We start from the raw sequence: 72089 nt of genomic DNA on the forward strand, positions 1-72089 counted from the left end.
ATTTATTTTTTTGTAGGGACCGACGGTCCATATTGACCCGGGTTTGGATCCAGACCGTGGTCCGCCTGTTGAGTATTGCTGCGATAATGGTTCATGAGTAGGGCCTTGAGTTTTCCTGACCAATTGACTTGACCAAAACAACTTCAGTTCCTAGCTGTAGTCTACAACTCGGGCCTGAGTTTTTCCTGGTCAAGTCTTGTGGTCAGCAAAAACTCTGTGTCCTATTCATGTTTTGTCTGGCCAGACTGTGATGTCACACTGTGGGCAGACAGAGTGTGACTTCCTCATCACCAAGGTCCATTAATTAGCAGGTCAGTTGCACGGCAACTAAAACAGCCACAGGAAGTCTCTCCTGGAGAGATAGAGAGACTAGGAAAATAGAGGGGAAGCTAAATTAAAGGGACAGCAGAGGGGGTGCATATGATATGGGTTGGTGTTGGACTGCAAGAAATGTAGGCTCCATAGAGAAGGAAGAGTATGTTTTCATCTGTTCATCATCAAATTGGAAAGATGTGAAGAGAGAGATGAGAGATGGACGAGGAACGAGGGGCTGGGAGTGGAGGAGGCATTGAGCGGAGTGGTCTTTGTTAAGACTTGTGAATAAAGTGAGTCATTTAGCAGAGAGGAAAGAAACTGTCTCCAGTTACACAGAGGAAGAGAGAGAGAGGTAGAAGAAGAGAGAGAGAGGGGGAGTTGTGGGGAGGAATATGCTGAGGTTGTTTTTCATTCTGCAGAATTAGCTGGGAGAAGAGAATGTGCACGCATACACACATACACAAATGCATGCACACACACGTCTGACAAGTTAGCAAAGCATGAAGGACAAAACACATACTGTGTTTTATATCCTCCATGGCTTGCTACCTTGTCAGACGTGTGTGCATGCATTTGTGTGTGTGTGTTTATGTGTGTATATGCATGCACATTCTCTTTTCTCAGCTCATTCTGCAGTTAGTTTAGCAAGACACAGTCATAAACTGAACACACACAATGGAAATCCCCCCTCCAATCCCCCATCCTGTTGTCCTGCTGAGTGTCTGGCAGTTCAGATGCAGTCGGAATTCCAGATGTCGTAACTTAACCCTCCCTCCCCCTCCCAACCGAGTGAGCCTCGTGACTCTCTCCCCAGGCCAAAACTCAACTTCACAACATACTGTAGCAGATGGAAAGGCTGGTCAACCTAAATCGTTTTAACACAATAGGAAAATACAGTACCTCATCAATGTAATTGCGCCATTCTTTAATCATAAGAATATCTTATGTCAACTAGTCATTTCCTCTGTCTTTCTGCCCTCTCCCATGCACCTCAGCTGTTTGTCAAAGGCCCATTAGCTGAGAGGAAACGCCTTAGCCTGTTGCTTTGAGATTTGATTACCTGCTTTATTGGCTCATATAACACACGTATAGCGCACGCGCATGCGCACACACACACACACACACACACACACACACACACACACACACACACACACACACACACACACAATAACCAACATGTTTTTCTGCTGTGAATGCCAAACCGTTTACACAATCCTCTTCATTCCTGGTTTCACTTAATCCTTGGACGTCGCCTTTATTTTCCAACCCAGTCTCAGGCCTGCCAGTTTCCAAGCACCAATGGAGCTTTTGGGGAGCAAGAACCCTGGAGGTAAAGGAAGAGTGAGTATGGGACCAGTTGCGGTATGATAATAAGGCGGATAAGGAAGTGCTATGTGGACAGTTTGTTAAGAGGTAATTGGTGAATGCAATACCAAGGTGATAATGAGCTTCAGTTAAGATTTTGCTTGTGTATGTTTTTACAAAGTCATTTGTTAAAGTGCCTCTGAGTGTGTGTGTGAGTGTGCGTGCATGTGCATGCCTGTGACTGACCACTTAGCGCTGAAAACCAAAATAAATAACAGATATAGCTAGAACTTTTCAAAACATTTTATTTGAAAGAAAAGTATAAAAGTGAAAAAGACAGGCACAATCTTATTCAAATAGTTTCGATAGTTATCATTATTATCATAAAAATTAATATAATTATTATTGTTTTAACTACTAGTAAACCCTCTCATCCCTGAAAAAAAAAACAGCACCATGAATTGAGAACTGTAAACAAGTGCATTGACAAAAAGGAGTCATTTCCATATCTTCAATTTATTGCATTGAGACGGAAAAACAAGCAAGTTTCAAAAATAATATCCCCATCCCATTCACTTTCCCCTAAAATGAATATAAAATTAAGGCCACTTTCAAAATGCAGTTCCCTGTCCAGCAGGACATTTAATGACAATGTACACAGACACATTCTATACATGGAGAACAACAATAACAACAGTAATAGACATAATAATAATGACAACATCCTCGATAATAATAATCATAATAATAATAATCATTAAAACACTGCAAGACATAAAGGAATATTAATGACACGGACAAATTGCTCAGCTTTCAAATTAGTGTTATATATGCTTCCAATGGACACTGTTAGTTTATCATTTCCCTTTTGTATGTTCAATACTGGCTCTCTGAAATCGAGATATCAAATTGTGGTAAGGATGGACTGGGGGCACACATTGACTGCAGCACTTTTTGTGTTTCATTAAATGTTTAGTGAATAGACTTATCTGATATATACCCCCTCTCTTTAGACAGTTCATAGTTCATGTGATATAACTGAGATATAGCAGACAACGCTTAATGTGTAGAAGGCTTTGACAGAATCTAGCGTCATGTACTATCATGGAGCAGAACATTACATGACATGAAATGATGCTGATTGCCTTCTTTAACACAATAGACACTAAAATGGGCAGATGGAGGCACTGAACGTAATTATGTTCAAAGCTGAAATTCGCAAGGACACAAACACTGACGACATCCACTAAAAAAAGGACATTTAAAAAGGCTAAACAAACAGCGATGAGCTGGAGTCAACAACCACAGAGAGAACGAGAGAGAAAGGTGGGAAGAGCAGAGGGGGCAGAAATGGAAGAAAAGAGTGGGAGTGGAAGAGCAAAAGGAATCTCTTCCATGTTTAAGTTGGTAGTGGTAGGAATATTTTAGCTATAGCTAACAAGTATATCTTGCTCTGGCTAACCCTCATTCACGGTCCACAGACTTTAATTCTCTCTCTTTTTATCTCCACTAGCATTACTCTCTATTTGCTCTCTTCTCTCCCCTACAGTCCCTCTCAACTCATCAACCTCCTCTCTCTCCTCCCTTTCTCTCCTCTCCCTCTCCTCCCCTTCTACACCTTGTCCAGTAGGGAGCGTTGGCAGTACAGGAGACGGCGTGGGGTGCCATACCTGCGGAAGAACAGCAGTGCCCCCAGAGTGAGAATCACACACACCAACAGCATGAGGGGAACCACCACTGCCGCCGCACCTGCCCCTCCGCCAGATCCTCCTTCCTCCTCCACCTCGATGATGATTACTTCTGTCTCATCTCTATCCTCCTCTCTGTCTTCCCGGTCATGTCCTCCACCCCCCCTTCCTCCGTCGGTCTTGGGGTCCTCCTCTGGACAGCCCATCCAGTCTTTAAGAGCAGACTTGGGGAATCCAGGCTCAACACGAAGCTTCTGGTTGTTGAACTTCCAATACTTATTGGCTTTGTAGAAGTAGGTGTGTCCTGAGAGCCAAAAACAGTGGCGAGATAAAGATGTCAAATAAGAAATACAAACTTGGGATAACTTTATCCATTGAAAAAAAACACACAAAAAAACACCATTGGTTTTCTTTAGATTAGGACATAAAAAAAGACACACTGCACGCTTGCATGCACCCATGCACAGACACAAAAACACACGGGATGGTTACCTTGGTCTCTGCTCATGAAGCCAGCTTTAATATTGTCTGGGACGCCCTGCCACACATTGATTGGTTTGGGGTATTCAGGGTCCACAGAGCGTGAGTCCTCATTGTAACGATAGTACCTAACATGGGGAGAGACAGACATGTTTCAGTTTAACATGAGTGCATCTGCATATCTCCAAACCTCTGGTCTGTGTTGACACACACCTACAGGTCTATTGTTCATCCAAAGATGGGGCTGCTCAGCTGGTATGGTCTGAGTTATGAGATGTAAGCTAGGTGGGCCAATGAAAGACAAAGCCTCCCGGACACAGAATTATGTTATGTTTCTTTTAGCTAAGCCTCTTAATTAACTGAGTTCAGCAGGATAACCATGTGCAATGGATAGTATAATTGTAGCATTTCTGTGTTTCTCAACTCAATGTCAGAGACCTCTTACAAGCAAAGGTGGCAGTACTTATTTGGGGAATTAGCAAGCATCTTTTGGCCAAATAGCAATTCATGACAGAGAAATGTGATGTTCCCTTTCAGTCAGTCAACTTCAGTACAACATACTATGGGGAATCGCATGCTCGCGACTTCGGTTGAAGGATCCACAATCACACCTGACAATGAAATGCATGCCTCGCTGGAAGCCCCGCCTTGGTCAGGTGATAAGCGTGAGGCTCGGATTCATTTCGCTCTTCCCCTCAGTGTGAACAGGAACGATTCACGCAACTAAAACAAACAATGGGAAAACGAGACTAGCTGACGTTGCACCAACTAAACTGTCCCATAGCGGTAGAGCGTGCTCACCCCGTGGACGTTGGGTGGAGAAGTTCGTACTTGTTCTCACAAGTTTCCTAATCAAAAACAAATAGTTCTTCTTCAATTTGCTATCGCAATGAGTAAGATGGATAAGAAAGCAACCGAGACGACGATGGCTAAGCCGGGTTCGGAGTTGAGCTCATGCCCCCAGGCATACGGTTATAGTATTTCTCTAAAAGATACTAGGATTACCAATGGCGACTTTCCTTTCCCAAATGCTGGTACCTCGGCTGGGACCAAGGTGCAGGAAGCAGAGAGAGACTTGGGGCTGTGGTCAGAACGGGTGGAACTAGCATCCCAAAGGGAGATAGTGACATGGCTGCTTACATATATGGCCCATGTTCAGATGATGACTTGGTGTCTCTGGACGGCTCCAGGGATTTCGCGGGTGACAAAGAGGACTTAGTTCTGGGACAGCCAACTCCTCACGCTACGGGAGTAGCGGTGGAAAACTTAGTATCCAGCGCATCGTTCATAGAACTGTGCCGCAGGGCGCCTATACGTTTGGAGGTGAAGTGGGCGTGTTCACCCCCGCAGCAGAAGTCATGAAGGTTCGGTGGGAAGCACCACCTACCCCTTTTATGGATTTCATCGAAGAATTGACAACAACCTAGTCCAACCCGCATTCAGCTAAGCTGATGCTGCATGGGTGTGCCCCCTTCATGGATCTGGAAGGGCTGGAGGGGACAGGGCTGGTGCACACGCCTCAGGTGGATGGCAAGCTAGCTGGCTAACCTATCCCCATTGACTAACTAGGTCGTGGCTATTGCAAATCCTACGCTCCCTAACAAGCACTGTAGCTTTTCGGCTGCTCAGCTGGAGAAGGTGTATAGGAGAGAGGGGGTGGCTGCCCGTTCACTGTTGTCTATTACTATGCTGCAGGTCTACCAGCCCGAGATGCTGGAGGAGCGAGGCATGGCTTTGGCCCCAGGTGAGTCCCACGCAGAGCTCCTGGATGATATCCGTGTTACGGTCTACTTCATTCTGCACGTGTCCCGGAGCACCGTTCTAGCGCCCGGGAAGAGAATGGGAGCTACTGTGGTGGCACATTGTCATCTTTGGCTGACGTTCTCGCAGGTGCCGGAGAGGGACAGACAGATGTACCTCAATGAGCTGATTTCTCCTACAGGGTTGTTCGGTTCGGCCCTAGAGGATATGCAGGCCCGGTTCGAGGCCAAAAATAAGCAGGAAGAGTGCCAGTCTGCCTGACACAAGCGCCGCCCCACTTCCAGAGGCGAGGTAAGAGATGGTCCTGCTGGAAGGTGATAGCCCCCATGCACCTAGCTTGGGGATGGCACGAGATCGGGTCCTCACTTACCAGCCTCCCCAAAAACCTGTGGTCACAAGAGTACCACTAAGTGGCACTGCCAATTTGGGTACGTCACGGATGGACGAAGCCCTCGAACCCAGAGTCGACCGGGCTTCAGGCAAATGTTTGCAGCTAAACACATTTTTTCAACCCCATTGTTTTTGGGTTTGATGTGTGTTGTGTTTTCCACATGTGAGTTCAATAAAACATGTCCCTCCACATTCAGACACAAGGTTGTCAAGAGTGGTGGAGATAAAAGAAAATATTTAAAAAATAACCTATTTCTCCAAGTCCATGAAGCCTCAGATGACGCTTTATGGGAGACTCGCTGCCTCCTCCGACTAATGGCGCTCATGCGCAGTGTCGCCCTGGGTAATGTGAACAATGATGTCGGGGTACAGGCTATAACTCATTGTACGCCCCCCACATGATTGTAGATTCTTCAACCAAATTTGCGAGAGTGCAAATGCTATATCTCGTTTCCCTTCTTCAGGGAACAGTAGTTAATGTCATAATGTTACGTTTTCAACGTTCTTTGGTTTAGTGTATACATTCCCACTCCACTCAGTCATGTCATGTTGATGTATTCAAACACACAGAGACATTCAGATGTAAAGAGACTTACTTGTTTCCTCTGAAGAAGTATGTCTTGCCGGTGGGGGTGTAGAAGAGGGCGGCATCTATTTTGTCTTTGGGTAGACCACTGCCCATCTCCTTTAGAGACTTGGGATAACCATCCTCCAGAATAGACTCCTTGAAAACCCAGTGCCTGTCTCCTACACAGAGAGAGAAAGAATCTGAATGAGTGGTTTTCCTCAGTCAGAATTACAATGTCTTCTATATATCCATATATCTTCTTCATGGACACTCTTACTGACAGTTGTGGCTGCTTCACGTGATGTATTGTTGTCTCTACCTTCTTGCCTTTGCTGTTGTCTGTGCACAATAATGTTTGTACCATGTTTTATGCTTCTACCATGTTGTGCTGCTGCCGTGTTGTGTTGCGACCATGTTGTTGTCATGTGGTGTTGCTATCATGCTGTGTTGTCATGTGTTGCTGCCATGCTATTTTGATGCCCATCGTGATGTGGGTTTTGTCCTATATATGTTTTTTTAAATCCCAGCCCCTGTCCCAGCAGGAGGCCTTTTGCCTTTTGGTAGGCTGTCATTGTAAATAAGAATTTGTTCTTAACTGACATGCCTAGTTAAATAAATGTTAAATAAAATAAAGGTCTATAGAATAGTATTATGCAGGGGTGGTAATAGAGTAAAGAGTAAGGAGAGATTTACCCTTGAAAAATACAAAGTTCCCATCATCCCTTTCATAAGCAGCATTGATGTTTGATGGCAGGCCTCTCCAGAAATGGCCTATTGGCATTGGGTATCCGTCCAGAACTGCGTTGTTACGGACTCTCCAGAACCACTTATCCTAGAGGAGAGAGAGACATGGATAATACCTGTACAAACTAAATATACAGTACCAGTCAAAAGTTTGGAAAGGGTTTTTCTTAATTTTTACAATTTTCTACATTGTAGAATAATAGTGAAGACATCCAAACTATGAAATAACACATAGAATCATGTAGTAACCAAAAAAAGTGTTAAACAAATCAAAATATATTTTATATTCTTCAAAGATGCCACCATTTGCCTTGATGACAGCTTTGCACACTCTTGGCATTCTCTCAACCAGCTTCACCTGGAATGCTTTTCCAACAGTCTTGAAGGAGTTCCCACATATGCTGAGCACTTGTTGACTGCTTTTCTTTCACTCTTGGTTCCCACTCATCCCAAACCATCTCAATTGGGTTGAGGTCGGGTGATTGTGGAGGCCATGTCATCTCATGCAGCCCTCCATCACTCTCCTTATTGGTCAAATAGCCCTTACACCGCCTGGAGGTGTGTTGGGTCATTGTCCTGTTGAAAAACAAATGATAGTCCCACTAAACGCAAACTAGATGGGATGGCGTATCGCTGCAGAATGCTGTGGTAGCCATGCTGGTTAAGTGTGCCTTGAATTCTAAATAAATCACAGACAGTGTCACCAGCAAAGCACCCCCACACCATCACACCTCCTCCTCCAAGCTTAATGGTGGGAACCCCACATGCAGAGATCATCCGTTCACCTACTCTGCGTCTCACAAAGATACAGTGGTTGGAACCAAAAATCTCAAATTTGGACTCATCAGACCAAAGGACAGATTTCCATTGGTCTAATGTCCATTGCTCGTGTTTCTTGGCCCAAGCAAGTCTCTTCTTCTAATTGGAGTCTTTTAGTAGTGGTTTCTTTGCAGCAATTCGACCATGAAGGCCTGATTCACGCAGTCCCGTCTAAACAGTTGATGTTGAGATATGTCTGTTACTTGAACTATGTGAAGCATTTATTTGGGCTGCAATTTCTGAGGCTGGTAACTCTAATGAACTTATCCTCTGCGGCAGAGGTAACTCTGGGTCTTCCTTTCTTGTGGCGGTCCTCATAAGAGCCAGTTTCATCACAGCTCTTGATGGTTTTTGCGACTGGACTTGAAGAAACTTTGAAAGTTCTTGAAATGTTCCGCATTGACTGACCTTCTTGTCTTAAAGTAATGATGGACTGTCGTTTCTCTTTGATTATTTGAGCTGCTCTTGTCATAATATGATCTTGGTCTTTTACCAAATAGGGCTATCTTCTGTATACCACCCCTACCTTGTCACAACAAAATAACTTTTAACAAGGCACACCTGTTAATTTAAATGCATTCCAGGTGACTACCTCATGACGCTGGTTGAGAGAATGTCAAGAGTGTGCAAAGCTGTCAAGGCAAAGGGTGGCTATTTGAAGAATCTCAAATATAAAATATATGATGATTTGTTACACACTTTTTTGGTTACTACATGATGTTATTTCATAGTTTTGATGTCTTCACTATTATTATACAATGTATAAAATATTAAAAATAAAGAAAAACCCTGGAATGAGTAGGTGTGTCCAAACTTTTGACTGGTACTGTATATTTAGGCAATAAGGCCAGAGGGGGTGTGGTATATGAACAATATACCACGGCTAAGGGTTGTTCTTATGTACGACGCAACACGGAGTGCCTGGACATAGCCCTTAGCCGTGGTATATTGGCAATGTACCACAAACCTCCGAGGTGCCTTATTGTAATTATAAACTGCTTACCAATGTAATTAGAACAGTAAAAATAAATGTTTTGTCATACCCGTGGCATACAGTCTGATATACCCCGGCTGTCAGTCAATCATCATTCAGCGCTCGAACAACCCAGTATATAAATATACATACAATGACAAAGCTCATTTCAGCTATACATATCTGTAATGAAGTACCTTGAAGACAAACATTTCTCCTCGGAGGATGGCGATGGTGTCAAAGTGTCCCTCACAGATGTCAGGGCCAAAGCGAGGGTTGTATGGGGTGTGAGTGGGTTTGGGTGGGTGGTGAGGTGAGCGTGGGGTAGGTGGGGGAGGGCGGGGGCCACCACCTGATCTACCCCCTGCACGGTAGAGGGAGAGAGAAATACATGTAATCCTCTACTACTATCAATACCTAGGCCCTTCATTTTTTTTGGTGATCTGACTCAAATGAACTTTGCGCCCTAGTTATAGCCTAGATACAGTATAACAACTACCAGTAATTATAATTCATTTCCCTTTAGCCTGTGCTCACCATAAATTTGCTGTATTCCCCTGAGGTCATCTTCAGGCAGCTGGAAGTTCTCTGTCTCCATCCACTGGTAAAATGGAGCCATGATGGCGGAGGGGTCGTTGGAGTGCTCCAGTCCCAGGGCATGACCCAACTCATGTACCGACACCAGGAACACGTCATTACCTAAGACCAACAGAACTATGTCATCACCATCACATTAAATTGTCCCATTAAATTCAAGCTTGTTACAACAATGGTATGTGTGCATGTATAGCAAAAGCACTATTCAAATTGAACTGGCTGGAAACTTCTAAAGTATTGACAAGATATCCCTGTGGTAAATAGCAGGCCTCTATCTCACCATCAAAACGAAAAGAAGAAAAAACTGTATATTATGCATTTTCCCCACACAAACACGCCCTGGGGATAAGTTCAAAACACACACACGTCGGGGCCTGCTCATGATGTGTTTTTGTGGCCTGCCGCTCACAACTGCCCGGGGAGCATGGCAACTCCCAACAGATTGAACCTGACATCCCGCCAGTGAATTTCCCATCACAACATTCCTCTCCCTCTTCCAAACACTCGAGGTCACTCACCTGACAGATCACTGTTGCCGACCGTCCAAGGCTCTGCAGAGTCAAAGTGTGTGTCTCCCCCTATGCCGTTACCGGGGAAGTAGGCGTGTGCCAAGAAACCCCCCTCGCCGTCGAAGGGACTGGAGTCGCCATGGAAACCCTCACCAAAGAAGAGCATGATGTCTGCAAAGTCCTCTACCTTGTCCCGTATGTGACTGTAGGGGATCTCCCGGAAGCGTAGAGGGGTCACACTTTCCCACACCTGGAAGGCTTTCCTGATAGCCTCATGGGTCTCATACTCCCCCACCTTAGGGGTGTAGTTCTGTATACTAAGAGGGAGAGAGGGAGCCCCGTTAGAGAGAGAAGAGCACAGTTTGTGACAGAAAAATATAGAAATGGAGGGAGTAAGGAGAAGACGGGGAAAACAGTGATTATCTTTACGGCGTAATAAATCACTGGGAAATTTCAGAAAATCTGGCTAAGATTAGTATGACTTTACATGACTTCACCATATGGGTTGTGGCAGTTCTTTTCATTCTTACCCTACAGTTGGAGGGATAACTTACCAGAAGGTGAGATCAGTCTTATCCCATTTCAGGCCCTGGATAGCGTAGCGCTTCTTTCTCAGGTTACTCTTCAGCTCAGTCCCGAACTTGTCTGGAACTCCACAGCGTGGCCGCTTCATTGCCCTGACAAACACAAGTCAGGGACTAGTCACACAAACCGGCCTTTTTACAATAACCCTGAATCAGTGATTTCACACAAGTAAGGCCATTTGTTTTTAATGGCCAAGTTATAAGCTCCCGGTCCTACAAACAGGGTAATATGGTCCTGAACTTGCAACAGTTGTTTAGCGTGAGAGGCACTCACTCTACAGTTTTGGGGTCAATGGAGCCGGTGATGGTCAGGCCGTAGAACCTCTGCATGGCTGCGATGGCCGTGGTGATGGAGTGAGGGGAACGGGCAGCGTGTGTCCGCAGGTCACCTGGGGGTAGGTAGCCATACTGCTGCAGCCACACCTAAAACATGGAACAGGAAGAGGCTGTAATGTTAAAATGTCCTGAATGGTTGAAGAATGAATACACCACAGATAAGTCAGAAATACTGTATCCAGTAAAGTACATGGATTCTGCTTCTATCTTTGCATCTGTAGGATATGAATGTTGGCAAATAAGGCAGAGTAGACTTGATATACATTCCACAATGACTTAAAGAACAAATTACAGTTGAAGTCGGAAGTTTACATACACCTTAGCTAACTACATTTAAACTCAGTTTTTCACAATTCCTGACACTTAATCCTAGTAAAAATTCCCTCTCTTAGATCAGTTTGGATCACCACTTTATTTTAAGAATATGAAATGTCAGAATAATAGTAGAGAGAAGGATTTATTGCAGCTTTTATTTCTTTCATCACAATACCAGGGTCATAAGTTTACATACACTCAATTAGTACTTGGTAGCAATGCCTTTAAATTGTTTAACTTGGGTCAAACGTTTTGGGTAGCCTTCCACAAGCTTCCCACAATAAGTTGGGTGAATTATGGCCCATTCCTCCTGACAGAGCTGGTGTAACTGAGTCAGGTTTGTAGGCCTCCTTGCTTGCACACGCTTTTTCAGTTCTGCCCACAAATTTTCTATAGGATTGAGGTCAGGGCTTTGTGATGGCCACTCCAATACCTTGACTTTGTTGTCCTTAAGCCATTTTGCCACAACTTTGGAAGTATGCTTGGGGTCATTGTCCATTTGGAAGACCCATTTGCGACCAAGCTTTAACTTCCTGACTTCCTGATGTCTTGAGATGTTGCTTCAATATATCCACATACTTTTCCTCCCTCATGATGCCATCGATTTTGTGAAGGGCACCAGTCCCTCCTACAGCAAAGCACCCCCACAACATGATGCTGCCACCCCTGTGCTTCACGGTTGGGATGGTGATCTTCAGCTTGCAAGCCTCCCCCTTTTTCCTCCAAACATAACGATGGTCATTATGGCCAAACATTTCTATTTTTTTCCCCATCAGACTAGAGGACATTTCTCCAAAAAGTACGATCTTTGTCCCCATGTGCAGTTGAAAACCGTAGTCTGGCTTTTTTATGGCGGTTTTGGAGCAGTGGCTTCTTCCTTGCTGAGCGGCCTTTCAGGTTATGTCGATATAGGACTCGTTTTACTGTGGATATAGATGCTTTTGTACCTGTTTCCTCCAGCATCTTCACAAGGTCTTTTGCTGTTGTTCTGGGATTGATTTGCACTTTTCGCACCAAAGTACGTTCATCTCTAGGAGACAGAACGCGTCTCCTTCCTGAGCGGTATGATGGCTGCGTGGTCCCATGGTGTTTATACTTGCGTACTATTGTTTGTACAGATGAACGTGGTACCTTCAGGCATTTGGAAATTGCTCCCAAGGATGAACCAGACTTGTGGAGGTCTACCATTTTTTTCTGAGTGCTTGGCTGATTTCTTTTGATTTTCCCATGATGTCAAGCAAAGAGGCACTGAGTTTGAAGTTAGACCTTGAAATACATCCACAGGTACACCTCCAATACTCCAATAATGTCAGTCCTTGACAATCTTTTTGGCCTACCTGTGACATTGGGTGGTGTAGGTGTTCTGGAGGGCAGGTAGTTTGCCCCCGGTGATGCGTTGTGCAGACCTCACTACCCTCTGGAGAACTTTCCACCTTCTCCACTACTGTCCCGTTGATGTGGATAGGGGGGTGCTCCCTCTGCTGTTTACTGAAGTCCACGATCATCTCCTTTGTTTTGTTGTGTCATGCACAAAGTAGATGTCCTAACCGACTTGCCAAAACTTCAGTTTGTTAACAAGAAATGTGTGGAGTGGTTGTTAAACGAGTTTTAATGACTCAAACCTAAGTGTATGTAAACTTCCCGACTTCAACTGTATCTTCCAATTTATGTTTTGGCTTGCGTGAGAAGCACAAGGTCCACAGACAGGCAATGGCAATTCCAATGAGTAACTATAAAAGTATTCAAACATAAACAGTACTCTTCAGTGGCTGTGTCCAGACGGATGAAACTAAGGCCAATTTGACCGAAACTGACACACTGAAACCAAACCAGGACAAAATGGCACCATACAAAGACAGCTCAGATTTCACTCAAGCCCTTGTAGGGAAAAACCCAAATCTTGGTAGACAAAACTTAACAGTGAAACTAAAAACCTTCTGTAGGTAAAAGATTAACCTACATCACTATAGATCTAGACTGGCCTCGCTTTCCAGGCTTCTCCTTGTGAGATTACAGTGTCTGGGGCTACACTAGAGAAGGGGCCGGATGATTACAGTATATATTTGACATTGCATTTCCCTGGAAGCTCATCAAACTCTGGTGCCTCCCTCTCTTTATCTGTGGCAGAACCATTGACTGGGTTCCAAACCTCTCCCATACATTTTCAGCTCTGCCCTTTCTATCCCCCACCCCCAAAACAGGAGTTGGAAACAACATTGTGGCTAATGTGAGGTAGGTAAACCTGAGACCCAGCTATCTGATATCCTCTACTGAACACACCCTGACTTGAACATTGTCAATACGCTAGCAATAAGTTAGCACACACCCAGGAAGTGTTTTTCACAACTTTAAAATATGGATTGTTTGGCTGCATGTTTGACCTTCAACTATTCAGCTCTTTTGTTGCATTAACAATGTCAGTGTATTGTGAAACAGCACAGTCAGTCATTTTACTGAGAATTTCTCTGTGATCCCATACAAACCAAAGTCAAACCCCCTCCCCCACATTCCCGTCTCCCTGTCGTCTTCTCTCCACACTCCTCCTCCCACTCTCCCTCTCTTTTATCTTACGGAAAACCCAGAGGCCTGAGGGTAAATAATTGTGAACAACCACACCCAGTGCACAGTCAGTACATCGTTAGTGTACAGTAACTGCCTGGTAGGTTATTGTACATGTTCCAGGAGCACAATGAATATATGAACAAAAACAACACTTTTAATTAACTAGTAATTATGTAATTTCAGCATTTTCTTTGTATCAAACTGTACTCCAGTTATATGTCAGCAGTTTCATTATACTTTGTGTGTGGGTGGGGGGAACTCACTGTATTACAGTATTGTAAATCCGTATGAAGGAGTGAGGTGGAGAGAGGTAGATGAGCATCATGAAAGAGACGGGGATGGCGAAGTGTGTAATTAATGGGTTATGATGGTTTAAATATAATGGAGGTGGGAGGACATGTCTAGAGGAAGAGTTTGTTTCAGGACAAGTTTCAATTCTATGCATGGTATAAGGCCACAGCAGCTCTTTCTCAGGCCACTATACCTTTTGTTCGTCTTTTATCTGGGTCTTTCATAGTGTATGTTGTTAGACTGTATTTAAAATGGATGTACGTGCAAAAGAGCCATTCAGTAACACTGAACATTTCTTTCAACCATAAGCCTAGTGAGTCCCACTCCTCCCATATATGGTCCCATTGGTGGGTCCATAAAAAACGTCTTTAAGTGTTATTCACTGTACGTGTACGCAACTTCTGACTGTAACAGTTTTGATCACCGAAGCCTAAAAGAGTGGGCAGTTATAGTGGTCCCTTTATTTACTTTAGTTGAGTGAGTCAGACCTAGTATTTAGACTTTTACATGAACAAAGTAACAAACTAATAGGCCTACACATTTTAGAGGTAAGGATGTTCCCTGGCCTTAAAAATGAGAGTTCGAAGGATATGTGTGTGTGTGTGTGTGTGTGTGTGTGTGTGTGTGTGTGTGTGTGTGTGTGTGTGTGTGTGTGTGTGTGTGTGTGTGTGTGTGTGTGTGTGTGTGTGTGTGCGTGTGTGTGTGTGTGTGTGCGTGTGCACTCACGCCCCTGCATAGAAATAGAGAAAGATGACTGAATTACATTTCAAAGAAGAAGAAAAAACGAAGCCAGTTGTTCCGTTTGCTCTGGGCCAATGGAAATAAAACTCTGGTCGACAGTGAAGGCGCCTTACAGGGAATATGTCTCAGTGCTCCAGATCACTGATCAACTTAGTGTGCCCCAATGACTACACACAAACATAACAACTGATCATGAGAAAGAAGGCTCATAGCTCATAGCTATATACACAATATACTGGCACAATGTTCTGGCCCATACAAGACACTTGGTTTAGGAGCTACAGAACACACTACTACAAATCAGAACACACACACACACACAAACACACACACACACACAAACACACATCATCAGAGTCATTAATCATAAATGTGTGTTTCTGGGTGGTGTTGCAACATTATGTGGATGTTATTGATAAACCTCCCTGACCTCTGACTCTTCTCTACCTAAGTGTGTATGGAATTGCCAGCGGCTGTCTAAGCAAACAGTCCTCTAGCTAGCCAACGTCAACAAGATTGAGCAACAGATGAAGTAAAATCTGAAAAACATCCCACTGTTGCCAAAGTCCTTTCAGCATTAGCCAATCTATTTGCATATCTGTACTTCGTCATAACAGAGAATGCTCTGCTCAAATGCAAAAACAAGAAAATGGAGGAGATGGTCAAAGTTTAATCTCCTTCAATATCGTATCATTAATAACAATTGGGGCCAGAGTTTTTTTTATGAATAGATGACTTGACCTATCATAAGATTATAACTAAGATCCTGAGTATTTCCTGTTCAGGTCATATGGTCAGGAAACTTTCCTGGTCACTGGGATGTAGGCTGGTGGCCATGTTTGTACCCAGCAGTCCTGCTTGCGGAAGTGTACTATTCATTTGTGACCTATGATTAACATCCTGTCCCACTGGGTATGGCCTAATTGCACCATTCATAAACCTAAACTGTTGTGTTCCCAAATTGCATTATCACAATTACTTATTTTCTCTTCCTTCTTGTGGGTATGACCTCCTTCCCTCTAATTCTCTCTCTCCTTCCTGTTGTATTCCGTCATTTCCCACTCATTCACATTTCCATCAGACTGGTTCCCTCTTCGTACTGGCTGACCCTCCGCCTTCCTCCCCCTTCCTGTGTCATTCGCTTTGTGTATTGTCATTGTCAGGCTGCAGGCGTATTGCCGCAGTGAGACCAATACAAGGTGTTTTCAAGCAAAGAGGAAATCCTCTGCCCACTTTCTCGCTTTCCCTGAGGCCACAATATATGACACACCTACCTTCCATGCTCTGACTGGTACTATGGTCTTCAAACAGCTGCATTGAGCCCAGTCTAATTGGCTATTACACAGACCTGCAGATCTTGATTTACTGTTCATTTAGGGTTTATCTCTCTCTCAATACTAGTGAGCGTTCTGGTGCAAAGATTATGGCCAAACGTCGCTCAAATTACCGGTAATATTATATTTGGTTTGTTGGAGAGTTACCCCAAATGTAGAACAGAAACAGTGAAAAGATGTCAATTGGAACTGAGTTATAGCATTCCAAAGGTCTGATGGCACTGGCGCCCAAATAACATATGGCCCATATCCGTGGACATTTTAGGTCATACCGGTAGGCTATATACCAGACTAGCTTAATTGCCAATTTCTCAGCCTCTGTGTATCACAGAAACACTTAAAATGAATAGCACACACATGTTTATAATAAAGTGGCTATGGGCGATATTTATAAAAAATATCTGTCCAAACATAAAAAAACGTATATTTTGAAACATCAATTTTGACTATAAATGTACGGCCAGCTCTAGTATGAGTCTTGGTGGTTACAAACTTCTAACATTTAAGAATGATGGAGGCCACTGTGTTCTTGGGGACCTTCAATGCTGCAGAAATGTTTTGGTACCCTTTATCACATCTGGGCCTCGACACAATCCGGTCTCGGAGCTCTATGGACAATTTCTTCAACCTCATGGCTTGGTTATGGCTCTGAGATGCACTGTCAACTGTGGGACCTTATAGACAGGTGTGTGCCTTTCAAAATCATGTCCAATCAATTGAATTTACCACAGACGAACTCTAATGAAGTTGTAGAAACATCTCAAAGATGATCAATGGAAACAGGATGCACCTGAGCTCAATTTCGAGTCTCATAGCAAAGAGTCTGAATACTTAGGTAAATAAGGTATTTCTGGGTTTTTTAAATCTAAAATATCAACAAAAAAAATAAATAATAACTTTGTCATTATGGGGATTGTGTGTAGATTGATGAGGATTTTTATTTTATTTAATACATTTTAGAATAAGGTTGTAACGTAACAAAATGTGGAAAAAGGGAAGGGGCCTGAATACTTTCCGAATGCACTGTAGGCAGTCAACGTTCAAATTCATCCCAAAGGTGTTCGATGGCGTTGAGGTCAGGGCTCTGTACAGGCCAGTCAAGTTCTTCCACACCAATCTCGACAAACCATTTCTGTATGGACCTCACTTTTTGCACGGGGGCATTGTCATACTGAAAAAGGACAGGGCATTCCCCAAACTGTTGCCACAAAGTTGGAAGCACAGAATCATCTAGAATGTCATTGTATGCTGTAGCGGTAAGATTTCCCTTCACTGGAAATAAGGGGCTTGGCCCTGTTGGAATCGGCTAATAGCCCGAACCATGAAAACAGCCCCAGACCAATATTCCTCCTCCACCAAACTTTACAGTTGGCACTATGCATTCGGGCAGGTAGTGTTTTCCTGGCATCCACCAAACCCATATTCATCCGTTGTACTGCCAGACGGTGAAGCGTGATTCATCACTCCAGAGAACCCGTTTCCACTGCTCCAGAGTCCAATGGCGACAAGCTTTACACCACTCCAGCTGACGCTTGGCATTGCGCATGGTGATTTCATGAAGCTCCCGACGAACAGTTCTTGTGCTGACGTTGCTTCCAGAAGCAGTTTGGAAAGGTGGCATCCTATGACGGTGCCACATTGAAAGTCACTGAGCTCTTCAGTAAGGCCATTCAGTTTTGTGACAAGGTAGGCGTGGTATACAGAAGATAGCCCTATTTGGTAAAAGACCAAGTCCATATTGTGGCAAGAACAGCTCAAATAAGCAAAGAGAAACAACAGTCCATCGTTACTTTAAGACATGAAGGTCAGTCAATGCGGAACATTTCAAGAACTTTTAAAGTTTCTTCAAGTGCAGTTGCAAAAACCATCAAGCGCTATGATGAAACTGGCTCTCATGAGGACCGCCAAAGGAAAGGAAGACCCAGAGTTACCTCTGCTGCAGAGGATAAGTTCATTAGAGTTACCAGCCTCAGAAATTGCAGCCCAAATAAATGCTTCACAGAGTTCAAGTAACAGACACATCTCAATATTAATTGTTCAGGCCTTCATGGTCGAATTGCTGCAAAGAAACCACTACTAAAGGACACCAATAATAAGAAGAGACTTGCTTGGGCCAAGAAACATGAGCAATGGACATTAGACCAGTGGAAATCTGTCCTTTGGTCTGAAGAGTTCAAATTTGCGATTTTTGGTTCCAACCGCGGTGTCTTTGTGAGACGCAGAGTAGGTGAACGGATGATCTCTGCATGCGTGGTTCCCACCATGAAGCATGGAGGAGGAAGTGTGATAGTGTGGGGGTGCTTTGCTGGTGACACTGTCTGTGATTTATTTAGAATTCAAGGCACACTTAACCAGCATGGCTACCATAGCATTCTGCAGTGACACGCCATCCCATCTGGTATGTGCTTAGTGGGACTATCATTTGTTTTTCAACAGGACAATGACCCACATCACACCTCCAGGCTGTGTAAGGGCTCTTTGACCAAGAAGGAGAGTGATGGAGTTCTGCATGAGATGACATGGCCTCCACAATCACCCGACCTCAACCCAATTGAGATGGTTTGGGATGAGTTGGACCGCAGAGTGAAGGAAAATCAGCCAACATGTGCTCAGCATATGTGGGAACTCCTTCAAGACTGTTGGAAAAGCATTCATCATGAAGCTGGTTGAGAGAAGGCCAAGAGTTTGCAAAGCTGTCATCAAGGCAAATGGTGGCTACTTTGAAGAGTCTAAAATTACTACTACATGATTTCATGTGTTATTATATAGTTTTGATGTCTTCACTATTATTCTACAATGTAGAAAATAGTAAAACAAAGAAAAATCCTCGAATGAGTAGGTGTGTCCAAACTTTTGACTGGTACTGTATAGTGTATATGCTTATTTTGCGGAATGTAAACCATTTGACTGTTACAAAAATAAGTGTTAATGGTCGACAGACATTGTCTCGGCAATCATTACCAATTTGGCACTTTAAAGCTAAAAATATTGTATGTTATTTGCACTTTTAAGGTTAACAGTAGGGCCTATTGCTTTATATCATGTAAGAGCATCGCAATGCATAGTTTCAGAGGATATTGCCCCTCTAACTATTCAAACATGGATTGCTGTGTTCAAATGGGCAGCAGGTGGCTTATCGATTAGAGCGTTGTGCTAGTAATCTGAAAGGTTGTAAGTTCAATTCCGGGAGGTGAAAAATATGTCGATGTGCCCTTGAGCAAGGCACATAACCCCAATCGCTCCAGGGTAGCCATTAACTCTGATGAATCTGGCAATAAGCCAACAATCCCTGTTATTTCTCTTCGAGTGACCTCCCAAGAGTTGTGTGCGGCGCCTTGCATGCTCAGGTTCCATGCCAGCATGAGCAACAGCAGTCAGCCATTCCCTCTATCCAGTGCCATTCCTCGACCACGACACCCGCAAAGTAAAGAAACGCCTGGGTAGTAAAGGCCCGGTTTAAAAAATATATATCATTGTTTAAAGAGCCATTTTCATTGATGAAAGCTGCGCATTCTTTACTTGCTTCTAAAGTAAAAAACTGATTTATCTGTCTAAATGGCAAACTTGTTGACTGACATGATTGTTCCGCGGAGTGGAACAGGGAAACCCAAGACCAGACACAGACGAGAAGACAGGAATGCTATTTATTGAAACACAGGGGGAAGATGGAGTGCAGGCCAGGGGAAGCTCGGGCGGGTTGCAGGAAACCAGGTGCGGAGGCTGAGACTGGAGCGAGAGGGGTTGGGACAGGGTAAGCAGGTCCGGAGGGGAATCCAAGGGAGCAGTAGAGTGGGGAATCCAGGGCAGAGTAGCAGGATGAGGAGACGTGGAACTGGAGATAGGGACCAGAGTCAGAGCGGGCAGAACTGTAGCGGAGATGAAAACCGTGTCAGGCAAGGAAAACAGGATCTAAATAGTAACAAACGGCTAGAAACGTAGACTGACTGAGCAGAGATTACGATCTGGCAGTGTGGAAGTGGCAGGACTGAGTATTTGTAGAGGTCTTAATTATGGAACAGGTTGCAGCTGGTGGGGATGTGCTCTGACTCCAGCACACCTGTCTCCGCCCACACAATCACACACACAGAGAGAGAGAGGGAGAGGGAGAGAGCACTGGGGGAGTGGCGGCGGGTCAAGGAGACACAGGATGAGCAGTAGAAGGTGTGGCAGGAGCAGATGTAACAATTATCAGTGCTTCAGTTCCCTCTGAGAGACCTAACAGCCTACTTTCTGCTAAATTGACAGTCTAATCTAGGTCAGGGAGGGGCAACTTTGATGGAGGTGGGGGCCACAAAAAAATCTGAACTCATCATGAGGGGCCGCAGTGACTTACGGGTCTGCATACCCACATCCATACCCACACATGCAGTCTGAGTTGGCCCTAGCCTTTTTTGGGGCCCTAAGCAAACATACCTGGTTCAGGTATGTTAATCCCCGTTTCGTTTCTTTTGCATCCGTTTAAGAAACGTTTTAACAGAATTGGCGCAATGAATACACCCCTGATCACATACAGTTCACTTTCATAGCAGCCACATTCAAACAGCTTGTTGTATATACAATTCCTTCTAGCATCAATCTACGCGCTCTCCTCCTCTCACTTTTTCCCTTTGCTTGTGGACTTCATTGCACAACACATCAGCTGTTTGTGACAACTCAAAAAAGCATTTCCCAGCGCTAGCTGTGCCACCAGAGTCTCTGGGTTCGCGCCCAGGCTCTGTCGCAGCCGGCGCACAATTGGCCTAGCGTCGTCCGGGTTAGGGAGGGTTTGGCCGGTAGGGATATCCTTGTCTCATCGCGCTCCAGCGACTCCTGTGGCGGGCCGGGCGCAGTGCGCGCTAACCAAGGGGGGCGGGTGCACGGTGTTTCCTCCGACACATTGGTGCGGCTGGCTTCCGGGTTGGAGGCGCGCTGTGTTAAGAAGCAGTGCGGCTTGGTTGGGTTGTGCTTCGGAGGACGCATGACTTTCGACCTTCGTCTCTCCCGAGCCCGTACGGGAGTTGTAGCGATGAGACAAGATAGTAATTACTAGCGATTAGATACCACGAAAATTGGGGAGAAAAGGGGGTAAAAATAAATAAGTAAATAAATAAATAAATTTCCAAGCCAAACCTTCCTATCATGACCGCTAACCGCTACATCGTTGTCATGTCATAGTCAACATAGTTACTAGAACTAACATGTTAGTAAACCCACTACAATCATGCAGCACAGTGTACAGTCAGCAACAAGCAGTTTAGCAGTTACACCGATGGGCCCCGGTGGCAATACATTTATAAAACCAAAAGCTTACCTTGCCTTGGAAGAGTTCCAGTGTTGAATAGCCATAGTCAGCTAGCTAACATAGCATCCCTCTCTATTTGAGCCAAGTGTTTGAGTAGACCAAACTAGCTAGCTCCATTCGATGCTAGCTAAGTAACTGAACGTGAGAAAAATATACACTACGAAATATAGATAGCTCTCTCTCTCTCTCTTTCCTGATTCTCCTTAATTTTGGAATGAATTAATTTGTTCAGAACTGTTCAACTATTGTCTTTCTCTCTCTTTGAGTCAGCTACTCACCACATTTTATACACTTCAGTGCAAGCTAGCTGTAGCTTATGCTTTCAGTACTAGATTAATTCTCTGACCCTTCGATTTGGTGGACAACATATCAGTTCATGCTGCAAAAGCTCTGATAGGTTGGAGGAATTACTGTGTAAGTCTATGGAAGGGGGTGAGAACCATGAGCCTCCTAGGATTTGTATTGAAGTCAACGTACCCAGAGGAGGACAGTCTTCTGACTACACCATGGTGCTACCCTACAGAGTGCTGCTGAGGCTACTAGACCTTCATTGCAAAACAGTGTGTTTTAATCAATTATTTGGTGACGTGAATATATTTAGTATAGTTTTATTTAAAAAATACTTTTTTAATGTTTCACTATATGTATTTTTCTGAAATTCACTGAGGAGGATGGTCCTCCCCTTTCTCCTCTGAGGAGCCTGCACTGGTCTCTTAGTACATTTAACAAGCTAACTAGCCAGCTAACTAGCGATTAGCATTAGCGGCTAACAAAATGTATTTTAGTCACAACTTGCTAAGAAAAGACAAACTAGCAGAGAGTAATATAGGTCGAATAGAGTAATTGTAGAACACTTGTGGGAATCAGAATTGTTTTCACCAACATCTTGTTGCATCTACCTGACCATGCAGACTGCAGTGAACAGCAAGAAAGTGTTTGTAACTCAGAGCAACTGCTCTCACCTTGAGTGACAGGGAGCAGGGATTGGTGTGGGAAGCGACATGCAGAAGGAGGGAGAAAGACGACACAACTAGCAAACGGAGTAAACTATAAAAACTGACATTACACCCTCCTGAGTTGCGTATCACATTTAACAAACCAGAAATGTCAATACGGTTAACGTAAAGTAAAAACCCAAACTGGTCCATGTATCAATACCGATATATAGTAAAATACGATAAACACCCAGCCCAAGGCGAGAGAAAAAATAAATTTAACAGCTAATTTCACGCAATTCTACAAATTATGCCAGGTGGAGAGGGGTGGAGAAAAATGTTTGCGGTTTTTAATATGATATCTGAGTGACAATGACTAACAAAATCAATGGGGCCCCCCCTGTCGCTAATTCGACCATGATTACTACAAGTTTAGATAGCTGGCCGCTAGACTAATTTACCATTCTGAAACATTTCAGCTGACATGGGCTAATTGAGTGACTGTCAGTGACTAATATAACAAGAGAAAAACAGCTGATGCACAATCACATTTCAAAATTACACCTTGTGTATTCTACTATTGTCACGACTTCCGCAGAAGTTGTTCCCTCTCCTTGTTCGGGTGGTGTTCGGCGGTCGACGTCACCAACATTCTAGCCATCGCTGATCCTTTTTTCGTTTTCCATTGGTTTTGTCTTGTCTTCCATCACACCTGGTTCCAATCCTATCAATTACATGTTGTGTATTTAACCCTCTGTTTCCCCTCATGTCTTTGTCGCTGATTGTTTATTGTAAGTGTATGTGTACATCTGTACTGGTGTGCGTCGGGTTATGTTACCCATTGATTTTTATTGTTATGTTTTCCTGTGTTTTTTTGTGTGAATAAACTGCGCCGTTGGAAACACAGTTATTTCTCTCCTGCGTATGACTTCTCTGCCGCCAGTTAAACACCTTTACAGAATCTCCGACCTAACTATGGAGTCAGCAGGAAACGGTACCCCGGTCATAGGAGTGGAGGAGCGCGTCCAGGAGCATGCAGCAATACTACACCATCTTGGCACCACCATGGACCACGTTGTCCAGACAATGGACCGCTGGAAGAGACAGGGAGTTCTTCCAGCGCCTCCACCAACACAACCGGGGTCTCCCCTGAGCGCCCCTTTCCCGCCTGAACCCAGTGGGATTCGTCTCTCCTTGTCCCAAGAGTACGACGGGAGGGATGCGAACTGCCAGGGGTTCCTGTTATAATTAGACCTCTACCTGGCCACCGTCCACCCGGCTCCATCGTGTCGTGAGAGGGTGTCTGCCCTCGTCTCGTGCCTCACCGGGAAAACCCTGGAGTGGGCCAACGCTGTGTGGAGAGAGGGAGATGGGGCGTTGGACCAGTTTGAGGAGTTCACCCGCCGTTTCCGGGCAGTCTTTGACCACCCGCCCGAGGGTAGAGGGGTGGGTGAACGCCTCTACCATCCGAGGCAAGAGACGAGGCACGTCCAGGAGTTCGCCCTGGAGTTTAGGACCCTGGCTGCCGGCGCGGGATGGAACAACAGGGCCCTGATTGACAATTACTGCTGCAGTCTGCGCGAGGACGTCCATCGGGAGCTGGCCTGCAGAGACCCCACCCTCACGTTCGACCAGCTGGTGGACCTGTCCATCCGGCTGGACAACCTGCTGGCTACTCGCAGACGTTTAGATCGGGGTCTGGTGGTTCCATCCTCCCGCACCCCCTCTCCGATAACCATGGAGCTGGGAGGGACGGTGCGCAGGGAGACCGGAGGGGGTTCCCGCTCGTGCACCATCTGTAGCCGCAGAGGTCACACTGCCGGTTGGTACCGGGTTGGTTCCTCTGGGAATCGAGGCAGGGCGCTCTGGCGTCACCCCAGGTGAGCCGGCACCATTCTCACCCAGAGCCCTCTGTTGCACATATGTTTGTGTCTGTCACTTTTCCTGAGTATTCCCTTCATTCCCAGCATAAGGCGCTCGTAGATTCAGGCGCGGCTGGGAATTTCATTGATAGAGCGTTAGCTCATAGTTTAGGGACCCCCATTGTTCCCGTGGATGTGCCCTCCCCCGTTCACGCCTTATATAGTCGACCATTAGGGTCAGGGTTAATTAGGGAGGTCACTGCTCCTTTGGGCATGGTGACGCAGGGGGGTCACACGGAGAGAATAAGTATTTTCCTTATTGACTCTCCTGCGTTTCCCGTGGTGCTGTGCCTACCCCGATTAGCTTGTCTTAACCCTACTGTTTCTTGGCCACAGAGGGCTCTCACGGGGTGGTCTCGAGAGTGCTCAGGTAGGTGTTTAGGGGTTTCCATTGGTGCTACTACGGTGGAGAGTTCAGACCAGGTCTCCACCGTGCGCATTCCCCCTGAATATGCCGATTTGGCATATTCAGACCAGGACTCAATTACCACCTCATCGACGGGGCGATTGTGTGATAGATCTCTTGGTAGACGCTGCACTTCCCAGGAGTCACGTGTATCCCCTCTCACAGGTGGAGACGGAGGCTATGGAAACATATGTCTCTGAATCCCTGCGTCAGGGGTACATTCAGTCCTCCACTTCACCAGCCTCCTCGAGTTTATTTTTTGTGAAGAAAAAGGAGGGAGGTCTGCGCCCGTGTATTGACTATCGGGGTCTGAATCAGATCACTGTTAGGTATAGTTACCCGCTACCGCTCATAGGCACAGCAATAGAGTCAATGCACGGGGCGCGCTTCTTCACTAAACTAGATCTCAGGAGCGCTTACAACCTGGTGCGTATCTGAGAGGGAGACGAGTGGAAGACGGCTTTTAGTACCACCTCGGGTCACTATGAGTACCTTGTCATGCCGTACGGGTTGATGAATGCGCCATCAGTCTTCCAAGCCTTTGTAGATGAGATTTTCAGGGACCTACACGGGCAGGGTGTGGTGGTGTATATTGATGACATTTTGATATACTCCGCTACACGCGCCGAGTATGTGTCCCTGGTGCGCAAAGTGCTTGGTTGCCTGTTGGAGCATGACCTGTATGTCAAAGCTGAGAAATGCCTGTTCTCCTTCCTAGGGTATCGCATTTCCACCTCAGGGGTGGAGATGGAGAGTGACCGCATTGCAGCCTTGCGTAATTGGCCGACTCCCACCACGGTAAAGGAGGTGCAGCGGTTCTTAGGGTTTGCCAACTACTACCGGAGGTTTATCCGGGGTTTTGGTCAGGTAGCGGCTCCCATTACCTCACTGCTGAAGGGGTGCCCGGTGCGCTTGCAGTGGACAGCTGAGGTGGACAGGGCTTTTAGTCACCTGAGGGCTCTGTTTACCTCGGCTCCCGTGCTGGCCCATCCGGATCCCTCTTTGGCGTTCATAGTGGAGGTGGACGCGTCCCAGGCTGGGATAGGAGCTGTGCTCTCACAGCGCTCGGGTACGCCACCGAAGCTCCGCCCCTCCGCCCGGCGGAGCGAAACTATGACGTGGGGGACCAGGAGCTGTTGGCTGTCGTAAATGCCTTGAAGGCGTGGAAACACTGGCTTGAGGGGGCTAGACACCCTTTTCTCATCTGGTCTGACCACCGTAATCTGGAGTACATCCGGGCAGCGAGGAGACTGAACCCTCGCCAGGCAAGGTGGGCCATGTTTTTCACCCGTTTTGTGTTTACTCTGTTCTACAGACCAGGCTCCCAGAATGTGAAGGCAGACGCATTGTCCCGGCTGTATGACACAGAGGAGCGGCCCATGGATCCCACTCCCATACTCCCCGCCTCCTGCCTGGTGGCGCCGGTAGTGTGGGAGCTGGACACGGACATTGAGCAAGCGTTACGTGCAGAGCCCGCTCCCGTCAAGTGTACCGCTGGGCGTCTGTACGTGCCGTCTGCTGTTCGTGACCGGTTGATCGATTGGGCCCACACGTCACCCTCCTCTGGTCATCCTGGGATCGGTCGGACAGTGTGCTGTTTGAGCGGGAGGTACTGGTGGCCTACCTTGGCTAAGGACGTGAAGGTTTATGTTTCCTCCTGCTCGGTGTGCGCCCAGTGTAAGGCTCCTAGGCACCTGCCCAGAGGTAAGTTACACCCCTTACCCGTTCCACAGCGGCCTTGGTCGCACCTGTCGGTGGATTTTCTAACTGATCTTCCACTTTCACAGGGTAACACCGCGATCCTGGTCGTTGTGGATCGTTTCTCTAAGTCCTGTCGTCTTCTTCCTCTGCCCGGTCTCCCTACGGCCCTACAGACTGCGGAAGCCCTGTTTACACATGTCTTCCAGCACTACGGGGTGCCTGAGGATATAGTGTCTGATCGGGGTCCCCAGTTCACGTCTAGGGTCTGGAAGGCGTTCATGGAGCATCTGGGGATCAGCCTTACTTCAGGTTTTCATCCCGAGAGTAATGGGCAGGTGGAGAGAGTGAACCAGGATGTGGGTAGGTTTCTGCGGTCCTATTGCCAGGACCAGCCGGGGGAGTGGGCGGCGTACGTGCCATGGGCCGAGATGGCACAGAACTCACTCCGTCACTCCTACACTAACCTCTCTCCCTTCCAGTGCGTACTGGGGTACCAGCCGGTTCTGGCACCTTGGCATCAGGGTCAGACCGAGGTTCCTGTGGTGGACGACTGGTTCAGGCTCGTGGAGGAGACATGGGAAGCCGTCCGTGTCTCCCTTCAGCAGGCCGTGACGCGCCAAAAGAAGAACGCAGATCGCCATCGCAGTGAGACCCCGGTGTTCGCACCGGGGGACCGGGTCTGGCTCTTGACCCGAAACGTGCCCCTCCGCCTGCCCTGCCGGAAGCTGGGCCCGCAGTTTGTGGGGCCATTTAAAGTGAGGAGAGTGAACGAGGTTTTCTATAAGTTACAGCTTCCCCCCGATTACCGTATTAACCCCTCATTCCATGTGTCTCTCCTCAGGCCGGTGGTGTCTGGCCCGCTCCAGGAGTCTGAGGTGCGGGAGGTTCCTCCACACCCCTCTGGACATCGGGGGGCCCCGGCGTACTCCGTTCGCTCCATACTGGATTCGAGGCGTCGGGCGAGGGCCTTCAGTATCTCGTGGAGTCGGAGGGGTACGGTCCGGAGGAGAGGTGCTGGGTTCCGGTCGAGGACGTGTTGGACCCTTCTATGCTGCAGGAGTTCCACCGTCTTCGTGCGGATCACCCTGCGCCTCGCCCTTCGGGTCGTCCCAGAGGCCAGTGTCGACGCGCTGCTGGAGCCGCATGTCAAGGGGGGGGTACTGTCACGACTTCCGCCGAAGTCGGTCCCTCTCCTTGTTCGGGCGGCGTTCGGCGGTCGACGTTACCGACCTTCTAGCCATCGCCGATCCACTTTTCATTTTCCATTGGTTTTGTCTTTTCTTCCATCACACCTGGTTCCAATTCCATCAATTACATGTTGTGTATTTAACCCTCTGTTCCCCCCCATGTCCTTGTCCGCAATTGTTTGTTGTCAGTGCTTGTGCACGTTATGTTCTGGTGTGCGTTGGGTTTTGTACCCATTTATTGTATTGTTCTGTATCCGGTGGGTTTTTATTATTAAACTGAGCTGTTGGAAACACAGTTTTGCTCTCCTGCGTCTGACTTCTCTGCTGCCAGTACGCTCCCCTGACACTGAGTTCCAAAATATTTTCGATTTGTTTTATTTGGAAATTGTTCCGCGTGCCTACAATAGTCTGTTTCCCATCCCTAATGTAGATAAATTATTCTTTCCATTTGCACAGCTGGAATTGCAATTCAGGCCCCTACAGTATGCTCAGATTACAGTTCATGCGCCAGCAGTCAGATTAAAAACATCAAAAGGACATTTGACATCTACAGTGATCTAGTCAGAGCTTCATGTGACATGATTTAGCTAACTGTTTTCATAAATGATCTAGCTAGCCGACTGTGTTTTCCTAAATGATATATGTCTGTCAGTAGGAGTATGGGGTGCGTGGGGGTTTAACATGATGGTGACTTCCTGTAGTCGAAACAAAGGAACTTCATATCTCTCTGACTAGGGATACTGACCGCTGGTGAGGCCTCCTCCACTGCTGACCACCAGACTATCATCTCTTCAGACACAGCCCTTCTCTCTGTAAAACTCCCTTCCCCCAGTTCAACCCTAACTCAGGACAGATGTCAACAATTATATTTCCGCATGTCTTTGAAGTTGGGTCCTACCCGCAACTCCAAATCCCCTATCCTTTCAGAAAGTGCCTCTGTACCTGACCACAATACAGAGACCATGGTATTTCTCCCCATTTGCCTTCTTCTTCTCTTTTTCTTTGATTTTGCCTCCTCAGCATTTCTAAATGTTGTCATGTGAGCCATCATCATTGTGGTCTGCGTCCTTTAGCTGAGGTCAGATCCATCCCACATCCCCCCAGTTCTACTGACAGTCTGACATCCCAGACCTGGGAAATTATTTCTTTGCTTTTGGGGTACAACTTTTTAACCCTAAAAGCGCCAACAAGGGTACATTTCTCACCCCATAAGGTCGATGTATGTACCCTGAAAAGATATAGGCATGAAGCCACCCCAGATTTGGCCCCTGGGGAACATGGCAGCCACTATAACTCAAAAATAACTCTTAAATGTAAATACATATTTAGCTTCCAGTCAATGTCTCTATACCAAGTGGAGAGTGTGATGTTTCAGATACAGTTGGAACTGAGTTGATAGACTATAGCGTTCCAAAAGTCTGATCGCATATCGCCCATATAGGTTTGACATCTTAGGTCATACCGTTAGGCTATAAAAGTTAAATAATACAAATAGAAAAATATCAGATTAGCTCAATTTCCAATTTTTTCAGCTCTGGGTATGACAGAAACACAACACTTTAAATGAATAATACACAAATGTTTATAACAATTGGCTATGGGTGAAATTGATCAAAATATCTGTTCAACACGTCTATTTTGAATCATCAATTTTGACTATAAATGTGTGAACAGTTTAAAATATATGCTTATTTTGCAGATTTTAAACCAGATGTTAAACCAAATGAGAAGTCTTACTGCTTGACAGACAGTGTCTCTCTCTGCAATCATTACCAATTTGGCTCTTTTAAGATAAGAATAAGTTATTTGCGCTTTTAAGGTTAACAGTAGGGCCCATTGCTATATATCAGGTTAAAACATCACGATGCATATATTCTTTTTTTACATAGTTTAAGATAGGATATTGCCAAGTGGTTAGCCTATCGTTGTGCCAGTAATCTGAAATGCTGCGGGTTCGATTCCGGGAGCCGACAGGGTGAAAAATATGTCGCTGTGCCCTTGAGCAAGGCACATAACCCCAATCGCTCCAGGGTAGCCGTTAACTCTGAGGAATCTGGCAACAAACTATCAATCCCTGTTATTTACTTTCGAGTGACCTCCCAAGAGCAGGCTATTACTCACTCACCTCTGGTTTTTGATACTGTGGCGCCGCTCCTTGCACACTCAGGTCCAATGCCAACACGAGCAACAGCAATTGGGCATATGCCTCTACCCGGAATGCCATTCCTCGACCACGACACAGGCAAAAAACTACCAAATAGGCCCTGTTTTCCCTGTATAACTTATCTTTGATTCTTGAAGTAGCTACACCGGTAGGAAGAGCGCTTCCAAATGCAGAATTATGGATCAAAAATACAATTGTTTAAACAGCAAATTGCGCTGATGAAAGCCGGACATTCTTTACTTGTTCTAAAATCAAAACCAGATGTATTTGTAAACATAAACTGAGGAGTAACTTGATTAAAGAGCTGCGAGAGGTTGCTTCAATAATTTGGCATCCAACGTTTCAACAGCTCACATTCTCCAATAATTATAAACGACGACCTTGTTTCTCTTTGTCGCAGTCTCAGCGTTTTAGGCCTATACATTTATTTGCAGCTTCCCCTAAATGTTCCTTGTGTCGGGATGTTCGGGATGTTTTGATTCTTCTTTCTTCACCCCCTCTCTCTCTGCCACACAGCAACTGCTAGTTTGACAGTCCCGCGAGGCCTTTGCTAGAAAATAGTAAAACCTCCCCCTTCAACATTGGCCCTTCCCTTCTGCTTTTGCATGAAGGGGTATGGTCAACTTTTTAGCTCATGACCTTGGCAGAGATGTATGGCTGTCTTCTGCTAGGGAAAATGGTGCCCAGTCAGCCTCTGTAAGCCTACCTCTGAGTAATTGCTTTATAAAGGAGTTATTACGAGTTAGTAAGCTTATCACCAACACTGTCTACAGTCACACATCAGGTCATTCCATAAAAGTATCAATACATGAGATAAATGTTTATGTATTTCAAGTATTATGCAAATAGGTATATCGATGAATAAGACTCTCACATTCTTTCTGAAATGTTCATCGGTAGCCTAGTCTGGGGACATGCTCAAATGTTCTGTGATAGAAGACCGTTTCTCCCAGATAAATGACACAGTTATCATCAGGCAGGCATATGCAATGGTAGGTAGTATGGGCCGTTGATATTTGTTAATGAAAGAGGGTAGAGGGGTCACCTCAGCCTCACCCTCATTGGGGTCGAAACAACCAGATGCATCCGGGTTTCAGGAGAAATGGAAAGAGAGCCTGCAACAAGATTTCCACTTTTGGACGTTAAAAAGATTCTCCAGTAATGTTATATACTTATTAGCTAGTAGTTCTGAATGTAGCACTCACAAGTCAAAAGCGGTACCCGAAAATTGAAAACTACGTCACATATGTTCAGATATGTGCACCATGTCATTGCTCTTTCTCTCTCTCTCTCTCTCTCTCTCTTTCTCTGCTCTGTGTGCATTTTGCTAGCTGTTACTCAAATGGCGAGGGGCTGTACCTCCTTGGCTGGAACTGGAATTGTGTGGGAGGAAAATGTAGGGAAAATGGTGCTGCACAGATTCCAGTAAACAGTCGCTTTCAAACTAGGGATTTCGTGGCTAATTGAGTTCAAACAGAATTGCTCATAGATTATGCATGTATGAACTACATAGGAGGTTTAAAAAATACTTACTAGTTGCCAAAGTTCCAGAGCACGCCTGTAGCCGTTTACACTTGTACCCGTATACGGCTTGATAATCGTAGATTTGGGCACTAACAAGCACCTAAATTGGAAGTGGCTGTACAGTAATATGCTACACATGTCAGAGCTCTGGCTCTGCGCTTCAAAGTGCTGTATGGGTTTTGACTGACAGACGTTCTGCACTTGAGCACTGCTCACGACAATACATTTCCTCCGTCCCTCCAGCTAATTGGGCAACTTTTGCTAAATGTTTGTTGTCTGAGTGAGGGAAATGTGTGTAAAATTAAGAGGACTATGTGTTTTGAAAGATCATATGTTGAGGATTATAATAAATACCGCTTTGGTGTCATACGAGCAAGCCAAACACCTGTGAATCCAAATGTACACTTCACATTTCCACATCATAAAACTCATATACAGCGTCAACGTTCATGATCACTGTGTTTGATGTACAATTCCAAGATGACATGGCGTCATACCCTGGGTTGTTCTGAACAGAATGAGCCTGTTTGTTTATTGAAAAGAACATTCGCAGCAGCAGACGCGCCTGACTCCTTTCTATGCGCACAACATTTTTATAACTTAGCTAGTCATGTTGGCAATAGAACAAGCTTTCAAATCATGCCCACCTTTAAAATGGGTTGTTTTTGGATTGCGTAAACAACAAGAGTAATTGTTCGATGGCGGGGATGCAGGGTTGTGTTCCAAACAAAACATCTACAAGTTTGTACTTGCTGTAGTTTCTGAAACAGCACAGCTAGGAGATTTTTTTTTAAGTACCTTATAATAAAAAATATTTGAGTCATAAAAGTGCATTGAACTTGCTTAGGAACTGTGCACACTTTTGAGAGGTGTATGGCCACTTGGATACACCAGTTTTTGTCTTATGTTGCACCTACCCCACTTTTCCAGGAATAGTCTTATCATGTTACTGAATGTATGCAGAGTACTTTCAGATTTCGTTATCAACAAATGCGGCGAAAAGTACAGTAAATGTAAAATGCAAATAAAATCAACAGTGTAGTGTTTGGATTCAGTCTTGTGTCAGGTGAACTGTTGTGTCCTCACCTTTGGTCTAATAATTGTCCCACTATCTCCCAACTGTTCCCTTTCAATTTCTATAAAGGTTATGCATTTTCCTATTTCATCTGTAAGAAACATTTCAATTTAGCCCTATCCAAATAGGCCAATTCCCATGAGTGTAAAGGGTTAACAAGGCAACACGCCATGTTAACTCCTCCTCCACATTTACTGGATTGGTTCAACAATTCAGAAGAAAACCTTCCCAGACAGTTTTTTTTGTCGTCAGGACCCGAAAGAGAGAAAAGCTGCTAGTTAGGTTACCTCAGCCCAAATGGGTCAGTTAGTTCAGTTGGACAATCCAACAAGTTCTCATGTTGAAGGCCTAACACTGTCACCTGGTGGCTTTAACCAGTACTATATTATTTAACGTATCTAACTACATTTAAAAAATCCTGAAGGTTGTGTACAGCATTGTATATCAAGTCTTTTTTTTCTTCACCCCAATCTCTCGAAGTTAAGTGACACATTACAATAATGCCTTGACAGTCATACTTGAGGGTATTCTATGGGCTGTTCTGTCCACCACTTCCACTCCTCCTTTCACCTCTTTGTCTGGAGTCTGGACCTGCATCTGAAACTGTGCACACTGCCACCTGCTGTACAGACATACTAATCTTTCCTACTTAGTATATTTGTCATGCATGTGGTGATCAGTTGTATGCCACATGCACCAATGTTCTTTTGTAAGTGGTTAGATGAATTGGCACTAGCTAAATAGATCCACACAGACACCAAACCCACAGAATATTCAGTACCTGGTGCATCTGTGTGTGTTTAGTTGCACTCACACTCTCGAACTGTAATGCTTACACCTTGGCTATCCTTGCAACCCTCAATAGCCTGTGATCACTGTCTGAGCCGTCAGCCCCCTCCTGACCTTTCACACAGAGATTCAGGTTTCATACACATGCACGCACGCACGCACACGCACGCACACACGCACACGCACACACACACACACACACACACACACACACACACACACACACACACACACACACACACACACACACACACACAGGGACTCTGCATGGCTGCTCTGGTTGTCATGGCTGAAGAGATTAGGGGCTGAAGTGGGGACAGCTGGCCTCTTTCCCCTCTCTTCCTTTCGGTTGATGTGACAGACACAGAAGAAGGCAGAGGAGTTGAATTGTGTTGAAAGAGAGCAGGAATTAGTGACGCCTGTGTGTCAGGAAACCTGCCAAGATGAAGGCAGTTAGGGTCTACTACACAGTGCTGTGCCAACACGCACGCACGGTCACACACTTGCACAAAGAAATGCCCACACGCACACACTATGTTCTTGCGTGCATGTAGCCATTTATTTGATGTCACTAACGGCAGTGTGTGCCGCACACATATTTATGTCACAAATCAACAAAACACACAGCTCTACAGCAGAATGTAGAACAGGCATGATAGGCGTCCAAAACACAGGGACATCGTCATCCGTCCCAGTTGTTGTTTCTTTATCTGTTTCTTTTTTTTAATCAATCTTAATTCTCTGGCATACACTGAAAGTACAACTCACAACAATATCAGACGTACACCTCTGATTCTTTTCTTTTTTGTAGTAAAGACACAACACGAACCGAAGACAACGAGTTACAGAAAACGGACATCACTGTGGGACCAAACAACAATCAGCTTACTCATAAGATCCAAAGGAAAGGGTCACACAGGAAACTGTCTCGTTCTCTACCTGGCAGACCACAACCTCCTCTACTCTGCGCTTCTCTGCCCATCAGTTGGAAGAAGAGTCTGGAGTAATCTAGAGTTATTCACCATGACATAAAAGATTAGGTTTTGTACAGTAGTAGGTTGAGGAGGAGAGACTGCATCTCCATAGACTGTCAGGGTTGAAGCTACTGTACAAGTTTAGTTTAGTGACCCCTCCCAATCTGTTCCACCTACCTTACCCTTTTATGTTTGAATGAAGGAATTGTTTGTGTGAACAGTGTTACTTCCTCTCTACCTTGCCTCATTTTCCAATACATGTCTTCATTAGAGATTCTATCTATCAAATAAACATTGAGTCAGACTTTGTTCAGGAAAATGACCTTTAAAACTTGCTAAAGAAGAGCTCTGTCTAACAGAACTCTCATTCTAGAAACCAGCTCCAACTCTCATCGTCTTGACAGTGACTTCTGGCCTCCTCAAGCTCTCAATCCTGGAGTCATGTCATCTTTTTGCATCCTTCAGCTTCCTCCTCGTTTAAAACAAAAGGCCAGGATGGCCAACTTACAGTTTTCACAAACTAACTAAGCAATTTACTCAGGGACTACCAAACCGACAGACTACTCAAATTATTTTGGAAGCAATACAATACAAAAGCCCATACGATTTGACCCAAAGGAACAGTGAATGTCCATTGAGAGCACCAGAGCATCACAGAGCCAATCACATTGACTCTAGAGTAGGCCCTTCATCAGACCCCTCCCCTGAGCCCCTCCCAGTGGTCGGCTCCTTTGACAGTTGGGATCTAACAGGAGATTCAGCCAATCGGGGCATCTCCCCATCCTCTCCTTGGCTGCCACTGGTCGGGCCTTGTGCTGGGTCGTCTGCCGGGTCGTTGCTGGTGTTGAGGAAGGCTTGGTACTGGTTCCAGAAGCCCACGTTGCTCCTGGTGGCTGGCGGGGTGGAGGACGTTGTAGGTGTGTTAGCAGGAAGTCGCTCAGACGCTGAGCGACCGCTCCGTACAGGGGGACGTATTGCCTTGACAACCCCTCCATGATGCTTCATGTGTCCCTGTGGATGAACATGAAAATAACAGATTTCATAAGTGTCACTCCGACCAACCACTGAGTCACCCTGGCTGGATATAACATTTATATCACAAACATTTAGCTTGACTGATTCACCTCAGTCTGGACGGAGCCTTCTCATCAGTGAATGTTTCAGTTCAATGTAACCTGAAAACCAACTATCGGATCAAACTAGTTTTAGAAGTAATGTCAGGTTCATAGGTTGCAATGTTTTGGACATCGAATGTACAATTCCACAGATGAATAAACCACTTCAAAGCAGCTATAAACATGTAGTCCATTAAACATGTAGTCCATAAGAGAGGGCCAAGTTTTTTACCAACCCCACACCAATCTATACCTACATCATTCTCTCCCCCATTCTCTTACCTTCAGTCCACTGCGGCTGGCATACTCTTTCCCACACTCGACACAGCTGTAGGTCTTCTTCTCAGGGCGAGACATGGGAGGGGGGAGAGTGGGAGCCAGACTGATTGGAACAGGGCCTTCCAGTCGGTCTCTGACACCACCCATCCCATCCTCCTTCCCATGGGAGCTGAGGTACGCCCCCAGCCTCGTCTCCCTGGTGTAGGCGACAGCTTTCTGGGGAACATCCCCAGCCTCAGTGTTGCCTGTCTCTGTAGTCTCTGACAGTGTTGCCATTCTGTGGTCCATATCAAGCACAGGGGCTTGCTTTGGTGCTGCAGGTGGGGAGGTTTCAACCCCGTCTTCCTCTGTGGGCTCTGGGGTGTTGGGTTTAGTAGGCTGTTCAGGGTCTAGTGTGGGTGCTAGGTAGGTTTTAGGGTACTCTGGGCTAAGGACAGAGGTAAAGGAGGGGGCTGGGCTAGGGTGTGCTACTGGGGCACCAAGTGTTGGAGTGCTCAGTAGATCTTCCAGGTTTGATCTTGGGCCAGGGAAGAAGACATCGAGAGGAAGGGAATTCTCACCCAATAGACAGTCTGACATCATGAGACTGGACAAGGGGGTGGTTTTGAGAACACTGGAGGAAGTGTGAGCAGGGCTTGTCTTACTGGCTGGAGTATCAATGGTTGTATCAAGGAGTTCCGCATGTTTGCCATCACTGACTGGGGAGCTTGAGTCGCCCAGGGCTGGAGGTGGGGAGGGCACGCTGACACACAGGACCGGGGGGTCGGCGCTGCCAGGCGGAGGGGTATGTGAGGTGGGGTTTAGGAAAGGGTCAGGGCTGAGGTCAGAGGGCGGGATCAGGTCGGGGCTGGAGGAGTGAGATCTGCTTGGCTCCCCGACACACGCTGGTGATGTCACACTGACGGATATGGGGGCAGAGCCTCCTACTAGGGTTTGAATGTGGGTGGACGCTGCTGAGCTCTTTGACTGGCTGCCTGAGGCTGCAGTGAAGCTCTCAGTAGAAACATTGAAGGTGTCATTGGGCTGGGGCTGGGACTGGAATATAGCGTCTGGCTCTGCTATTGGCTCTGACAGAGACTCCGGAGCGCCCTCCGGTGGCAGCTGCCCTCCCAGGTGCATGCGGATGTGGTGTTGCAGCACCAGTGCGTTGGTGAACTTGCGCTGGCACAGTGGGCAGGAGTTTTGGGCGCGGGAGTTGGGCGGGCGGGCACGGTGGGTGGCCAGGTGGGACCGCAGGCTGCCCTTGGTGGAGAAGGAGCGTCCACACAGTTTACAGGGGAAGGGGCGCTCACCCAGGTGGGTGGCCTGGTGCAGACGCAGTGCCCTGGGGCAGCTCAGCACACGTAGACATACTCCACACTGGTTGGAGGCCAGGGAGCCAGTGCTCATGATGCCCAGGCCGGGGAGAATGGCGCCTGCCAGAGCGCTGCCCCCGTTGGCACTCATGCCCAGAGCGGCCACCATCTCTCTGGTGAAGTTGGAGACAGAGGTGGGGACGTGGGTGGAGGATGATGGTGAGGCCATCACGTAGGTGCTGGAGGTACTAGCACCCATGAGGCCGCTGCTGAACAACCCAGCGGAGGCCATGCTGCTGTGAGACGTCTCCCCTGAGGAGGAGGCCCAGGAAGAGGAGGTGGGAGGCTCCTTCTCCAGCTTTTCCACCAGCCGCTGCAGCTTGGAGGTGTCTGAGGAAGGAGTGGAGGAGGAGGTGGAGGTGGTGAAGGCCTGGGCTTTGGGGTAGTGGGAGAAGGGGAAGGAGAGCTGAGAGTGGGTGGAGGAGAGGTGGGAAGAGCCTGGAGCAGGGGGTGGAGGGCGGAGTAGGCCCAAGGCAGGGTGATGGTGGGGGGAACCAGAGGGGAAGAGGAGTTTAGGGAGGTGGGCCAGCTGGGAGTAAGCAGAGTGAGACATCATGGGAAGGTGAGGGGGCGTGTTCTCATCAAAGCACTGCTGCTTGGCCCCTTTAAAGAACCCAGCAATGGCGGAGGCGGCCGAGGAGGGAACAGAGAGGTGAGAGGAGGCGAGGGAGGAGGACGCAGAGGAGGAAGAAGAGGATGTGAGTGAGGAAGCAGCAGAGGATATGGAGGCAGCGGCAGCTGCAGCAGCGGCTTGGTTGAGCCGCAGGAGGGAGTGGGCGGTGGAGATGAGGGCCAGGTCCACACTGGGGGGCAGGGGAAGTGAAGAGGGGGGAGCACTGGTGGACACCCCCAGAGAAAAGCCCCCTCCGGCACCATCCACCTCCATACCGTCTCCATACGGGTCATCCTCAGCTCGCCGTTTACGACGCCTCTGAGCCTGCGCTGCGCTTACGCTCAGACCAGTGCTGCTCATTGGCTGACCCTGGGGCTCAGACCCCCCCACTGGTCCCATTCCCATTCCAAATAGGGAGGGGGGGAGGAGGGAGAGCGAGAGCTCTGGGTTCTGCTCGCGGTGGCGGAGGAAGTGCACCTTGAGGTTGCCGCGGGTGGTGAAGCGGCTGAGGCAGACAGGGCACTGGTAGGGCCTCTCACCCGTGTGGGAGCGCAGGTGGATCTGCAGGGACGAGTCACTGCTGAACAGCTTCCCACAGAACCGACAGGCATGCTGCAGACGCCCCAGGGAGGAGGACGAGGACCCCGCTGAGGAGACAGACAGGTGGGGCTCCTGAGAGGAGGGGGGTGCCATAGAGGCAGTGGTGGGCAGGGGCGGGGTGAGGAAGGACAGACCACTGTGGCCACTGGTTAAGGTGGTGTTGGGGGATTTCTCATGGAGGAAACGAGTGGGCAAGGCCAGGGAGAGGGCCAGGGGGTAGTTGGAGGAAGCCATGGTGGAGATGGCAGATGAGGCAGAGGAGGAAGAGGAGGAGGAGGAAGGGCGGACACTGGTCCCAGGGTAAAGATAAGACCCAGTAGCCCCTCCTGCACCCTCCATCTGAGGCTTGTGTGGACGCAGGACATGGGACAGGCTGTGGCTGGGCTTGGAGGGCTTGGAGGCAGGCTGGGGAGGGAGCAGGGTGGAGAAGCAGGCCAGGAGAGGGGCTACAGTGTTAGGAGGCTGAGTGGGTGTAGGCTGGGGAGGACTGGAGGTCCTCTCACTGCCCTCTAGACAGAGCTGGGGCAGAGGAGGCAGGAGGATCTGGGGCACCTCCAGGGCACAGGAGGCCCCACCCAGCCGCAGCACCTGCCTGCAGATCTCCTCCGTCATCTGCATCTGGTGGATTTGCCTCTGCTGCAGCACCCGCAGCTCTTCCAGGATCACTGCAATGCTAAGGTGGGCACGGGGTGGAGGGGCAGAGGCAGTGCCCGGGCTTGGGGAGGGCGTCACGGGGCTGGGGGGGCCCTCTGGAACGGGGCTAGGGCTGCCAGGGTGGGGCGGGGGGCAGAGGGAGGCTGATGAAGAGGAGCAGGAGGTGGTAGTGGCTGACACGCCTAGCTTGGGAGAGGCCATGAGAGAGCGGGGAGGGTGGGTCTGACTGGAAGGTGACGTGGAGGTGAGGTCGGTGAGGCTCAGGACTGTCTGGGAGGAGAGGGAGGGATCGGGGAAGTCAGGGGAGAGGGAGGACTGGGGGTCTGCAAAGGAGATGGGGCAGGGAGTGGGCTGGCAGGGGGAGCGGGAGAGGGGGGAGCCCTCGCTTGGTAGAGAGGGGGTGTGAAGCCCCCCGAAGTTGGGACCTTGAGCCAGTGGGGGGTGGTAGCTCTGAGGAGAGAAGGAAGATGAAGAGGAGGAGGAGTCTGTGGTCAAAGGAAAGGAAAATGACTTCACTGCCAACTGGTCATCTGAAAAAAGTAGAGAAAGAAGACAAGAGAGAAAGTTGACTTAGTTATTGTAATATTGAGCAAGACAGAGCTTTGAATCTACTTAACACACTTTTACTACTTTCAGTTCATAAAACTCAGTGAAATCTATTTGAGCACTGCTCAGAACGCTCTCTTGAGAGTGTTTTCCACCAGTCAATCTTATCTGACAGTGAGTGTTGACACGCAAATGATGATCAGTGGGTAGCAAAGAATAGCAACTGACGCAAATCCATCATACAGGTAACAACTACGAGTAAATGAAATGCCTCTGTCCCTCTGAGAATTGTGATTTTGCAAGTAGTAGCAGATAGGACTGAAGCCCTCAGATAACATCTATACATTCAGAGACCATGCTGTCAGGTGAACACCAGATCAAGGCCCAGTTTGCCTCTTTATTCTCTTCTCCACCACCTCATCATCCAAACTCCCCCTCTCTTCCCTCTTTACTTCACTCTTTATTGTCTCTGTCCTTGTCAACTCTGCCCCCCCACACCCAAATTCCCCTGGCTTGCAAGACTACACCAGCCACACTGAGCAGCCTACCTTGTTTCCACGGCAACACAGGACAGAGGACAATGGTCCCTAAAACCTCTTACAACCCTGACCTCTGAAAAAGACACGCATATATAGACATGCACTCTATCACACTCTCTCTCCTTCTCTCTCTTTATTTCTCTCTCTCTCTCTCTCTCTCCATTTGTTCTGTCTTTCATCTCTTGGTGCACCCTTCCCCCATAACCCAATAGGGTGTCAGGGACAGGCAGTCTGTGGGTACTGGACAGTGGCTGTGTTTGGCAGGCAGACTTGACCTTAAGAACACTGGGGTCACACATTCCTTCTAGTTCTGGGCAGGCAGAGGAAGAGGTGGGGTCAAAAGAAAACAAACAGGCTACCAGACTCGATGACTCACAGACCATCAACGACCACACTTCACTACCAAAACACACACACACAAATACATACACACACCCACATCTACAATAACAAACACAATATTACTACACCATATCACTACAATGTTACTACACTATTAGACCCAACTATACTGGTTGCAGACCTACAAATGCACATAAACACATACAGTGTATTCAGAAAGCATTCAGACCCCTTGACTTTTTCCACATTTTGTTACGTTACAGCCTTATTCTAAAATGTATTAAATATTTTTTTCCCCTCATCAATCTACACACAGTACCCCATAATGACAAAGTAAAAACAGGTTTTATACATTTCTGCAAATGTATAAAACATCTAAAAGTGAAATATCACATTTAGATAAGTATTCAGACCCTTCACTCAGTATTTTGTTGAAGTACCTTTGGCAGCAATTATAGCCTTGAGTCTTCTTGGGTAGGACACTACAAGCTTGGCACACCTGTATTTGGGGAGTTTCTCCCATTCTTCTCTACAGATCCTTTCAAGCTCTGTCAGGTTGGATAGGGAACAAGTATTTTCAGAGATGTTTGATTGGTTTCATGTCCAGGCTCTGACTGGGTCACTCAAGGACATTCAGAGTCTTGTCCAGAAGCCACTCCTGCATTGTCTTGGCTGTGTGCTTAGGGTGGTTGTCCTATTGGAAGGTGAACCTTCGCCCCCAGTCTGAGGACGTGAGCGCTGGGGAGCAGATTTTCATCAAGGATCTCGCTGTACTTTGCTCCGTTCATCTTTCCATCGATCCTGACTAGTCTCTCAGTTCTTGCCGCTGAAAAACATCCCCACAGCAAGATGCTGCCACCACCATGCTTCACCGTAGGGATGCTGCCACCACCATGCTTCACCGTAGGGATGCTGCCACCACCATGCTTCACCGTAGGGATGCTGCCACCACCATGCTTCCCCGTAGGGATGGTACCAGGTTTCCTCCAGACGTGACGCTCGGCATTCAGTCCAAAGAGTTCAATCTTGGTTTCATCAGACCAGAGAATCTTGTTTTTCATGGTCTGAGAGTCCTTTAGATGCCTTTTGGCAAACTCCAAGCAGGCTGTCATGAGCCTTTTACTGAGGAGTGGCTTCCGTCTGGTCACTCTACCATAAAGGCCTGATTGGTGGAGTGTTGCAGAGATGGTTGTCCTTCTGGAAGGTTCTTCCATCTCCACAGAGGAACTCTGGAGCTCTGTCAGAGTGACCATCAGGTTCTTGGTCACCTCCTTGACCAAGGCCCTTGACCCCAATTGCTCAGTTTGGCCAGGCAGCAAGCTCTAGGAAGAGTCTTGGTGATTCCAAACTTCTTCCATTTAAGAATGATGGAGGCCACTGTGTTCTTGGGGACCTTCAATGCTGCAGGCATTTTTTGGTACCCTTCCCCAGATCTGTGCCTCAACACAATCCTGTCTTGGAACTCTTCGGACAATTCCTTTGACATCATGGCTTGGTTTTTGCTCTGACATGCACTGTCAACTGTGGAACCTTATAAAGACAGGTGTGTGCCTTTCCACATCATGTCCAATCAATTGAATTTACCACAGGTGGACTCAATCAAGTTGTAGAAAAATCTAAAGGATGATCAATGGAAACAGGATGCACCTGAGCTCAATTTCGAATCTCATAGCAAAGGGTCTGAATATTTATGTAAATAAGGTATTTCTGTTTTTTATTTTTAATACATTTGCAAACATTTCTAAAAACCTGTTTTCACTTTGTCATTATGGGGTATTGTGTGTAGATTGATGATGATTTTTAAAAATTGAATCCATTTTAGAATAAGGCTGTAACGTAACAAAATGTGGAAAAAGTAAAGGGGTCTGAATACTTTCTGAATGCACTGTATAGCAAGGATCATCAACTAGATTCACCCACCAGCCAATTTATTTATTGAGTGGCTGGTCAGAGGGCATAATAAAACAAATATTTTTAGATTGCAAATTGACTGCAAGAAGCCTAAACAGCCTAAAGAAGCCTTACATTTGGGGACATTGCCTGGCGTAGTGTGCCGTCTTTCGGATGGGACGATAAAATTAGTGTCCTGACTCTCTGTGGTCATTCAAAATCCAATGGAACATATTGTAAAAGTAGGGGTGTTCACCCCGATGTGATGGCTAAATTCCCAACCTGGCTACATTCCATCATGGCCACCTAATCAACCTCCTCATTCCTAATTGGCATATATCACTCTTCACCTCTCTACCTGATAGCTGATGCGTGGTGAGCGTTCTGGCACAAAAATGGTCGCCGTGCATCACTGAGGTGGGTGCTACACATTGATGGTGAATGAGGTGAGTTTCCCCATACTATGTAAACAGTGGTGTAAAGTACGTAAGTAAAAATACTTGAAAGTAAGTCATTTTTTGGGGTATCTGTACTTTACTTTACTATTTATATTTTTGCCAACTTTGAATTTTACTTCACTACATTCCTAAAGAAAATAATGTACCTTTCACTCCATACATTTTCCATGACACCCAAAAGTACTTGTTGCATTTTGAATGCTTAGTAGGACAGGAAAATTGTCCAATTCACTCACTTATCAAGAGAACATCCCTGGTCATCCCTACTGCCTCTGATCTGGCAGACTCACTAAACACATGCTTCATTTGTAAATTATGTCAGTGTTGGATTTGAAATATTTTTTGGGGGAAAATGGTGCCGTCTAGTTTGCTTAATATAAGGAATTTGAAATGATTTATACTTTTACTTTTAAAACATAAGTATATTTTAGCAATTACATTTACTTATGATACGTAAGTATATTTAAAACCAAATACTTTTAGATTTTTACTCAAGTAGTATTTAACTGGGTGACTTTTACTTTTACTTGAGTAATTTTCTATTAAGGTATTTTTACTTTTACTCAAGTATGACAATTGGGTACTTTTCCCACCACTGTATGTAAAATGCTTTGAGTACCTCAGTTGGTAGAAAAGCGCTATATAAATCCAATCAATTATCATTTATTATTTGTATACGATCATGTCTCTCTATTATTCGTGGGAATACTTGTGAACATATTTCCAAAATTATAATCGCTTGGATCTGATTTCCTGGTGTTTTTACAGTCTCATGTCAAACAATAAAAATTCAACAACAACAAAAAAATATTAATATACACCCTATATATATATATTTTTTTTTGCTCAGAAAACTTGGTGGCCAAATAAAACCGCCGTGGGCCGGCAGTTGGGGAATCCTGACACACACACACACACACACACACACACACACACACACACACACACACACACACACACACACACACACACACACACACACACACACACACACAATATTACTAAAACCTACCACCACAATGTTACTAAACTATTACACCTAATTAGCCCTCTGTGACTGGTCGTAGACCTGCAAACGCATATAAACACATATAGACACACACACACTAGTTCTTAGGTATGTTCATGCCTCACTGCTCAACGACAAAGCCCTAGAGGGACAATGGGATTGCATGTTATTGCAGTTACAACACCTTATAAAGCACCACTTCATCAGTTCCTCTACCATCTCCCTCTCATCTCCTAAATGGCGTTCCAAAAAACCATGCATATTTGGAATGATAGAGTTTTCAGTGTAACACTGTAATATCTTCTCTATACTCTATTGCCTCTACGTTTTCATATTTCCTCCTCTTTATATGCCCACCAACTGGGTGGTCTGTGTCTTTCAATCTGGCAATACAAGGAGGGTTGGTGAAGGCAGTGAGAAGGAAAGAAACACATACACTAATACATAGGATCAGAAAGAAAACAAGACTCCTAAGACACAATAATTGCAATAATATCACACCATTGCTGACATATTAAAAGGAGCATCATAGCATCCCCACAACTTTAGATTCTGAACTGACAGAGATAGGGTCAACGTTTTCAATAAAACTCTCGCCAAAACTTTCCAGGTGACAGGTACTATATACTGTCTCTTTAAGTCTCGTTAAACATGTGCCACTACACAAGCACTGTTCTGTGGAGGAAATCAAGTTATTAACTACCCAGAAAAATATATTTCCAAAAAACAACATAACAACTTGGCCTATTTATTTGAAAAATCGTGTCAAGCTATATTTTGAAAAACACAAATGGAGAAAAACAAACATTTGACAACACAACATAAAAAGTTGATTATTTCCATACTAATAGCTACTGTATTCAGTTGTTGACTTGCATATCAATAATAGTCCATTTCTCACCATGCTCTAGTATTGGAGAGGCGGCAGGGAGCGGGCTCATGAGCTGCTGGGGTCGTTTCTGTTTCCGACGAGACATGCTTCAGCAGGACGCGACTGATGCAGCGGTACATGGGCCAACAGAATGCTTAGATTTTTTTCTCCCTGCACACTGAAAAAGTGGTTAACTAAATTACGCGAATTAGAAGAGAAGCACAGGTGAATTTTCCGCCACAAATGTCCAACTCCGTTGGTGGCATCGTGGTGCAAAAGTGAAAAACTTGTGAAGACTACAGGCATGTGTTTCAATTTTTTCTCTCAACAAGTCTTCTTTTCTCAAACTCACCGTTAGACCCCCCCTTCTCTCACAAAACACACACACACACACATAGTCCTCTTGTTCAACCACTACATTTGCATTCAAATGGCGAATGAACACCACTTCTTTTGAGCCATGACTCCCTCCTCACTCCTCTTGCCTCCACCTCACCCACAAAAGCCCATCACGTTCTGTCATTCAGACAAACACAATCATGTGGACCCAAAAAAGTGCTGTCCATTGATTTAAATACTAAATCATCCCCATGACGCAAATAAATCTTCAAAACTGCACTACATTTTATCTTAGTCCGTATAGCCTACATTTGATGAAGAACAGTAGGTCAATTCATTTACACCTCTCACTTGATTTGATTTGTCTCTTTGTATCAGTGTACACGTTTTACTATACTTGTGAGTACCAGAAGTCCTCAAAAGAATAGTAAACCAACTAAAATTCAGAGAAGTGAGGACATTTTTCTGGTCCTCACTTTTAAAAAGGCTATTTTAGGGGTTAGGTTTAGGGTTGAGGTTAGAATTAGGGGTTAGTGGTTAGGGTTAGGTTTAGGGTTAAGGATTAGGGAAAATAGGATTTTGAATCGGAATCAATTGTTGGTCCCCAAAAAGTCCTCACAAGTATAGTAAGACATAGCTCTATGTGTGTGTGTGTGTGTGTGTGTGGGGGGGGGGGGGGGGGGGTAGATCCAGTAAAAAAAAAAACATTTAAAAAAATCTCTCACTCTGGCTGCCCCTCATTTTCATTACCTCTCCACGTGGTAAGCAGTAGAGCCGGATGTTGAAAAGGAAGCATTGTGCTTCGCGTCAGTGGTCCTGTGTATTCGAGAGGCTCACGGAGGGTGATGCTCACTCAGCTGTGTCCTAGCGCCATTGTCGCAAATTCCTGTTCATTCAGTGGCCTGTTAATGGAGCTTTTGCATCGGGAACGCTGGAAGGGAGGTAGATGGAATTCCAAGTTGGGGTTCCACCAATAGATTGGTTGGACACTGCTGCTCACCGTCCGTCAATCATCCATTACAAAGAGTTGACTGGACTCACCTCTTTGAATAGTATATCTATAATCAAGGGAGGATGCTATTTTGTGGGTAGGCCAACCTGTACCCAAACATGCACGCACATGCTCACACAACCACACAGACATACACACACACACACACACACACACACACACACATGTTTGTTTTACTATCCTTGTGGGGACCAAACAATTGATTCCCACTCAAAATCTTATTTTCCCTAACCCCTAACCCTTAACCCTAAACCTTTAACTGAACCCTAGCCTTAACCCTAACCCCCTAACACTCAACCTAACCTTAACTCCTAACCCTAACCCTAACCCTAACTCTAAACCTAACCCCTAACCCTAAACCTGACCCCTAAGCCTAAAATAGCCTTTTTCCTTGTGGGGACAGGCGAAATGCCCCCACTCGTCCGAATTGTCCTTGTTTTACTATCCTTGTGAGGACTTCTGGTCCCCACAAGGATAGTAAAACTAAACACACACACACACAAATACACCTTGTCTTATTTTTCCAATGGGGTTTACAAGCTTCTGAACCTTGCAGGTAAATGGTGCCAGGAGATGGTGATGTTTCAAAGCACTATCACTAGCTATCTAGTCTAGACGAGTTGCCTCCCACAATGTAACAATGTTCCAGCCTTAGAGATGTATAGAGTTCGCAATGTTGTATCTGTCCCATTATGGTGTTTATTTACTCGTCCCCAGGCCCAAATTGCTGGTGCATAGAGCCTGGTAACAGTGTGGGACTGTTCGGGACTGTTTGGGGTGTGGACTTACTGGGTGACATGATAATCAATTCAAATATTGCTGTTCATGCGAATACATAGCTAGCCAGCGTAACTCTGCTAGCCGTCCTGTAACATGATTGAATCCATTCAGTTGTGCAACTGACTAGGTATCCCCTTTTCCTTCCCTTCAAATAGAAAAGGCGGCGTAGTTGTGCGGAACACTATCCCCAGTAAAAAGTACAAACACAATCTTTTCCGTACCAATGGCAATGATGCAGAACGCTAAGACTACTTTAAAGCACTGGAGGAAATTGTTGGACACATCTCTGTGGGAGATGGCTTGCCACAGACAGTTTGCGAAGTGTCAAACTCTTCTTAAAACTCTTCTTAGAGGATACTACAAACGTATCTTTGAATTGGCGAGAATAGACAGTTTATTTTGAGAAAAAGAATATCCATATTGCGCGAACTAACCAAGTTCTCTTTGTTGCACACAAACACAAAAACAATACTGGCCCCTGGATGCAGCACACTTCAGGGGAGGTTCTAAGGGTTGCACTAGATGATGATGGACTGAGAGATTAAAACCAGTGTTTTTTTTGTCCGCTCCCGCCATAGGCTTCAAGGTTACTCCCGATCTGAGGCGCTTGGAAATCAGATGGTTCAACAGAGGCTGGTGGGCGAGATTATGGTGTCTGTGAGCGCATGGGCAGCACCATTGAGGCCATCTCCATTTTGAAGTAGTCTATTTTCTTCTTCTACTACTTCTATAAGTTGGTAAACAAACTGAAAGGGTGCATACTACCCAAGTATAAAGCCAAGGTTGGCAATTTACTGCCACCTGCAGTTATGGAATGTTTGCTCACAAGTATAATTCATTGGTTGATCCCTTCTGGGCTCGCCATTAAGGTTATCTCCATTTTAAAGTAGTCCATTTTCTTCTTGTTTTTATGTTTGAAAAAAGTGTCAAGCTAATTTTGGTGACTAACCTCCACCTGCAGTGCTGGAGTCTGCGTAATTTATTTATTGTGCCCACTAGATGGCGGTCATGTAGCTTAAAGCCATTTACAAACTAGGCAAACCAATTTGAAGAAGAAGACAATGCTCTGATCACTGGCTGATCAATCCAACCCATAGGAATCCCCACCCAGTTGCCTACTTTAAAATTGTGGAAGAACGTGTTATTTCCATGTAATGATCTCTATACATCTCTATGGAATAGGGAAGCACGTCACTGGCTTATCTAGTGACATCACAGCCTTATCAACTTGTTGCACTAGCATCAACATCCCCATCGGACACAAATTAGTAGCTAGCTAGTTAGCGAGATGGAAAAAGATGAGCTTATTTTTAATGAGTGCATTTTGCAAGTGGCTAGTTTGCATCATCGACCATCACTAAAACCACTGCAAAGGTTTTGCCCCTTCCCAGATTTTTCTTCGAAATGTCCAAGAGAATCTGATATCTTCCACATACCTAGAGCTGTTGCTCTAGACCTGGGATTTCCGAGACTACTAGCTATCACTAGCTAACAGGGGAGAAATACAACCTACACCACATAAATGGTTCCTAGCCTCCCATGCATATGCTTCTTTCTGTCCCTAAGTGTTAGGAACTCCACTCTCCATCCCCCACGACCAGATCCTGAGAGTCTAGGAGGTAACCTAAACCTGCCTCTCAAACTGTCTCTGACCTGTGTCGTGATAGGTTGCTAGGGAGTTTACTAGGGGGCCAGACATCTGCCCATCCTCTTGATTATACAGGTCACAAAATACTTGGAAGTCTCCCTCAGGCAGTGGCAGAGAGCAACATCTCTGTCTCTGCCCATCAACAACTGGACTCATTTATATCTCTGGACTTGTGGGATGGTGTGTGCCCAAAGTGAGTTGTGTGACATTTGTATATTGTTCTTCATAGTTAGTTACTACTATTGCCTATTGTATGTTGCCCCTCTGAGTTTACTGTGTTGTGTAATACTCTGCAGGTGGCATATGCAATCTATACAGTCCTTACTGCTATATTCTGTAAGATTCCGTATCTGTGCCCTGGTGTATTCATGTTGTATGTGTGTATTCATTACCTTTGTTTCTGTCCATTACAGAACCACTACCTTTCCTACTTTTCATCCCCATTTACATCTCAAGCGTGTGTAAATAAAGTTATTGTGTGTATCAACTCTGGGCATGTCTTATTCCCCTCTAACCAGGGGCAGGATAAGTGGGTCACAAACCAGTAGAATACTCTCTTTTACTAACACTAAAACGGAAACTAAATAATGTAAACACGAAATAGGAATGTTTTTATCAAACTAAAACCTAATAAAAAATAGTAAATCAAGTCGGGAAACTAAGTGAAACTAAACTGAATTTAAAATAAAATCGAAAAACGAATAGAAATAAAAACGAATATAAAAACTGCAAACTATAATAAACTTTAATCACATACTAATCCACCTAGTCGTGTTTTCAACTATTTTACGATTATAAACCTTGAGTTGCTACTGCTGGGTGGAGAGCCCTTACCTTACCACACACACATTTTACATTAAGGCCATAATTGCATACGCACAGCTACATTGCAGGCCTACCACACAATCGATTTGCATGACAAGTTAACACAAAACAAACAGAGAACGCTACAGAAGGCTTAAAGAAATGAAAGGCCTTATGGCGCACGTTTAGCCTCCTATATAGCTGTAGTGCCCACAAAGCCGGGCAGCTTGCTCTTCATTTATTTTATAGGATACTTAGTTCCCTGTGTTGCACTTGCACTTACATCACATTATGGCCAACATGAAACCCTTTCAGAAATGTACAGTATGCTATAGTGCATCATATCATGTGTGAACATGATTGTGCACAATTGTGTAATTTTTTGCGCAAAATGCACATTTCTTTGCCCTGATTTTGACCGTATCCTCCTGTTCTACATAGGCCCGCACATCTGGTACGCACATCACCACCCCAAACACACACACACACACATACACTTAACCCTCTGCTGTTTCCCCAAACCTGTTTTAAAGAACCATTAAAAATCGATTGATATAAACATAAATCTTGTAAATATCAAGCAATTTAAATATAATTTGGTATTGTGGATTGTAGGCCTACAAATATCTGAACATTAAAATAAAAAAGACAGTTATTCACCAAGCCTATTTTAGGTTACCTCTAAAATAGGTTTCCCATTCACAGTTGGCACCATGGGTAGGACTATTCTATTTGGGGGCTATGCTTTGAGTCAATAACAATGTATTCGTCATAATACAGTTGTCATCCTTGCCTCCCATAATTTGGACATTGAATGTATAGCTTAATGTGTTGGGATCAACGTGTCTGCTGCCAGACAGTGATGTATAGGGCCTATCCTGATTTGACTGTTTGATGTGGCCTACACGTATACATTTTAGAATTCGCTTTTCAGAGACGTACGATATATTTATACAACCTTTCATCACTAGAAACAGTGTTTTATAGTTGAAAAAAAACGAAGAATAAATCAAAAACGTTGTTCGTGTATCGCAAACTATTTAATTATATTTAAGCATAGCCTATTGTGCCAACAAAGCATTTGTGTTTTTCGTAGCATCGCACAATGACATTTAAATCGACGATCTAACATTTTAAAAACGCTTGAGAACAGCGCTATAACTTCTGCTGTCCCGCTACTGTACCGGCGACCTGTTGCATGCGTGCGCGCGCACTGATCATAACAAGTTATGATTTCATAAATTATTATGACTGCCCTAAAATATCGCTAGAAATTGCTCATGTCCCTCGTTTGCGTCGTCGACATAAATAAAATAACGGAAATTACTCACCATGTTAGAATCGATGATATTTGACAGTGGTTTACAAAATTATAAAATATGTTGGGCAATAGGCTAAGTCTCCCAGTCGGGACATCGACATAGCCTTTTCCGGCATTCAGCCACAAAGATGCGCAGTCGTCCCTTAGACAGACGGGCGGAACACCGCATTGGCAAATTATTTATTTATATCGTCGCAGTGTAGAGGGACTATTTGGTATCTTAAATGTATCAATTCATTGTTTTTACTGACCCAGAGAAAGAGGCGGGGGAGGGTGAAGATAGGCTAGCCTACTATGCGGTAATGAAAGGGAATTGGATTAGTATTCCTGTCATCCTCCTCCCCTTCCCTTTTCAATCCTCTTTGTAGGCTATTTGGCGAGGGCGGCCTGCTTCTCGGTCTGTGTCTGTGGTTTCTGCGGCAGTGGCGGCTGTCTGTTCATCGGTCTGTTCGTCCTATCCGGACACTGTCCCACTATAATTAATGACATTCATCGCCACCATGACTTGTCCTATAGGACACAGCCTGACCACGACTAGACTAGTCTACCAACTGAACATTTTTTTACCGACTCGCATATCTTCCCCGTATTAAATCCATGGGGGCATTGTGCAAATCTCGTGTAGGCCTAACACCTAGGAACTATTTGAATAGGTCCTAACCTAGAAGTTCCAATGCAGGACTTATTTTTCCACCTGGCTATCATTTTTGTCAACTACTAGACTATAACATTATAATGTCTCTTAGAACAAACCCCATTCTATTCCTATTCTATTCATAGAGGAAATTCATTAGGGACCATGGAAAGAATGCATAGGCCTTTAGCAAAATATACAGCACATAAATGGCACATGACATGAAGAATGTTTACAACAGTCAGTGACACATTTTAGCAGTCAAAATGTCACCCCAAATATCACACACAGGTCTATAAAAATGATAATGCTCATCATCACTCTTTTGTCAGGCGTGTAGGCCTACTGAACTCCCCACCAATGCAACTGTTATCAGGCTGTGTATGTGTTCTTATCAGACCCAGCGTATATAGTCTCTCATTGTGTTTTAGACAGTAGTCACACTTCAAGGCACATAAGAGATAGCAAGGGTATGTTTTAGGTGAGTGTATATTGGTCTGACCCAGCCAGCACTGATGACAACCAACGGCCTCGTGCAACAAGTTATAAAATCTGACATACTGTACCTTCGTGAAGATGTAGAGGAATGAGTCCACTAGGGGGCTCACTAATACCAAAAACAAGGTTGTGTGGTAGGCCAGTGAATGCATTTGCTTTAGCTCGCCTGGTTGCCGACTCTAGTTGGGCATATACAATGAGTGTACAAAACATTAAGAACACCTTCCTAATATTGAGTTGCACTCAGAACAGCCTCAATTCGTCTGGGCATGGCCTCTACAAGGTGTTGAAAGCGTTCCACAGGAATGCTGGACCATGTTGACTCCAATGCTTCCCACAGTTGTGTCAAGTTGTCTGGATGTCCTTTGGGTGGTGGACCATTCTTGGTACGCATGGGAAACTGTTGAGAGTGAAAAACCCAGCAGCGTTTCAGTTCTTGACACAAACCGGTGCGCCTGGCAGCTACTACCATACCTTGTTCAAAAGCACCTTGTGAATGGCATGCATACGCAATCCATGTCTCAATTGTTTCAAGTCTAAAAAGTCCCTCTTTAACTTGTCTCCTCCTTTCATCTACACTGATTGAAGTGGATTTAACAAGTGAAATCAATAAGGGATCATATTTTTCACCTGGATTCACCTGGTCAGTCTGTGTCATGGAAAGAGCAGATGTTCTTATTGTTTTGTACACTCAGTGTATACATTTTCAAAACATTTGGAAATCAGTTCATCCACCATCACTAACACAATGGAAAAATCAAATGATTTGTTATTGAAATAGCATGGGTGAGTGAGAAAAACAAATGAGTAAAATATAAGGCCATGTGGCTATTTATAATGCAGGCACTAGGGATGGGGGTGTGAGCATGCGGTTCTGGGCAAAGGAAATGTAGTCGTTGTTTGTGTGCATCTGTAAGTTGTTGTTAGTATGTTTATGTTTGTATTTGGTGTGAAGAAAAAGGGAGAAAAAAAATCAGAAAAAAAATACACAATGCAGTGATGGAGAACCATACAGACCCTTTGCATTAACAACTTTATCTATCTATAGCCTACTATACAGTACTTGAGTATGCCAATACTTTCTGTTTCAACTGAGTCTATGTTATTAATATCAATATCTCTACAATGCTCAACAAATGATGTGCATCTTCCCACATAAAATTGTTGTAAATTATTCATGGCACCGACCCTGTTATATAGCTCACAATCTCATGTTTCTCTTATTTCTCATGTGTTTATTTACATTATATTATTTTCAAGAAGATTTAAGTCAAAACTGTAATTCAGGGGGGGGGGGGGGGGGGCAGTGCCCCTGTGACAACAATTTTGGACCCCCTTGTGGCCCCCCTAAATGTGGAGTATGAAATAATTTTTACATAACTAATTTTTGCTATCATTCTTTTTTACATCCGCTATTAGACAGTGGCAACGCGGAACATTAATTTAACCCACACATTTTCTAGAGGGACGGCTTTAGGCGGAACACAACAGTATCGTACTACATGCATCTGCAAGTTTGCCTGCAATGCAGTGAAGAAAACGATATGACAACAATAACGTCTAATGTAACTGGCCCCTCTAACAGTACAACTGGCCCCAGCTTGGCCCCCCCAGTTGAAATGGTCTAGAACCGCCACTGGGTTGAATACTTAAGACATTTCAGCATTTCATTTGTAATTCATTTGTGAAAATTTCAATAAAGATAATTCCACTTTGACATTAAGGGGTATTTTGTGTAGGCCAGTGACACAAATCTATATTTAATCCATTTTAAATTCAGGCTGTAACACACCAAAAAAAGTTGAAAAATGGTCAAAGGGTGTGAATACTTTATAAAGGCACAGTACACTTTGAAACTTGAAACAAGTATAATGGGAATTTTAATGTTTGTGCTTTTCTTATTACTAATTTCTGTGTTCAATTCATGTGCTGTTCTAATAAACCAATTTCTGTGTTGATGCAAGTGGCTGACTGAACGAATCCTCACTATCAGTAGCTGCAATTTGGCAGTCCGCCCAGACCTTGTTTTGAGAACGAAGGATATCTCAGTTTCAAGTTCTCAGCTTAGAGAGAAGAACCCTCATTGGTCCTCACATATTATAAACCAGTATTGGTCAGTCACATGAATGAAACAAAACGGTAATGATGAATGAATTATGTTAAATCATGCAAATATAACTTGTCTGTGTTTAGCTGTATATAAGACAACTGCTGGGACTGCCCAGGGAGAGCTCCTGATTGACATGTGTACTATAGTGCATTGAGTTGGTTGGAACCTCTCCAGCGGCCTGACAAATAAAGGATGATTCATTAAAGATTGACTTCGAGTGTCCCTGTGTAAAAATTTCCACGACACGACGCAAGCAAGCCACGTCATCTCAGTACATGTAGAAACAACATTGGGCAATTTCACACACAAAAATAGGCCTACATTACATACAGTCACCTTTTGTTTTTGTCAAACTAGCTAAATAAATGTACATGGTCTGATCATGTGGATACCAAGTTTCACTTTCAAGATTTAAAACGTTTATTTTCCCCTAGTAAAATGTTACTTGTTGTCCTAGTTCTCTGGTTCACTGGACTCGCTGGTCTCATATCCACTGGTCTCATATTCACTGGTCTCATATTCACTGGTCTCATATTCACTGGTCTCATATCCACTGGTCTCATATTCACTGGTTTCATATCCACTGGTCTCATATTCACTGGTCTCATATTCACTGGTCTCATATCCACTGGTCTCATATTCACTGGTCTCATATCCACTGGTCTCATATTCACTGGTCTCATATCCACTGGTCTCATATCCACTGGTCTCATATTCACTGGTCTCATATCCACTGGTCTCATATTCACTGGTCTCATATTCACTGGTCTCATATCTACTGGTCTCATATCCACTGGTCTCATATTCACTGGTCTCATATCCACTGGTCTCATATTCGGAAACATCTTCAGCATTCCTAGACATCCCCTCTCTCAGCCAGTCAGACACCCTCTCGTGTTCAGCCGAGCTCACTGGTAACACAGCACAAGAGAATTCACTCATTGAGAATTCACACAGAAAATGTTTGCGTTTACATTTGGCCATTCACTCAACATGACACATTCTATAAATGTAATAAGGAATGTATAGTTGGACATATATTTTGTTTAGAATTAGAATATATGGATACTCACTGTATGACGGTTCAGTTAAGCTGTTTACTTTCTTTGGCTTGAACAGCAACCTCCTGATGTCTTCAAGAAACTTTCTTCAAGAAACTTTCTACTGGAGGGCTTTCCCCTCTCTCAATTAACTGCCCTATGGTGGTGTCCCCCAGCGAGTAACACCAGCTAAACATCACCAGGGCATGTCTCCACGCATCAGTACCCAGAAGCTTGATGTGCTCCTTTACCAACCTCAGGTGGACTTTTGAAGGCAATAACAGCAGAAATGACCAGGAGGACAGCATGGTGTCCAGGGGGACACAATAACATGGATTTCACTATCCCTTGCTTTACCATCTCTGGGGTGTCACGAAGTGAGGCGTATTGCCACCAGGCTGGTGTGTCCACCACCATGACCTTCCATTCGTCTACCTGGCCACGACTCTTCACACTCAGACTGGTTCTCCTCCTCTCCTCTGTGTCTCCATCGCTACCCATGATGAAGTCTGCCACCTTCGTCTACCAAGTCAGCATCCAACCCAGTAGCACAATTCTCAGTTCTGATAGGTGATGGGCCTCGCCTATCAAACAGATAGTGAGCAACAGATAGTCCTCTAGACAGGCAGACAGACAGACAGATTGACCTGCTGGCACGTAAATTACCGGCACGTAAATTACCTACCTACCTATAAAGCGTTCTCCGACATAAGCAGCAGACACAACCACATCCATTTTTGATATCGCTTTCTGTAGACTAGCACAAGGAACTGAATCCCATGTGGTTATTAGCCATAGTTCAACCTAATAATCTGTTCCAGGACAGGGGGCCCCTCAAGGGGATATTGAGACAGACACAGCTAGCTGTACATTGCTTAATAAAATAAGCAACACCAGCTCAGACCAATTGCAGGATTTACTGAAATCATATTATATATCATATTATATACACATTTTGCCATGTTTTATAGTGTTAAATAATGTTTTTTCTTTGGTTTTTGGTACATCATCATTGGAAATGTATTTTTTTAATCACACTCTATCTCCGCTTCTGCCCTGAGGTGATGCAACCGGTTTGTTCCCATTCCATACTCCCTTAGATGAACATCCCAGCCACTAACGCTCAGAATTCAAAAGTATTACTGCATTACAACTTGGATATTACTGTATCTCAAAATCTAAAAGTGCAGGTAGATACCACTGAATAACTTACCACACACATGTTCATACCTTCCTGTGTCCATCCCTTTCTTTCCCAATGCCTGTCTGAAAATGCACAACGTGGAGCTATTATGAAAAACGAATCCTTTTGTTCACAGTAACCGTACACTTCCAATAAAAAGGTAGCTGTTTTGTGACTTTGATTGTAGTCTCCAGTGAATTACTCCAATGATGGTGTCTCAGTGTAAGGTTCTGCTTTTCTTTTCTTAGTCAACCTTGTGTTCTTTTTCTTTGTGTTCTTGAACGTAGCCCTGTTTCTTTGTGTTCTGGAACGTAGCCAAGTCTTTCATTTTTGTTCATTGATTTCACCTGTGTTCGTTTCTCACCTGGTCTCATCAGCTCCCTATTTAGTTCAGTTCTTTCTGTTTGTATGGTTGTGAGGTATTGTTTGTTTTTGACTGCCTACCTGTGTTTGACCACTGCCTGCCTGTGACCATGATTCCTGGTATAATGTATAATGTATAATGTATAATGTATAATGCATAATGCATAATGCATAATGCATAATGCATAATGCAGTCTGTTCACAAAAATTTGATCAGCTGGTTTCTTTTCAAATGAAGAGTGTACAGCACAGGGTGAATAACAGACTCCTCCCTCAGATGTTTCTGTGTCAAGACTCAGATGCATGCAGGTACACTGTGTCATAAAAACAGCGGCTGGCATTTTGTTTCCCAAGCTGTAGTTATTGGATACCACAATGGTATACACTGTAGGTTACATGTGACATAGCCTATTTTATACTAGATTTTCTGTAAAATAACTAGAAGAAAATAGCTGTGTACCCATACTGTATACTACATAGTTAATAATTATATACTACATACTATATACTATTAGTTAATTTTAATATACTGTAAACAAACGGTATCCTTTCAGTTGAGTGCACTAGCTCTTCGCCTGTCTACCGGAAGTTGATGCTGTTATTATGCAACTTCTTGTTAGCATAACAAATGACTAGCTAGACATCTTACGACTTCATTAACAATGTCAATTGAGAATGCATAACGAATTACGTGAATAATCAAGTCAATAAACGTTGGGTAGTTAGAATATAGTTAATATACTGGCAAGTTCAATGTTAGGCAGCTAGCTAACATACCGGTACATAAAAGCAACTGTGGTTATGATATGCTATGCAGTTAGTAAGGCTAGCGTAGCTAATAAATTGTCAGCCAACATTACGTGTAACGTAACTTATTTGAAAAGTCATGACTTTTTAATTTCTTAACATTTGTCATAATTAGTTAAAGCAATGAATTTTTTGTTTTTGCACTTACATTTGTATCCGCTCTCGTCAGACTTTGACTGCATATATTTCGCCATTTTCTTCAAATCTGAAAACGTTGTGAAGCCACGCCCATTTCTGTAGAATTGCATTATGGCCCTAAAAAGCACGGAAATAGTGTCCACTGCATGTATACTTCGAATTTTGACGAAAGTAGTTCGACATCCGGGAACTTTTGGCATACTAACTATATCCATACTATGACCAATAAGCATACTACATACTCAATTCACGTCACAAATAGTATGGTTAGTGCAGTTAGTCTGAGTATTCGAACACAGCTACTGTCAATATTGTTGCAAAGTTGCAAATCTATATGAGGTTGAAGATAAACTACTATGTGGTAACGAAAGGGAATTGTATAACTGAAAAGGTCTGGATGACCTCTAATAAACACAATGTACTGATTCAGGGATGTGTGAAGGACCACAGAGATGTATGACAAGAAGAGAGCCAAAGGATGTCAGGCCAAAGAGTTTTTATTGTCACCACACAATGCACTCCAGTTAACTTTGGGTACATATACAACAGGGTGTGTGGTTTATTTTGTATCAACACACACACTACCATAGCAAACACTTCTTTGTAGCTAGCTCTGCTCCCATGTGTCAATTTCCCCCTCTTTATCAGATTAGCCACGTCCAGTAGGCGGGCGCCAACAAGGTAATTGGAGGACACACCGTGTAGCGATTGGTTCGTTGGCATGTCAATCGTGGTCTCTAAGGGCCTTTTTAACAGTTCCTGTCATCCCTCTCCCCTTCCCTGTTAAACTCATTGTTGTCTACTTTGCAAGGGTGACCTGCTTCTCGGCCTGTGTCTTATGGGTCTGCGGCAATGATGACTGTCATTTCTTCACTTTCAGTTAGGCTTTCCAACACATCAGAGACAGCAAGTCTTACAAAAGTGCCCTTGATCTGTCCCTGCCAGACAGCAGAACTGAGATACCTCCAGCAACAAGTTATGAAATCTGAGATCCCTTCATGAACATGTAAAGGAATGAGTCCACAAGGGGGCTCACTAACACCGAAAACAAGGTTGTGTTGCAGTAGACCGATAGAGCCCCACAGTAGACTAGTCATAATACCCATAAAATCTAGCGGTCAAACATGGTAATGATTCCAACCGTTTTTTCAACATACATTTTTCCCATAGGGGATTTTATAACCACTTCTAACAAGGTATGTCTTTCATGTAGGATTTCCCTGGCATGATGTTTTGATAACTGTGTAAATCTCTCTCGGACAAGGTGACTTACAGTACCAGTCAAAAGTTTGGACACACCTACTCATTCAAGGGCTTTTCTTTATTTTAATTATTTTCTACATTGTAGAATAGTAGTGAAGAGATAAAAACTATGCAATAACACATATGGAATCATGTAGTAACCAAAAAAGTGAAACAAATCAAAATATATTTTATATTTGAGATTCTTCAAAGTAGCCACCCTTTGCCTTGACAGCTTTGCACAGTCTTAGCATTCTCTCAACCAGCTTCACCTGGAATGTTTTTCCAATAGTCTTGAAGGAGTTCCCACATGCTGAGCACTTGCTGCTGCTTTTGCTTCAATCTGCGGTCCAACTCATCTCAATTGGGTTGAAGTCGGGTGTCTGTGGAGGCCAGGTCATCTGATGTGGCACTCCATCACTCTCCTTCATGGTCAATTAGCCCTTACACAGCCTGGAGGTGTGTTGTGGTTCATTGTCCTGGTGAAAAACAAATGATAGTCCAACTAAGCGCAAACCAGATGGGATGGCGTGTCGCTGCAGAATGCTGTGGTAGCCATGCTGGTTAAGTGTGTCTTGAATTCTAAATACATCACTGACAGTGTCACCCGCAAAGCACCCCCACACTATCACACTTCCTCCTCCATCCTTCACGGTGGGAACCACACATGCAGAGATCATCCGTTCACCTACTCTGTCTCACAAAGACACGGTGGTTGGAACCAAAAATCTCAGATTTTGACAGATTTCCAATGGTCTAATGTCCATTGCTCGTGTTTCTTGGCCCAAGCAAGTCTCTTCTTCTTATTGGTGTCCTTTAGTAGTGGTTTCTTTGCAGAAATTCGACCATGAAGGCCTGGTTCACGCAGGCTCATCTGAACAGATGATGTTGAGATGTGTCGATTACTTGAACTCTGTGAAGCATATATTTGGGCTGTAATCTGAGGTGCAATTAACTCTAATTAACTTATCCTCTGCAGCAGAGGTAACTCTGGGTCTTCTTTTCCTGTGGCGGTCCTCATGAGAGCCAGTTGCACAACACAACTGATTGGCTCAAATGCATTAAGAAGGAAAAAAATTCCACAAATTAACTTTTAACAAGGCACACCTGTTAATTGAAATGCATTCCAGGTGACTACCGCATGAAGCTGGTTGAGAGAATGCCAAAAGTGTGCAAAGTTGTCATTGTAAGGACTGACGCCGGGGATGAAAAGCAGGTACGGGGAGTCAAACATTTCATAGGAACAGACAGGTAACAGGACAGAAACAGCATCAGCACATGGGTATACAAGGACATATGAACATTAATGCAGAAGCAGGGAACAGAGCGGGTAACCAGACAGATATAGGGAAGGTAATGACAGAGGTGATTGAGTTTAGGTGAGTCCAATAATCGCTGATGCGCGTGACGGGGGGGAAGGCAGGTGTGCGTAGTGATGATGGCAGGAGTGCGCATTGGGGGGAAGGCAGGAGCAGGCGTGACAGTCATCAAGGCAAAGGATGGCTACTTTGAAGAATCTCAAATATAAAATTAATGTTGATTTGTTTAACACTCTTTTTGTTACTACATGATTCCATATGTGTTATTTCATAGTTTTGATGTCTTCACTATTATTCTACAATGTAAAAATAAAGATAAACCCTTGAATGAGTATGTGTTCTAAACATTTGACTGGTACTGTATATATATGGCTCTATTTACTCTCAGATTCAAACATTCTAATTAGCATCAAAGTAGACATCATGCAAGACTACAAATCCCTGTAAGCTCCTACACGCCATCTCTAGCTGACACATTTCCCACTGGGCACAGACATCAATTCAATGTCTTTTCCACTTTGGTTCAACGTTATTCCGTTGAAATGACGTGAAAACGACGTTGATTCAACCAGTGTGTGCCCAGTGGGTTGATGTCAGCTAGCTAGCTACTAGCTACCTTGATCCAAAACAAAATATATATAGAACATTTTAATTTACTGTTCCATATTTTATTTAACTAATATTTGTTGGCTTATTTATGCATTTGATCTTGTGTCTTGTACTGATTTCTAATAGCGGTCAGATATTTACAATGGTCTGTGCTATCCGCGATCCTTGGGACGTCCCAACCCTAAACCCTAACCTTAACCCCTACCCTTACCCTAACCATAACCCTTACCTAACCCTAACCCTTAGCTTAACTATTTTACATTTTAACTTCAATGGTGTAAGGACGTCCCAAGGATCCCGGATAGCACAACGCTATTTACAACGTGCCATGAATACTAGGCTAGTTTTTTGTAAAGAAGCTATCTAGCTAGCTCCCTACATACTATAGAAGATATTAGCAACATAGCCTTATTTTGCCAGAACTTCTTCTCCTTCACCCATTGGAGGTCTATATTTAATCCCTTATCATTTCTGCCAACTATATGAACGAGGTGAAATCTATTTCAATTTGAGGTGTCAGAATGCCCTGCTGTATTAAAGCAATTCTGTTCTGTTGCAGATTCAAAGCCAGATTAACTCATTGCAGAATGTATCCATAATCATTCATGAATAAACATATACACTGAATGTACAAAACATTTCCATGACATAGACTGACCAGGTGAATCCAGGTGAAAGCTATCAATCAATTAAATGTATTTATAAAGCCCTTTTAACATCAGCCGATGTCACAAAGTGCTATACAGAAACCCAGCCTAAAACCCCAAACAGCAATCAATGCAGATGTAGCACGGTGGCTAGGAAAAACTCCCTAGAAAGGCAGGAACCTAGATAGAAACCTAGAGACGAACCAGGCTCTGAGAGGTGGCCAGTCCTCTTCTGTCTGGGCCGGATGGAGATTATAACAGTACATGGCAAAGATGTTCAAACGTTCATAGATGACCAGCAGGGTCAAATAATAATAATCACAGTGGTTGTAGAGGTTGCAACAGGTCAGCACCTCAGGAGTAAATGTCAGTTGGATTTTCATAGCCGAGCATTCAACAATTAGAGACAGCAAGTGCGGTAGAGAGAGAGAGTCGAAAACAGCAGGTCCGGGACAAGGTAGCACGCCCGGTGAACAGGTCAGGGTTCCATAGACGCAGGCAGAACTGTTGAAACTGGAGCAGCAGCACGACCAGGTGGACTGGGGACAGCAAGGTGTCAGTCATCAGGCCAGGTAGTCCTGAGGCATGGTCCCATGGCTTAGGTCCTCCGGTAGGAGAGGGAGAGGGAGAGCGAATTAGAGGGAGCATACTTAAATTCACACAGGATAAGACAGGAGAAATACTACAGATATAACAGACTGACCCTAGCCCCCCGACACATAAACTACTGCAGCATAAATACTGGAGGCTGAGACAGGAGGGGTCGGGGGACACCGTGACCGACGATACCTCCGGACAGGGCCAACCAGGCAGGATACAACCCCACCCACTTTGCCAAAGCATAGTCCTCACACCACTAGAGGGATAACGTCAAACCACCAACTTACTACCCTGAGACAAGGCTGAGTATAGCCCACGAAGATCTCCCCCACGGCACGAACCCGAGGGGTGCGCCAACTTGGACAGAAAGATCACGTTAGTGACTCAACCCACTTAAGTGATGCACCCCTCCTAGTGACGGCACGGAAGAGCACCAGTAAGCCAGTGACTCACCCCCGTAATAGGGTTAGAGGCAGAGAATCCCATTCAGGGGAACCGGCCAGGCAGAGACAGTAAGGGCAGTTCGTCGCTCCAGTGCCTTTCGTTCACCTTCACACCCCTGATCACTTATTGATATCACCACTTCAATCAGTGTAGATGAAGGAGAGGAGACAAGTTAAATAAGGACTTTTAAGCCTTGAAACAATTGAAACATGGATTGTGTATGTGTGCCATTCAGAGGGTGAATGGGCAAGACAAAAGTTTCAAGTGCCTTAAAACAAGGTATGGCAGTAGGTGACAGGCTCACTGGTTTTAGTGTGTCAAGAACTGCAACGCTGCTGGGTTTTTCACTCTCAACAGTTTCCCATGTGTATCAAGAATGGTCCACCATCCAAAGGACATTCAGCCAACTTGACACAACTGTGGGAAGCATTGGAGTCAACATGGGCCAGCATCCCTGTGGAACACTTTCAACACCTTGTAGAGTCCATGCCCCCAAAGAACTGAGGCTGTTCTGAGGGCTAAAGGGGGTGCAACTCAATATTAGGAAGGTGTTTCTAATGTTTTGTACACTCTGTATATATTTAAGAATGCACCCAGTCACCCATCAATCAAGTCAAACACCAGAACTACAACAATTAAATTGTTTTTAAGAAATCTAGTAGTAAACAATGCATAAAGATGCTTTTTATACAATGAACCAAAATATAAACGCAAGATGCAACAATTTCAAAGTTTTTACTAAGTTAAAGTTCATATAAGGAAATCAGTCAATTGAAATAAATTAGATCCTATTCTATGGATTTCACATGACTGGGAATACAGATATGCATCTGTTGGTCACAGATACCTTAAAAAAGGTAGGGGCGTGGATCAGAAAACCAGTCAGTATCTGGTGTGACCACCATTTGCCTCATGCAGCTCGACACATCTCCTTCGCATAGAGTTGACCAGGCTGTTGATTGTGGCCTGTGGAATGTTGTCCCACTCCTCTTCAATGGCTGTGCGAAGTTGCTGAATATTGGTGGGACCTGGAACACGCTGACGTACATGTCGATCCAGAGCATCCCAAACATGCTGAATGGGTGACATGTCTGGTGAGTATGCAGGCCATGGAAGGACTGGGACATTTTCAGCTTCCAGGAATTGTATAAGGATCCTTGAGACATGGGCCGTGCATTATCATGCTGAAACATGAGGTGATTGGCATAACAATGGGCTTCAGGATCTCATCATCGCATTCAAATTGCCATCGATTAAATGCAATTGTGTTCGTTGTCCGTAGCTTATGCCTGCCCATACCATAACCCCACAACCACCATGGGGCACTCTGTTCACAACGTTGACATCAGCAAACTGCTCGCCCACACAACGCCATACACGCTGTCTGCCATCTTCCCGGTACAGTTGAAACTGGGATTAATTTGTGAAGAGCACACTTCTCCAGTGTACCAGTGGCCATCGAAGGTGAGCATTTGCCCACTGAAGTCAGTTGCAACGCCGAACTGAAGTCAGGTCAAGACCCTGGTGAGGATGATGAACAAGCAGATGAGCTTCCATGAGATGGTTTCTGACAGTTTATGCAGATATACCTTATACTTTGGTTGTCTCAGACGATCCCGCAGTTGAATAAGCCAGATGCGGAGGTCCTGGGCTGGCGTGGTTACACGTGATCTGGGTTTGTGAGGCTGGTTGGATGTACTGCCAAATTCTCTAAAACTATGTTTGAGGCAGCTTATGAACATTCAATTCTCTGGCAACAGCTCTGGTGGACTTTCCTGCAGCCAGCATGCCAATTGCACGCTCTCTCAAAACTTGAGACATCTGTGGCATTGGGTTGTGTGACAAAACTGCACATTTTAAAGTGGCCTTTTATTGTTCCCAGCACAATGTGCACCTGTGTAATGATCATGCTGTTTATTCAGCTTATTGATATGCCACACCTGTCAGGTAGATGGATTATCTTGGCAAAGGAGAAATGCTCACTAGTAAGGATGTAAACAAATGTGTGCAAATAATAGGAGAGAAATAAGCTTTTTGTGCATATCGAACATTTCTGGGATCTTCTATTTCAGCTCATGAAACATGGGACCAAGACTTTACATGTTGCGTTTATATTTTTGTTCAGTGTACATAACATACACTACATGTCCAAAAGTATGCTCGTCAAACACCTCATTCCAAAATCATGGGCATTAATATGGAGTTGGTCCCCCTTTTGCTGCTATATCAGCCTCCACTCTTCTGGGAAGGCTTTCTACTAGATGTTGGAACATTGCTGCTGGGACTTGCTTCCATTCAGCCACAAGAGCATTAGTGAGAACGGGCACTGATGTTGGGCGATTAGGCCTGGCTCGCAGTCAGCGTTCCAATTCATCCCAAAGGTGTTCGATTGGCTTGAGGTCAGGGCTCTGGGCAGGCCAGTTAAGTTCTTCTTCCACACCAATCTCGACAAACCATTTCTATATGGAAATGCACGGCATTGTCATGCTGAAACAGGAAAGCGCCTTCCCCAAACTGTTGCCAGAAAGTTGGAAGCACAGAATCTTCTAGAATGTCACTGTATGCTGTAGCTGTCACGTTCTGACCTTAGTTCCTTTTTTATGTCTTTATTTTAGTTTGGTCAGGGCGTGAGTTGGGGTGGGCATTCTATGTTGTTTTTCTATGTTTTGTTCTATACGTTATATTTCTATGTGTTTGGCCTAGTATGGTTCTCAATCAGAGGCAGGTGTCGATCGTTGTCTCTGATTGAGAATCATACTTAGGTAGCCTGTTTTCCCACTATGGGTTGTGGGTAGTTGTTTTCCGTTTTAGTGTTTTCACCATTCGGGACTGTTTCGGTTTTCATTTTGATTCTCTTGTTCTTTTTGTATTTTGTATTCATTCTCATTAAAAGTTATTATGGATACGTACCACGCTGCATTTTGGTCCTACTCTCCTTCGACAAATGAAAGTTGTTACAGTAGCATTAAGATTTCCCTTCACTGGAACTAAGGGGCCTAGCCCAAACATTGAAAAACAGCCCCAGACCATTATTCCTCCTCCAACAAACTTTAGTTGGCACTATGCATTCGGGCAGGTTGCATTCTCCAGGCATCCGCCATACTTTTGGTCATGTAGTGTATGACTGGGGGTCTGACATCACTCTGTCTGCTGCACTTCCTTCCTATTCATCTCTCTCAGCCAATAGGCTACCAGGTTAGATTTAGTTTTTCATATTCAATTTGTGTGTCGTGTAAAACATTGACACCAATTCACATTGTCAGTCTAACAAAATGATAACGTGTATAATGATGCCATAAAGCAGGAGCCATAACACGGATGATGAGCATATGGAAATGAATAAACAAACAAAGCCTATATAATGACCGCATGCTCACCCCTACTGTTAAACATGTCACACCATGGCCACAAGGCACAGCTAAGCTGAATGGTGAGCTTTGAAAAACAGCAGGGAGTCTCAGGCTGTAGTTGTAAAGCGCCACAAATACTGTGACTTAGGGCAGCCGTCACGGACACACCCTCTCAATTTCAATTTCAATTCAATTTAAGGGCTTTATTGGCATGGGAAACATATGTTTACATTGACAAAGCATGTGAAATAGATAAACACTTAAATTGAAAAAAATATTACAGTAAACATTACACTCACAAAAGTTCCAAAAGAATAAAGACATTTCAAATGTCATATTATGTTTATATACAGTGTTGTAATGATGTGCAAATAGTTCAAGTACAAAAGGGAAAATAAATAAACAGAAATATAGGTTGTATTTATAACGGTGTTTGTTCTTCACTGGTTGCCATTTTCTTGTGGCAACAGGTCACAAGTCTTGCTGCTGTGATGAAACACTGTGGTATTTCAACCAATAGATATGGGAGTTTATCAAAATTTGATTGTTTTCAAATTCTTTGTGGGTCTGTGTAATCTGAGGGAAATATGTCTCTCTAATATGGTTATACACTTGGCAGGAGGTTAGGAAGTGCAGCTCAGTTTCCACCTCATTTTGTGGGCAGTGTGCACATAGCCTGTCTTCTCTTGAGAGCCAGGTCTGCTGTCGGCAGCCTTTCTCAATAGCAAGGCTATGCTCACTGAGTCTGTACATAGTCAAAGATTTCCTTAATTTTGGGTCAGTCGCAGTGGTCAGGTATTCTGCCACTGTGTACTCTCTGTTTAGGGCCAAATAGTATTCTAGTATGCTACGTTTTTTGTAAATTCTTTCCAATGTGTCAAGTAATTCTCTTTTTTTTCTCATGATTTGGTTGGGTCTAATTGTGTTGCTGTCCTGGGGCTCTGTTCGTGAACCAGCTTGCTTATGGGGCTCTTCTCCAGGTTTATTTCTCTGTAGGTGATGGCTTTGTCATGGAAGGTTTGGGAATTGCTTTTAGGTGGTTGTAGAATGCAATCTTTCGCTCTCTCTCTGTCTCTCTCTGAGTGTGTGTGTTTCAGCTCTCACCCGAAAACCCAAGATAGGTAATATGGTAGTTGCCTACTGGAGAGTTGCTTTCACTCCTACACTTCCTTCATAGCAGTGCAGGTGAAGGAAAGGAGATAAGGAGAGGAATCCTCCTTAGAGTCTTGAGATGCACCCTCGCTCTCTGAGTAGGTCATGTGACTATGTGCTATGAGAGGTCAGTCCCTCTGCTTAAAGCAGACATTTTTATGGGATTAGCCGGTTTCTACACACACTGACAGCACTACACCCAACGATGGCCACACTGTGACAGACCTGGGACACAATCAGGTAAGGGGAATCTATACTATATTGTGGACCTTTGAACAATCTGAAAAAATACACAAGAAAGACATATCAGAATGTGTATAGGACAGTTGTAAACAAGATAGGAAGAGCACATGTAGACAGGCAGGCGGAAAGGGAGGATGATGTCTTGATCCCGCCATAGCAACAGGCAGGGATTGGGATGCGCTATAGGTACAAAGATCAGGTCAAGCAGTGTTGCAACTCCTCCGTAGCATGAGAAGAAACGCAGTGATGCAGATTATACCAGTTAACTAGAGAAGAAGTAGTCATGTCTGACACTTAGGACAATGGGAAGACCTTGAGGTGTTCTAATAATAATGGACAATGGCCGAAAACCTTGTAAACAGGCTTAATGGTTGATAAGTAGGAAGATAAATAGAGGAGTTGGCGCCGGTGAAGTGGACTGACCTAGCCCTGTTCCTAAAACCTTATTCCTAGTTTTTACATAAGTGACTTTGGCGTGAACTATGAGTAAACAGTGTCACTAACCAGTGTTGGGGAGTAGTGAACTACATGTAGGTCAACTACTAATTTGACTACCTTTTGCAGTAGCTTGGTGGTAGTTGAACTAAATTCAGATTTAGGGAGTGTTTTCATTAGTTAATGACTTTCTTTTGCCATCTAGTGATGTATCTAGCTGCTGGAACTACACGCTATGTTGGCAAAAATAAAATATGGTTAACTAGGCAATAATTACACATTGTGTTAAAATATGACCCCAAAGTAATATGTTCTTGCAATTTGTCGTCTATGACATTTCAGATTTTTAACGAAGTAGTTTGGATGTAGTGAACTACTTTTTCAAAGTTAACTTTAGTGAAGTAAACTATATTTTTCTATAAAGGGTAGATTTAGTGTAGCTTAACTTCTTCCAGTTTGAAGTAATTGGATGCTTGGTAAACTATATCTTCAGAGTAGCTTCCTCAACACTGTCACTAACTCCGTGACCACTGTACTGTAAACCTGACCCCAGGACTCAGCTTATAGCGGTCATGAAGTGGCTAGAAAATAAGACATTGGGCATTAAGACTGGGAATTAAAGATGATTTCAACTGCTCATTATTTGGACAAATTGACAATGATTTTGACATTATTTCCCAAAACAATTGTGCAAAGGTGCCTTTTCCCTTTTTGTGTTCCCTGGTGACAAAATCGGTTGCCATGGCGTCCCTGGAGGAAGAGTTGACCTGTTCGTTGTGCCGCGACGTCTTCAGCCAGGCCCAGTCCCTGCTGTGTGGCCACAGCTTCTGCCCGGCCTGCGTACGGGACACCTGGGGGCACAGGAAGGCTGGGGTCAGGGGTCGCTTCACCTGCGCACAGTGCCAGGAGGAACAAGGGGTGGTGGCATGTGACTGCTGCCCACCTGTGGGGGAAAAGGACCAGGCGGGGACCACCGTGGCGGTGAAGACCTGCCTGCGCTGTGAGGTGTCTCTGTGTGCAGAGCACCTGCAGCCCCACCTGGAGCGGCCCGCCTTCAAGACACACCTGCTGGTGGAACCCCTGGGAGATCTGACTCACCGCAGGTGTCCCGCCCACAAGGAGATATTCCTCTACTACTGTGCAGACGAGCAGGTGTACGTGTGTTCAGAGTGCCTATTGGAAGGTGGCCATGCACAGCACCGCATTAAAGGACTGAGGAAGGTGGAGGAGGACCTCAAGGTCAGTAAACAACCTGTAGTTCCCTACAACTGGTGTTATAGTGTGGCTATAACAGTTCTAGATCCGTGTGTTTCCACAGGTCATCCTCAAGAGCCTTCTCCAGAAAGCAGATGAAAAGCTGAATGAAGGTGAACGGATCCTCCAAGAGCACCAGAACACTGACCTCACTATAACAGTGAGTAACCACACACACATGCTTATAGCGGTCCATCAATTTCCTGTTCATGCTTATATTAATCTATCCAAGCTTCTATTCTGCCTGAAAGCTGAGTCCTGTTATGACCTTAAAAATCTATAGTGATGGTTGTTGTCCCCCTGCAGGACATGTCTGTGGCAAATGACTCCCAGGTGGAACGTATGGGTGTAGACCTGCAGCTGCAGGTGGAGAGGCTAGTGCTGGCCCTGAGGGAGAGCACCTTGAGGGAGAGGCAGAAGGTCATGGAGCGCCTGCAGAACGACTGCAGCAGGGTGAGGGTGGACCTGAGTAAGACCCAGGACATTCACCACTACCTGGCATCCTTGCTGGAGGAGACAGACCCCTTCCTGCTCATCTGGGTGAGATGTTTATTATTACCGGGTACCAAGATGACTAGAGAGAGGAGAGGGTTTGAAGAAGCCAATTGGAATCTGGGGATGATTTGGATACCATGGAAGTAAGAGCAAACAGGTTGGATATTCCGCCAGGGTAGTGGAGTTTACAGCCTACTTTTGGGACAAGTGCCATTGTGTCATTAGTGACCACGCAAGAGTTAGGACCTCAGTATTGCAATAAAACAATACATATCCAACTTCACAGTAACCATTTCAGGCAGTTAGACACAACCTTTGAGTATCCTCAAACAAACCAAATTGATCAAAGCCATCCTCTCAAATCATTTGATGGCATAGGTCACAATTCTGGTAATCATTCTGAATCTGAACATTCACTTCTGTACTGTACTGCAATGTTTAAACAACCTATTTATTTACAAGACAGCATATGTTGTACACTGCATAACAGAGGATTTCAACTAATCTGTTTACCTCCCTGTCCATCTGGGGGTGATTCACAGTGCCATTCATGCAGGATTTGTACTATGGCATTGAAGGCTTTCTGCTTTTATTGATTAGCCGTCAATGAATGTATCTTTTTTAAAGATAGTACATTTGAATAACTTTATTAACAGTTTTGTATTATTGTCTTATAACCATGTATAATGGTGAATTACAGTGCGTCGGAAAGTATTCAGACCCCTTGACCTTTTCCACATTTTGTTACGTTACAGCCTGATTCTAAAATGTATTAAATTGTCAATCTATACACAATACCCATAATGACAAAGCAAAAACAGTTTTTTTGAATTTTTAGCAAATGTATAAAAAGAAATCAATGGAAATATAACAGTTACATAAGTATTCAGACCGTTTCCTCAAAACTTTGTTGAAGCACCTTTGGCAGCGATTACAGCCTTGAGTATTCTTGGGTATGACGCTACAAGTTTGGCACAACAGTATTTGGGGAGTTTCTCCCATTCTTCTCTACAGAATCCTCTCAAGCTCTGTCAGGTTGGATTGGGAACGTCGATGCACAGCTATTTTCAGGTCTCTCCAGAGATGTTCGATCAGGTTCAAGTCCGTGCTCTGGCTGGGCCACTCAAGGACATTCTGAGACTTGTCCCAAAGCCACCCCTGCGTTGTCTTGGCTGTGTGCTTAGGGTCGTTGTCCTGTTGGAAGGTAAACCTTCACCCCAGTCGAAAGTCCTGAGTGCTCTGGAGCAGGTTTTCATCAAGGACCTCTCTGTACTTTTCTCCATTCATATTTCCCTCGATCCTGACTAGTCACCCAGTACCTGCTGCTGAAAAACATCCCCGCAGCATGATGCTGCCACCACCATGCTTCACCGTAGGGATGGTGCCAGGTTTCCTCCAGACGTGACTCTTGGTATTCAGTCCAAAGAGGTCAATCTTGGTTTCATCAGACCAGAGTATCTTGTTTCTCATGGTCTGAGAGTCTTTAGTTGCCTTTTGGCAAACTCCAAGCGGGCTGTCATGTGCCTTTTACTGAGGAGTGTCTTCCATCTGGCCACTACCATAAGGCCTGATTGGTGGAGTGCTGCAGAGATGGTTGTCCTTCTGGAAGGTTCTCCCATCTCCAGAGAGGAACCATGGTGACCATCGGGTTCTTGGCTGGGTGACCAGCTCTAGGAAGAGTCTTGGTGGTTCCAAACGTCTTCCATTTAAGAATGATGGAGGCCACTGTGTTCTTGGGGACCTTCAATGCTGCAGTAATGTTTTGGTACCCTTCCCCAGATCTGTGCCTCAACACAATCCTTTCTCGGAGCTCTACAGACAATTCCTTCGACCTCATGGCTTGGTTTTTACTCTGACATGCACTGTCAACTATGGGACCTTATATGGACAGATGTTTGCCTTTCCAAATCATGTCCAATCAATTGAATTGACCACAGATGGACTCCAATCAAGTTGTAGAAACATCTCAAGGATGATCATTGGAAACAGGGTGAACCTGAGCTCAATTTCAGGTCTCATAGCAAAGGGTCTGAATACTTATGCAAATAAGGTATTTCTGTTTTTTCTTTTTTATAAATTGGCAAAAATCTCTAACAACCTGTTTTTGCTTTGTCATTATGAGGTATTGTCTGTAGATTATTATTATTTTTTTTTAATCAATTTTAAAATAAGGCTGAAACGTAACAAAATGTGGAAAAAGTCAAGGGGTCTGAATACTTTCCGAATGCACTGTATAATTATTATTACAGTCTTATAACAGTCCTTGGCTCATTTTCTTTGTTCTGTCCACAGGCATTTCATTCTGATGACTCAAGGTAAATAAGGAATAGGTATTCATTGGTATGATATTGTTTGTGTCTGTTTGTGTGTGTGCGTGCTTGTGTATGTGCATATGTTTGAGTATAACATGATTTGTGTCTAACCTGATACCTGCTGTGCTCTATAACAGGCTGCTTGTGGAACTGAACTGCCCCCTGTTCACCCCTGACCCTGTCAACCTGGACAGGAAGTACATTGTGGAGGACATTGAGAGCAAGCACAGACAGTTCATCACCGAGACTCTGCACTGTCTCACCGTACTCAAGAGAGAGCTCTGTGAGTGTACAGGCTGAACCTTCAACCCTTATATCTGAGATGGGATGAATTCAGGTTTATTCATTCATATTTACTTTGTCTCTGTGCTTTCTGTCTCTCTCTATTTCTATAGCGACAAGTCCGTTGACTCTGGACACTAACTCTGCACATCCTCTCCTGAGCATTTCTGATGGCCTGCGGTCAGCCATGCGGGTCAAACACCGCCTTCCATGTGCCACTCACCCCGACCGCTTCGATCACTGGGCTCAAGTCCTTACCGTCCAGACATTCTCCTCTGGAACCCATTACTGGGAGCTGGAGGCAGAAGGCTTCTGGGACATTGCGGTGTCCTACCGGAGCATCGGGCGGAAGGGGAAGGTGGGCAATGCCTTTGGAATTAACAAGGTACATTGTCATCACTCTTCTTCCCCTTGTTCTTCTTCATGTGGTCTTTAATAATAGCAAGAACTGTGGTAATAAGACTAAGATGACATGTTAGTTGTC

General features: G+C 44.8%; 2 protein-coding genes across 2 annotated transcripts in view; one reads left to right on the forward strand and one right to left on the reverse strand.

Annotated features, from left to right (window-relative positions):
- Positions 1-1911: 1911 nt before the first annotated feature.
- Positions 1912-30466, reverse strand: LOC120020209 (matrix metalloproteinase-14-like). The gene is made up of 10 exons (XM_038963718.1): positions 29873-30466; positions 11011-11159; positions 10707-10829; positions 10162-10469; positions 9584-9745; positions 9244-9410; positions 7204-7342; positions 6539-6689; positions 3804-3919; positions 1912-3615 (listed from the first exon to the last, which is right to left on the reverse strand). The coding sequence occupies exons 1-10, from the start codon at positions 29969-29971 to the stop codon at positions 3236-3238; spliced, it is 1794 nt and encodes a 597-aa protein (XP_038819646.1). The 5' UTR covers positions 29972-30466; the 3' UTR covers positions 1912-3235.
- Positions 30467-68003: 37537 nt separating this feature from the next.
- Positions 68004-72089, forward strand: part of LOC120020631 (E3 ubiquitin/ISG15 ligase TRIM25-like) — a 10410-nt gene continuing 6324 nt past the window's right edge. The window contains exons 1-6 of the mRNA XM_038964340.1: positions 68004-68501; positions 68581-68676; positions 68823-69056; positions 71304-71326; positions 71461-71606; positions 71719-71990. Coding sequence (XP_038820268.1) covers positions 68004-68501; positions 68581-68676; positions 68823-69056; positions 71304-71326; positions 71461-71606; positions 71719-71990 — 1269 coding nt within the window. The remainder of the gene's footprint in view (positions 68502-68580; positions 68677-68822; positions 69057-71303; positions 71327-71460; positions 71607-71718; positions 71991-72089) is intronic.

This window comes from Salvelinus namaycush, chromosome 25 (genome assembly GCF_016432855.1).
Source record: "Salvelinus namaycush isolate Seneca chromosome 25, SaNama_1.0, whole genome shotgun sequence".
NCBI lineage: Eukaryota > Metazoa > Chordata > Actinopteri > Salmoniformes > Salmonidae > Salvelinus > Salvelinus namaycush.

Bases quoted from the DNA above. Each gene is read 5' to 3' on its own strand.
- LOC120020209 (XM_038963718.1), bottom strand. From the start codon at position 29,971: ATGGCATTCCGGGTAGAGGCATATGCCCAATTGCTGTTGCTCGTGTTG. The intron at 10,470-10,706 runs GTAAGTTATCCC...TCTCCCTCTTAG, and splicing joins AAGACTGATCTCACCTTCTG to TATACAGAACTACACCCCTA. The intron at 3,616-3,803 runs GTAACCATCCCG...TTTGGCTCTCAG, and splicing joins CTTCATGAGCAGAGACCAAG to GACACACCTACTTCTACAAA.